The 71,361-nt window shown below is 36.4% G+C and overlaps 1 protein-coding gene across 6 annotated transcripts; it reads right to left on the minus strand.

Annotated features, from left to right (window-relative positions):
* Positions 1-9,431: 9,431 nt before the first annotated feature.
* On the minus strand, positions 9,432-40,330 carry ppfibp2a (PPFIA binding protein 2a). Of its 6 annotated transcripts, XM_048168766.1 has the most exons (24): positions 40,090-40,330; positions 33,940-34,026; positions 32,714-32,827; positions 30,975-31,106; positions 27,775-27,930; positions 25,729-25,821; positions 24,480-24,591; positions 23,319-23,351; positions 22,834-22,895; positions 21,448-21,523; positions 21,089-21,186; positions 20,918-20,985; positions 20,764-20,806; positions 20,510-20,551; positions 20,210-20,339; positions 18,187-18,319; positions 16,181-16,300; positions 15,908-16,055; positions 15,426-15,537; positions 14,713-14,801; positions 14,488-14,610; positions 14,239-14,364; positions 10,277-10,465; positions 9,432-10,150 (listed from the first exon to the last, which is right to left on the minus strand). In XM_048168766.1, the coding sequence occupies exons 1-24, from the start codon at positions 40,135-40,137 to the stop codon at positions 9,947-9,949; spliced, it is 2,538 nt and encodes an 845-aa protein (XP_048024723.1). In that variant the 5' UTR covers positions 40,138-40,330; the 3' UTR covers positions 9,432-9,946. The 6 variants fall into 6 exon arrangements, with proteins under 6 accessions (XP_048024723.1, XP_048024722.1, XP_048024725.1 ...); XM_048168765.1 differs by lacking the exon at positions 40,090-40,330 and having other exon boundaries at positions 33,940-34,134; XM_048168768.1 differs by lacking the exons at positions 27,775-27,930; positions 40,090-40,330 and having other exon boundaries at positions 33,940-34,138.
* Between the last annotated feature and the right edge of the window lie 31,031 nt (positions 40,331-71,361).

Here is a 71,361-nt window from a genome sequence, read left to right on the forward strand (position 1 = left end):
GCAGACCCAGCCCTAGCTTTGCTAGTGGCCTCTTCCTGGGCGCTGGCTCAGGGCGCCTCGCTGACAGATATCTGTAGAGCTGCGGGCTGGGCGACACCTAACACGTTCGCTAGGTTTTATAGCCTACGTGTAGAGCCGGTATCTTCCCGTGTACTCGCTTCCACTAGCCGGTAGACGCGTTGAACCCGCTCTAAGTGTCGGCTTGCAATGCCATTCCCGCCCCCTGGGCCGGATATGTGCATATTTTTTACTTCAGTCGTGTTCCCCGCTTGGCGAACCCTGTCGAGTTCCTCTGCCTCCCCCTTCGGCTCGGACATTGCGGAGTGTCTGATGCCAGGCCTACATCCGTCACCGACGTTGTCTGTTGGCTGGGTTCCATATGTCGTGACTCCTCTACGTGAGCGGTCTCATATGTGTAATTGTCCACGGTTTAAAACTCCCTACGGCGAGTCCGTGTCTTTCCCTTAGCAGAGCCAGCTCTGCTGTCACCTGTCAGATGAGTCTCCCCCTACCCAGGTGGAGCCATCCCAGGGACTCCATATGCGTACTGCCACCCAGGCCAGTCCATATGTGTATTCTCCACGTAAACTCCTCCCCCATTGGGTAGGTAGTGGCCTCCGCAGCGTCCCCTACGGGTTCGCTTCCCCAGTGTAGTCTAGTTTACTTAGTGGGTATGTCGGAACAGCAGTAGACTCTCTCGGCGTAAGCTCGCCCCCTTCACCGTCCCAATTGGTGCGACGGGTGGCTAGAGCTTGCACTGGGCACTGGAAGGGGTTTCGTAACTGTGGCGCTTTATTTGGGATCCCAATTCGTCGGTCACTACTGACGTACGTCGAACGTGACCGACTGAAAGGGAACGTCTCGGTTACGTATGTAACCCTCGTTCCCTGAAGGAGGGAACGGAGACGTACGTCCCGTCGCCACAGTTTCTGTACCCTCGCTGTTGTGCGGACACCAGTTGTCTCCTCAGCGAAAAACAGAGTGCGATTGCATCTGCTTCCTATTTATATACAATTGTCGGAGGCGGTGCGCATTATGCAAATATCGCACGCCAATTCCATTGGCTTGTTTTAGTTCACTCGAAGCTGATAGGGCTCTCTAGCGATTATCCCAATTCGTCGGTCACTACTGACGTACGTCTCCGTTCCCTCCTTCAGGGAACGAGGGTTACATACGTAACCGAGACGTTTTCCAAAAAGATTTTTAATTATAGTAATACAATGTAGGCTATATGTTACAGGTGTATGCTGAAGTGATGAGGTGAGTAAGGATATCCACAAGCAAACGGGGTTTATTTACAATAATCGAGCACATGAACAACATACATGTTTAGATAAACAATAGAACAGACAAAGAGTGCAGGGAAAGTGTCCAACATAAAGGGAGTGCTGACGAGGACCAACAGGTGCAGGGAATCCGGGGAGATGGCAGGAAGACTGATGAGGGAAGTGAAGACAGGTGTGGAGAACAGGAGGATTCTGGGAATTGGAGTCCAGGAAGGCGTGAATGTAACAGTCTGATCATGATCAGAGGGATGTGGGTGGGCAAGCCATGTAATGCCAGAGTAAAATAATGCCACAACGTACATAATGCCACAACTTAAACAACAGTGTTCAGATCATTTTAAGATTTTAACATATCTTACACCAGGAGAACCAGCTGACAATGCCCATTGTCCTCCATTTGTTTTTCTTCTCAGGTCACGTTTGATCTTGCGAGTCTCCATGAGATCACGTCTCACTATGGAAATGTTACTATAATGGACGCACTCCCGATCAATCTTCTATTGTGTGTATTAGGAGAATTATAATGCTAAAAATTGGTTGAAACTGCACTTATGTCTGTGGTCTCCCATAGTTTTAAAATTGGTTAAGATTTGAAAATCATCTACTGTATCCCAGCCCTTACTCTCAGCCGAATTCTGATTACCTGCACCTCTCCCTCATTATCAGGACCTGTATAAGCGTACGTACCTCACAGTCACTCTTTTTCTGGTCTCCAATGTGGATATTAGATTCCTTACCTGCTCTACTCACCTGTGATATCTCCTGTGATCTCTTTGTGATACTCAGAGATCCCCTTGTTAATTTTCAGTCTTCTTCCTGTGATATTCCAGTGATCTCCTGTTATCCAGTTACTTACCATAGTCCATGAAGAGATGTGTGTTCTCCCTATTATCAAGCTCATATCACCAACAATACTCTATCACCCTGGTAAAGAGAAAGAGAAACTTAAGCCCTATTCGGACGGGATTAGTTTTACGTGGGGAGGTAGAGTAAAGTAATTTTACCTCAGGATGTCTGTAATATTAATTGGCCAATTTGCACGGGACAAGACATCTCAGTAAAACTAGCAGAAGTGGGAGGGGTAACTCGATTTACGCACCGTCGTCACCTCCCTGTCGTCATGTGGGTATACGTTGCTTCCTGATACAATGTGCGAAAACACATATAATCTAAATATATAAACTATAAATAACAGTTAGGTCCGATTTATTCATTAAATTCTGATTGGATTTTGATGGTAATAGGCACTTAGCTAAAGATAAAATTAGTTTGTGCCTCTGACAATTGCTTCTTTTTGCTCTGAATGGTATGCAGAAAATATTTGAGGTTTGCCACAGACTTGTCCCACCACCTACAACACAAATGAATGTTTCTTCAAGTGCTTCCATGCTTGAAAAATGCGCAGAAAACTACTTTTAAACAGGAAATGACGGAATTTTACGTACATATTTACAGTGGGTCTGTTCGAACTGGATTAGTATTACCTGAGGTAATGCTTCCGGACCTTTTTACAGAAGGTAAAAGTCGCCGTAATCTTTACTGACATTGTCCGTAATGATTACCGAGATGGCACATTCGGACGGGACTAAAATCACTGAGAAGCTCTGGTAATAATTACTTTACCCCCACCTCCCCATGTAAAACTAATCCTGTCCAAATAGGGCTTTATTTAATATACGCTACCAGTCAAAAGTTTTTAATGTTTTTGAACAAAGTCTCTTATGCTCATTAAGGCTGCATTTATTTCATAATAAATACAGAAAAAAACAATAATATTGTGAAATACTATTACAATTTAAAATTATGGTTTTCTATTTTAATATACTTTAAAATATAATTTATTTCTGTGATGCAAAGCTGAATTTTCAGCATCATTAGTGCAGTCTTCAGTATCACATGATCCTTCAGAAATCATTCTAATCCTGTCCAAATAGGGCTTTATTTAATATACGCTACCAGTCAAAAGTTTTTAATGTTTTTGAACAAAGTCTCTTATGCTCATTAAGGCTGCATTTATTTCATAATAAATACAGAAAAAAACAATAATATTGTGAAATAATATTACAATTTAAAATTATGGTTTTCTATTTTAATATACTTTAAAATATAATTTATTTCTGTGATGCAAAGCTGAATTTTCAGCATCATTAGTGCAGTCTTCAGTATCACATGATCCTTCAGAAATCATTCTATTATGCTGATTTATTATCAATGTTGGAAACAGTTGTGCTGCTTAATATTATTTTATAACCTGTGATGCTTTTTCAGGATTCATTGATGAATAAAAAGTAAAAAAAAAAAAAAAAAAAAAAAAATTTTTAAAATTAGCATTTATTTAAAATAGAAATCTTTTGTAACAGTATACACTACCGTTCAAAAGTTTGGGGTCAGTATTTTTTTTTTCTTTCTTCTTTTTTTTTGAAAGAAATTAATACTTTTATTCAGCACGGATGTGTTAAATTGATAAAAAGTGATAGTAAATATTTATATGGTTAGAAAAGATTTATATTTTGAATAAATGCTGTTCTTTTTAACCTTTTATTCATCAATGAATCCTGAAAAAAGTATCACAGGTTCCAGAAAAATATTAAGCAACACAAATGTTTTCAACATTAATAATAATTGAGTATCAAATCATCATATTAGAATAATTGCTGAGGGATCATGTGACACTGAAGACTGGAGTAATGATGTTGAAAATTCAGCTTTGCATCACAGAAATAAATTATATTTTAAAGTATATTAAAATAGAAAACCATAATTTTAAATTGTAATAATATTTCACAATATTCTTGTTTTTTTTCTGTATTTATTATGAAATAAATACAGCCTTAATGAGCATAAGAGACTTCATTCAAAAACATTAAAAGTAGTAATGTTTCCAAACTTTTGACTGGTAATGTATATCTGCTTAATATTACTCTGACTACTCTGTTACTCACCTGCATAACTGCTCTGCTTTGCTGTTAATAAATATACCAGTTTGGGTTGAACTTTATGTGTTTTAATTCACATCCATATGTGTATACACAAAACTGAGAGGGGGAAATCTAACTAATAAATATAGCTGTGAGCAGCGATGATGGCCCCAAGCCCCGGCATCATCGCCACCCTGGTGGCTTTAGGGCAACTGTGCATGATGGGCAATATGCATTTTAACTGGGTGAATGTAAATGGAATATGTCAAAGTCATTTGAATACGCCACATTTACTGCAGTCAGCTGGTGCCCCTATGTCTGTGAAGCACAACAGCCACATCCATGAGATCGTTTAAATTTAGGTGTAGAATATCATGTCATAGGATGTCATAGGTCACTTTCAAATGAGTGCAAATTATATTTTGAAGCTCAAAATTTTGTATTTCCAGTATTCATCTCAAGGTCTCTTTATATTTTTATTAACTTAATTATTAACCTACCCACTTAACCTAAATATAAAACTATATTGTCAAATAAACTGGTTATATGCCTTTGATCTAAAAAAAAAATAGTACATTCATTTTAAATTCATTCAGGTTCAATTACCAAACATACAATCTTAATTTAATTTAAATCAAATAATGATATTACAAGACCCTATTATTATTTGAGACCCTCCCTGTTTCCATTTTTTGTACTTACTTTAATCCCAAGCCCTGGCAACACCGTTTGAGATATCCTATAAACGTTCACAATCTAGCAAGTTTGATGAATTGCCATGGCAACAGTGCTTAAGATATCAATAATCTTTCCACAAGTTTACATTCGCCATGTCTTGACATTGTTCTGACAAAGTTTGAAGCAAATCAGGTAAAAATAAGAGGGTGATCTCAAAGCATTTTGAAAAGTGACACTTCCTGCTACTTCTGTTCGAGATATCAAAAATCCACTTGCAATTTAGCATCATCAAAGTCTTGGCTTCAGGTTGATCAAGTTTAGTGGTGATTGGATGAATTCCCTAGGAGGAGTATATCAAATCCAGAGCATGCGTTTTTCAAACAACCCAGAAAGTTGTCCTGAAGGACCCTTGAGGATTAATTTGCTGTCAATACACGAACTCCCTTATACCCGTATGTCAGGGGAAGTGGCATGCAAATTCCACTCATCAATTCTCATTGGCCTTTTCCGAGTTATCAGAGGTGTTTAGGGCTCCCAAGTGTGACCCATAGTGTCACTACATCGACACAATGTAAAAGTGAGTGACAGATAAGGAACACATGTTATAAATGATTTATCTGTGCACATAACTCCATAATAGGTATTTACCATGGTGATGATCACTAGCAAAATCATTTCACCTTCTTGAGAATTCAAGCAGAGTTTAGAACTTTCTTTGACTCAGTCCACACATTAATGATGCTGTACCTTCATTTTTCTTATTGCTGTACTATTTATTTATTTATTTATTTATTTATTTATTTATTTTATTGTTTTGGGATTCACATTTTCTACTGCCTGAATATGACAGACTTCAGCATTTTTTTTTTTAAGAAATGTTCATTTTCCCTCCAGATGGAGGCAGCATTTCATTGCAGATGCAGACATGAATGAAATATTGTCCTCTTTTCTATGAGGTCCTGCTGGATGTAACCCAGAATTGTTTCTCTGCACTACATGTAAGAATGGCACAAATGAAAGAATGGCACAAATTTGTATCTACACTAGCAGTCAAAAGATTTTTTTTAATGTTTTTAAAAGAAGTCTCTTCTGCTCACCAAGGCTTCATTTATTTGATACAAAATACAGCAAAAACAGTAATATTGTGAAATAGTTTTACAATTTAAAATAACTGTTTTCTATTTGAATTTCTGTTTTGGCAAAGCTGAATTTTCAGCATCATTACTCCAGTGTCACATGATCCTTTAGAAAACATTCCAATATATCGATTTGCTGCTCAAAAAACCATTTATTATTATTATCAATGTTGAAAACAGTTGTGTAAACAGTGTTGAAAACTGTTATTTTCTTTATATATATATATATATATATATATATATATATATATATATGAAGAGTTTCGTTGCAAAACGAGATAAATCCGTTTTTTTAATTTTTCAAAAATCTTGTTTTTTGGTTGTGCATTCCAATTAATATCAATTCAACTGCAGTTGGTTTGTTTTGATTTAAACCTTCATAACTTAAAAAATACAGCTAAGTAGCACCATAAAACAAAATAATAACATGATAACATAATAATAAACATGTTTTGACAAAAATTTTAAAAACGGATTTATCTCGTTTTGCAACGAAACTCTTCATATATATATATATTTTTTTTTTTTTTTTTTTTTTTTTTTTTTTTACTAGTGGGTGCAGGACACTATAGTTCATTTATGTAAGTGAGGATAGCAAAATAAAGTAAACTGTGACATATTACACCCAACAATTCTTCATACAGTGGACTACCAGTAAAACTGATACAAATTTGGGGGCAAAAATTATTCAGACACTTTGACCTGACCGTGTTTTGCTTAAGTGTTATCTGACAAAATTAAGATTAATGCAAGTACTTACAAGTGCCAAATATGGTGTAAAACATACATAAACATGAACATACTTGTGTAACTTTATGTACAATGTAACAATTCACAAATGAAACCTGCATGGAATCAGCTAAGGACAGGGCTGATCTCCTTTGATTCTTCTTATTACAACAGCAAAATTCATGATGTTATTTTAAAAGTATTTTAGAGAAACTGAAAAATGCTATGAGATACTACAATATGTATTCATATTCCTCCATTATTTCAACAATCTCTGAGTTATTAGCTCTTTACGCCTTCACTGAACAATAGTTCACAAAATATCTTGACAAGCAACTGGATGGGTGAATCTCATGAACGTATTACTAGGTAAATTTTTACCCTAAAATCAAATAAAAAAAAAAAAAAAAAAAAAAATATATATATATATATATATATATATATATATATATATATTCTGACTTTAATGAATAACTACACAGGACCAAATGAGCCACACAATATTAATAATCTAGTAATTACTATTAACTAACAAGAGACTTTGATTAACAAGTTAGTATGTAACAGCAATGCAGTTTTTCACTATTAGCTCGTCCGTAACTACTATTTTTGCATGGCTGCCAGTCAATTAAAAATCTATGAACAGTTTTCTAATTAATGTGAATAATGCATTGTGCTTAATTCTAAAGTTAAAATCATAGTAGTCCACTAGAAAGTGCTCAAGTATTCCCAAATCCTCGAGAATAAATTAACAATTATTAGGAATAAAATTACAAACCCAATTCCAAAAAAGTTGGGACACTGAACAAATTGTGAATAAAAACAGAATGCAATGATGTGGAAGTTTCAAATTTCAATATTTTATTCAGAATACAATAGATGACATATCAAATGTTTAAACTGAGAAAATGTATCATTTTAAGGGAAAAATAAGTTGATTTTAAATTTCATGGCATCAACACATCTCAAAAAAGTTGGGACAAGGCCATGTTTACCACTGTGTGGCATCCCCTCTTCTTTTTATAACAGTCTGCAAACATCTGGGGACTGAGGAGACAAGTTGCTCAAGTTCAGGAATAGGAATGTTGTCCCATTCTTGTTGCTCAACTGTCTTAGGTCTTTTTTGTCGCATCTTCCTCTTTATGATGCGCCAAATGTTTTCTATGGGTGAAAGATCTGGACTGCAGGCTGGCCATTTCAGTACCCGGATCCTTCTTCTACGCAGCCATGATGTTGTAATTGATGCAGTATGTGGTCTGGCATTGTCATGTTGGAAAATGCAAGGTCTTCCCTGAAAGAGACGACAACTGAATGGGAGCATATGTTGTTCTAGAACTTGGATATACCTTTCAGCATTGATGGTGTCTTTCCAGATGTGTAAGCTGCCCATGCCACACGCACTCATGTAACCCCATACCATCAGAGATGCAGGCTTCTGAACTGAGCGCTGATAACAACTTGGGTTGTCCTTGTCCTCTTTAGTCCGGATGACATGGCGTCCCAATTTTCCAAAAAGGACTTCAAATTTTGATTCGTCTGACCACAGAGCAGTTTTCGACTTTGCCACAGTCCATTTTAAATGAGCCTTGCCCCAGAGATTGTTCCAGATTCTCTGCATCTTTGGACGATATTATGCATTGTAGATGATGATAACTTCAAACTCTTTGCAATTTTTCTCTGAGAAACTCCTTTCTGATATTCCTTATTGATATTTTTCGCCGCAGCATTGGGGGAATTGGTGATCCTCTGCCCATCTTGACTTCTGAGAGACACTGCCACTCTGATTCATTAATGAAGGATCAGTATTCTAAAGTGTTACCCTCCTAATTTACTGCTTATTACCGCTGGCAGGGAAAAAGTTAAGCATTGGTGACGCAATGCCTTAAGGGGTTGTGCAAGCACAATCAACCAATAAATTGACATATTTCTATTGGTGATGTGCTGATCCGATATGACTTTTTGTATTGGAATCGGGTATTGGTAAGACAGGAACAATCCAAATATTATACTGTCTGTTACCCATGGTTGTTACAAACATTATAAAAGCACAGAAGGTATAGTGTATTATATTCTGTCTTCTGTATTTCTCTTATGAAGTAGGGTATAATTAGTGAGGTATAGATTTTCTAAACTGATCAAGAGAAAACAGAACTGGTTGGCATCTGTATCGGGCATGAAAAAGTGGTATAGAGCTATTCCTGGTTTATATACATGCTTCAGACAATTGTCACACCTGGAGAGTGTTCCTATAGCATCAGCCACTGACACAGCATCTTGTTTCCTTTTTAAGGTTCCAGGGTTAAATATGTAACCAAGGTGTTTCTTGTTAACTAATGGTAGTTACTACAATAGTGTTACTGGTCTATTTTATAATATGTTTTCTTAGAAATCACACCTGTCTTTATGACAGAACTTTTGAAAACATCAAAAAGTAGTCAGAGGAGCAGCCTTTAAAAAATTAGCCAATCAGAAATTATCTCTTGCTATGAGTCATTAGGGAGTGTTAAGAAAGAAAACAGTACATAATTCTAATATTGCATTACTCATTAGTTAATGTTAAGTTACTAAATAAAGATGGAACAGTATTTGAGAGTGTTAATGGTTTATCTTATAATGCATATTTTCAATGAAGCATAAGTGTTTAACTACAGTGTTTTCAGGAGTCAGTTCATATCATGACAGAGAAAGAGAAAGAAACAGTTTATTGGACATAAAATATTTTTTTTGTAAACAAATCAGCAGAAGTTTTCCACACACTAAAAAAAAAAAAATATATATATACAGATCAAAAACTCATTTTTGTGCCAGGGATAGGTATACATTATTTGTTAAGTAATAAAATCAAGAAACTCAAATTAAGCCTTCAAGAGGATATTTCATTCATGCATTGGAACTACCTAAAGACTAATAATAATAATAATAATAATAATAATAATAATAATAATAATAATAACAATAATAATAACAATAATTTCCTATATATAATTTATATTAATTTTCTTTTTTATTGGAGCTCATGCTGAGTCTATTCCAGTATATCCAGATTCCAGATGATACACTGAAGAATCTATTCTTGTCTTGTTATTGATGAGGTTCAAGCATCAAGGTGGTATTACTGCAGTGATGGCACTTGATGTTGTTACTGGCAGTAAGCGTGGCATTGTTTAGCTAAGATTAGTTGAACTGAAGAAGCAGTAAATCAGCTCTTAGTCCCAACCTGCTCAAGTCTTTCTGAGTCTCTGGTCAGGATAGGGCTGATGCCCCTGAAGCTTGCGTAAGGCCGCTTTGGTGTCCCACTAAGGACTGGTGAGGTTCTTGTATCCATGGGGCAGATATAATCTGCCGATTCATCCATCCTGAGCTTTCTCAGTTGTCTGAAGTGAGTAAAGCCAAGCTTCTTTGGCTAAGACAGAGAAATTAATATAAATACATGACAAAAAACAAACAAAAACATGAACATGATTAACTTGCAACTGCATATGCGTTGCATGAAATGGATGACTTAAATTATTTTTTTGTAATATCTTACCCTAACTTTGGCAGTAGTGGTAAGGGGTGTATGCCCACTGGCGTTGGCAAACTCTTGTTTCTCCTGTTGGGCCTGGAGCCCCACCAACATGCTGAAGTTGGTGGCGAGGTGGCGTCTGAGGAGGGTCTTCTGAGGAGGGATGTTGAGCAGCATGGCCAAGGTCTCAGAGTGAAAGCGAGGCTCTAGGATCTGATAAGCAAAAACACACAATTTAAAGACATATTTTACCCAAAAATATACATTCCATGAACATAATTTACTCACCCTCATACAATTCCAAACCTGTAAAACTTTTTCTTCTGTGGAATACAAAGGAATATATTTTGAAATAATGGTCAATAGGGTCCAATATTGTTTAAAATGTTTTTCTTTGTGTTCCACAGAAGAAAAATATAGTAAATATATAGTATAGTAAATATAGAAATATAAATCAAATCAGTTTAACATTATCAAAACTGCAAGTAAAAATATACTGAATACCATCAATATTGGTTACACTTTATTTTAATGTCAAGGAAGGGATAAAAGAAGATTGTAACTGTTGCTCTGGTCTCTTTTTTCTTGGGCTCTTCTTTGCTCAGGCTCTTCTCTTCCTCTGGGTCCCTTTCTTAGGGCACTCTTTCATTGCCTCCTCTTTTCTTTGTCTACTTCTCCACACTTCCTCTCTCTCTCTTACTTACTTTCTCTCTCTCTCTCTCGCTCTCTCTCTCTCTCTTCCTATCTCTCAGGTAACATTCTACATATATGCTGGGTATGATTATGTTTTTATCATCTCATACATCTATTTTACAACTTTTCTAAGTGTAACCATTATCAGATATTGTCATTAAACCCTTTGAATTACAAATGATGTGCTAACTAGTTTTGATTTGGTATTAACTTTGAAGTGCTACCTATTGCAATACAATATCGTCACACTATAGCAACGCATATTTTGCTATTATAACTAAGCTTATTTCCGTCATTGGTACAAGCAGCAGTGGGTGGTAATAGACAGGGAATGTAGAGTTTTACACCATCATGCTGATAATGTTTCTTCAGATATTCAGCAACCCTGCAGCTTGAACCACAGTGGGCAAATGACCCTTACACTGTAAAATAAAGTGTTACCAATATTCTTAAGTTAGGATCAACGTGATTGGTCTTGTTCTTGGTTTGGTGACAGGATTTTGACGTGTTTGTGTGAGCGTACGACTTAGAGATTGTTCTCTGGGCCGTGCGCTCTTATATCTGTGTCTTGAGTGTTCGGGGCATGATGTCTTGATCCTGACACTTTGGTCTAGTCTTGGTTCAGTTTTGGTGTTGGGGTCCTGACATCCATGCTCCGTGCACTTCTGTCTGTCTTGTTTCTTATTTTCTGTTTGGGCACATGGCAGATGAGGGTGTTTGTCTGCCAGGTGCTTCTGTCATGTTTGTTTGTTGTTGTAACGCAGTTTGTTTATACGGGAAAAGGAGGCGGGAACCGGTGAATGTTTAACAGACTTTAAAGGGGTGGTTCAATGTGATTTCACTTTTTTAACTTTAGTTAGTGTATAATGTTGCTGCTTGAGCATAAACAGTATCTGAAAAGTTACAGCGCTGAAAGTTCAATACAAATGGAGATATTGTCTTGTAAAGTTAAGGCATTTTAATGCCTACACAAACGACCGGTTTGGACTACAATGAGCTTCTTCCTGGGTTGGTGACATCATAAACCCTGCAAAACACGCCCCCGGGAACACGCAACAAAGTGGGCGAGGCCATGTCGTGCAGCATGTTGAAGCGGAAGAGTTGTGTACACCGGACGCGAGCGGCGCGTCAAAAGATAATAGAACCCATTATAATCTGTGACATTTTCTACACTGGATGTGGCGCTGAAGACAGCTTCCAGAATCTACATGAGTTCAATTCTGGATGGCTATTACTGAATGCACAAAGGCTATTACTGAAAGAAGCAGATCTCACTTTAAAAGCCGAAGCTGCTGTTTATTGCCCCCAAACTGTAAGTACGTTTTATTGTTTGTACATGTCTTTTAAATGTATAGTTCTGTTTCTATTTTTTGGTTGCATCAAGGACGTAAACAAAGACCAATGCGTTTTTGCTTCACTAGCCAGTTAGCTAAATTCTAGTGCATACTTCTCCAACAAACGCCAACAAACTTCGATGTTCATAGACAAACAGTTGTTCATGCTATAAATTAAACGCTACCTTTACAAAAATGCTACTACTCAGTCATGTATTCGGCTACAGTAAAGCATTAATCAGGATAAAACTGTATATTGAAAGCTAACAAACAGGAGTGACAGCATATCTAAACACTTTGACACAAATACAAAATGAAATACCATTCATAAACGTCCTTTAAAAGCCACAATTGCAGAGGTTCTGCTTGACCCTCTTCATCTGGGTCAGATTCAGGCTCAATTTGATACAGCAATATAGACCCCATTATTTACATTTCCACTGAAGCACATGTAACAGCTCTGGTAACAACTAATGGTAAGGAGCATGGCTTTTCCGGACACTTCAGCGAATCACGTTGGCTCTGGATACACTGGGCCAGCTAACCAATCTGAGCACATTGCATATTTCGGAGGAAGTGGCTTCATAGAAGCAGGAAGTCAAACGAGCCGTTCGAATGACAATGGAAACAGAGGTGTAGAATAAAGATAAAATATATGAAAAATACGGCTTTTTTAAAAAACGAAGAATTAAGACATGTTAAACTGCGCCCCAAAAACACAATCAAGCCAAGGGGTACCCACGAGACTGCTCTCTAATCCCCCCGGGGGCCAGTCTCGGCGGCCGCAGCACCTGGGTGTAAGGACAAACGAGATGAGAGAAAAGGAGACGGAAGCACAAGGAGCAACAGAGACGAGAGAAGGAAGAGAGGAAGAAAAAAAAAAAAGAAAAAAAAAACTTGGTCCAGTTCCCAGACACACTACCGCCTGCTGTATGCTTGCTCCAGCACCACCACCTCGGGCAGCCACCCGCGGTCTTCATTCTTCTGCTCTGCCCGACCTCCTCAGCACCACGATCCCCCTCAGCAGCCAGGGCTCTCTGACAGCATGTCCCTCCTTCCTCCTGGCTTTCGGCACCAATGTAACGCAGTTCGTTTATACGGGAAGAAGGAGGCGGGAACCGGCGAACACTTACCAACTTTAATAATATAAAATAAACAACAACAAAACAAATGTAAAATGCTGGCAGTCCCTCACGGCCGACTGTCGGCCACACAAACATAATAAAACATAACATAAAATCCAGGCCTGTTTCTCTCTCGTCCTTCACTGTCGTCGTTCCTCCTTTTATGCTTCCGGAGCTCCTCCGTGAGAGATATGAGACTGGTGCCAAGCACAGGTGCCGCTCTTTAGCAATCACGCCACCGGCCTCGCACCGTTCCCTCACGGCTCTCGCCCCGCCCTGCTTGTCACAGTTGTGTACTCCTCTGTCAGTCTTATCTTCTGTTTGTGAAAGCACATGGCTTCTTTCTTGTTTGTTTTATCATGTGCATTATTGTGCATGGCTTTTTGTTTGTTTCTGTGTGCTATGTGCTCTTCTGTCAGTCTTTAGTCGTGGACCTGCACCCCTTGTTACCTGCATGGTCATTGGTTCATTTGCCTCACCTGCTCCCCCTCGTTACCCTTGTAAGGGTGGTTTCTCTACAGTGGTTCAGGCTGCAGGATTGTTGAATGGCTAAAGAAACTTTATCAGCATGATGGTATAAAACTAAAACCTATAAACCTAAGAAAAATGATTCTGAGATTAAAATGTATGTCTTTGAAGGAAAACCATTTTCTGTCCAGATGGAAACTGTACCCTCAACGTACAGATTGCAGCATTTTAAAGCAGATTTTGAGCAGACAATTCTGCTATCCATATGATACATATGGCCTACTTAATGTACTGAAATATTTAAGCATCATTAACAGTAGTGTTTTAGCGAAGTAGTGTTTAGTGTTTTTAGTGAACGTAAACTCACAATTAGGCCTCCATGAACGCCACTGCCTCTCAGGTTTGGAGCATATTCAGCCAAATCCACTGACCTCAACCACTCCATCACTCGATGGTTGGACCATTGCACCACCTCAGAGGGCGATGTCTTATTCTGGAGAAAAATAATCATCAAAAAAACAACATAAATACAGTTTTTCAGTGTTAGAGCACAAAGAGTTAACCGAAGCTTTTACTGTATCCATGCTTGCATTTTTAATCTTTGATTTGTCTTTACCTCATCCCCTGGCCTGCGCCTCAAGCAGTTTGGGTTAAACTTGTTGACGTGGAGGACATGGATGGCACATTTAATGCTCAGATGATGGAGCTGACTGGTGACTTTCAGGAACAAGAGATCGTTCTGAGAGAAAAGAACATCACTTTCAGTTAAAATATGTGCATCTGGAAAAGAACTGTTCCATGGCATTTTACTTGGAGGGATAGAAGGAAAGTTTGGTCTTACCACTGTTAAATACTGTAGCATGCGGCCATCAACCTTGCTTTCGTAGAATTGATCTTTGTACTGTGGTAAACCAATGTCATCAAGCCAACCTATAGAAAATTTGGAAGTGGAAGATCATATGCACTTATTTGAACTGCCAAACAGAAAACACATGAAATCGCATATATGAATATTTATCTATGGGAAAAATGTAATTATCAGCAATGGGTTAAGCTAAAAAAAAAAAAAACCTGGATCTAATCATAAGCAGTTTTGTTGATGAAAACAAACACATATATACACAAAGGCAGACTAATGAGCATAAATGAGGAAACAGGTGCATGTTGTAACAATGAGTAAGCAAGGAAACAAATGCCAACAAAGGAAACAGATCAGGAAACACTGAAAAACCCACTCAAAGTCCAAATAAAACATAGACCAAATGTCACAGTAATGCATTCAAAATGTAATTATAAATAAATCATTTTAAATGCAGCTTTTAAATTGCATTATAAAAAGGATAGTCCAGTTACTTGATTATGATTTGCTGAGCAACGTTCGAAGCTTTGTATTGTATCATGCCTAACAACGCCCCTTAGCTGTTCTAAAATCACTGTAAACCACAATGCCTTATTGCTTTATTTTAAAATGAAGTTTACAATTTCTTAATAATTTTAATCATGTTCTTAAACTATTTACACAAATCTAGCTAATTTATTAATATTAGTACATACGTGTAACCCAGATGTGATCCAGTTCTGATGGTTTCTCCATTGTCTTGTTACTAAAAGCTCTTAGAGCGAGTTGCAGCTTCTTTCTGTGCAGAGGATGTTTAATACAAATCTCCTGTTTAAAACAGAGCATAAAAGTCATCATAACTGTTGTACTGTTTCAATGAGACTTGTACACCAGTCTATCTTTGTGTTTGATAATAGAATTTATTGGGATGTAAGAAACAAACTGTGGTTGGTAATTTTACATCATGTTGCATCAAGTTGTTAGCATTTTTGTTATGACAGCTTTGCTGATATTATTATGGGAGCATTTAAGATTTGTTTTTGTCACTTGCTTGCAAACATTTTTCAAACAAAATCATCTGCATTTTACTCAGGTACTAATATAATCCATAGTGACAGGCCTACATAGATCTCAACAGCTGAATAACTACAATATTAAAAAAAAATGATACATAATAATATTAATAATAATAATAAACCTTCTCAAGCTCCTGTGGGGTGGCAGATAGCAGGGTTTGTCCACTATCCACCCACTGCCGGGCCAAACTGACATACTGACCCAAACCACAGTCTTCGAGCCAACCACACACCTGCTCTGTCGTCCACTTAGAGAAGGGTGTGTGGGAACTGATGAAGACAAGATGATAACATGATTAGAGCAATAACAGTTCTTTATCTGTTATATAAAGGAGATCATGTACCTCCAATGTCTACTGTAGCTCTAGAGTGGCTATTCATTATGGGAACTTTACCGGGATGAGTGTCCAGAATCAGGGGTTCGTGTTAGCCGTGGCCCAGCTGTAGCCCTGAACCCTCCTCTCCTGAACTGAGTGGGCTCCAAGTCATCTGCCAGAACACCTGTCCTCTTCATCCTCAATACAAACACACATTATCATATGCATGGATGATCTCAGAATTAATTAATTAATTAATTAATTTATTTATTTTGCTACACACAAATACACAGGGACGATGGGGGTAATTGTAGGTGCTTCATTATGATGATGATGATTATTATTATTATTATTATTATTATTATTATGTGTGTTACAATTGTATGGAATTAGATTTGTGCCAAACTATATTGAATGTAAGGTTTTAAGAAACTTATGAAAATATAAAGTGAAACTGAAAAAAAATAAATAAATAAATAAATACATTGCAGGCAAAATGTTCTACTTTGTTTTTAATACACTGCATGTTTTGCTAACTGTTTTCACCTCTTTTTTCACTGATCTGTACTTACAAATGCGCTTCCAGAGTTTCATTTAAAATATTTATGAATTTTACAAATATTTTGTATTTTATGTACTTTTGCATTTTGTTTAGTAATATATGTATATTATGAGAATACTGTGCAGTACATGTATGCTATGCAGTTAGTGTTTTGTGGATTCTGGTCTTAACTGTCACCACATAATTGCATCCAAGACTTTCATTTTTATACTGGATATGCTGTATTGACAATAAAGAATCTTAAAAAAGTGACAAATAAAGTTATTTGCATTCATTTTTTCATTTACAGTATAAACATTCAACTAGTTTTGTAAAAGTCACAGTTGAAACTGATGATTATTTCTTTTCATTGTTAGATGATAATGTTCAAATAAATAAAATTACAGCATGATAAAAACAATTGGCAATAAGAACATACTTTGTGCAGAATATGTAATACCCTTGAAGGTCTGTACCATCTGACAGCAAGTCACATGATTGCAATTTTCATATTGTTTGAATTCTTAAGAATTGAGTGACCATTAATTGTAACGATGATAGTGCAACAACCGGTAACAACAGATAGTATGCTGGCCAGGGTTGTTAATTTTGATTACAACATTGGAACGAGACTCTCTTGGCTGAATATTTTTCAGTATTATATACAGTACTTTAATGTACTACAATTAAACCTCTACAGACATTTATTTTCTCTCACACAGACAAATACTGAAAGCTCTTGAAAAGCTTATGTTAAAAAAAGTAGTAGTAATCCGTATTGGAATCCGTTTACAGACGCTCTCATCCACACATGTAAACACGACAGACTGACGTCTTCACATCCAGGCAGCGTTGCCAACTGCTTTCAGCTGAAAGTAGCTAAAACTGGTCGCTAAGTGTCGCTAGATGACGTCATACTGGCGATTCCACTGATCTGTATTAATAATATAAAATAGAGCACTGCTTCCAGGTCAAGAAGCTGTCAATCAAAAACTCAGTAGCTAATGAGAATGCACTGCTGTTAGCCCCGCCCCCACAAGAGAAATGTGCCAGAATGGCGAAAGTAAACTCAGGGAGCGCAAACAAATATTTCAGAATCGTAAATGAAAACTCTGGAAGTGTCACATCCACACACCACATGAACTTTCAGTTTGTTTGTTTTCATCTGTCACGTGTTCCTTTGTCCTAGTTTCCCGCCACAATCAGTCACCATGGACACTAATCACATTCATCACAGCTGTTTGTCATTTGAGTTAATTCTTCAGTGTATATAAGTTCCTGTTTATGTTCAGTTCATTGTTGGTATCATTCGTTTGTTCTAAGTTGGTGTATGTTCCTGTCTGGATTCTGTATTCTCCTGTTGGATTATCAAGTAAAGACTTGTTTAACTATTATCTTCCTCGTCGTGTGTTTGATACACCAGCAGTACCGTAACAGGAAGCTTTTAACTTTATATTTTCATTAGTTTCTTGAAAAGTTCTGTTCAATATATTTTGGCACAAATCTAATTCGATACAATTGCCCCTGGTCATAATCTACTTACTTTCCCCAAAGTTTGCGTATGCTGGTATTTTTGATGTTTTCCTGTAACACAGGAGACTGCTGGCCAGAGTCGGCTCCAGAACACACTGAAGAAAGATCAGAAGTGGTTGTGTCCTTCATTTTCTCTGTAATGCCTGTGGATGGATAAATACATAAATTTTATAGCTGAGTGGCAATTATCCTAAAGCAGCAACAGAATGCTATTTTGGTATTAAGGAATTATCAAGAGGAAGTCAACATATCAGATAAACACAGCCCTATAAGATCGACTAGGAATGTACATTATACAATCTTATTCTGCGAAATCTTATTCTTATTCTGATTTCTTTTGTATTAGGTTCTTGGTTTCTGAGTTTTTGAGTTGTTTTGTATGTTCTTATAAATCATCAGCACTTGGATCCAGCTCTCCCTCATCTCTAAATTTTCCATTGTTACACATGGCATGTTGTTGTTTACCACATATTATTTTGACTTGTCCTTCAGTTTGAAAAAAAAAAAAAAAAGTTCACAAAAATAGACTTACAATGGAAGTACAATGTTCAAAATATTCAGGGGGAAGAGCAGAAATGTGAAGCCTTTGTTTTTGTTAAAGCATTTTGTTAAATCATTTAATTTAAGTTATTAAAGCTGTAAAGGTATTTTGAGGTAGGGCTACTTTTCTAGAGGAATGAGCTTAGTTATTCATAACTGACACAATCTATGTTGGATTTTTCCTTCATATCAGTTATTTATGAATATTTACATCACATACCTTGTTATCTTCGTGCATATCTTGCACAAGTGATGATAATGGCATGTGCTGAAAGACTGGAAATATTTTTGCAAATAAAAGGTAGAGTAATTCTAATCTCATGTTAGCATATGCACTGTTTTAATGTTATGTTTGTACTTTTAGAACAGTGTAATTATGGAATATTTTAAATGTTTAATTGAAGTTCTGCATGCCTGCCTGCTAGGCTTCCATCGAAAGAACATTATTGTCAACATTTTTACCACTTGTGTGGTCCATAGCTAGACAGGAATATACCTGTAAATACATTCAAAGTGTGCTTTTAAAATTTCAAAACAGAGCGAAAGGGAGAAACAGTGTAAGATGAGATGGAGCTCTCTTGATTGTGGAATTGGCTTTATTAGAGTGTTTTAGTAGCTATGATTTTGTGTAAATTTACATGCAATTGCACTAACAACAAAGAACTCTCTGTCTGCATTTTTTTTTTTTTTTTCCTCAGTCTTCAGTACTATTAGCTCATTGTTAGAGATTTGTAAATGAAATGAAAGCAGCTGTGCTAATGGAGCAGGAGAGACTAACAGCACAGGTTTGCATAGGCCAGTTTCCACTCTCCCTGCCTGTCAAAGCATGTTTGGGCATCTGGCAGTGATTTGCCTGCCTTCAGTCACAGGGTGGGTCCTGAACAGGTGGGGCCCATATGATAGTTGCTCTGGCCTCTGGTAGAGACCCTTTTATTACAGCCCATCAAAGGCACAGGGTTTTAGTTATGGTAGAAGTGGTTTTGCTCCAGAATAGGGGTGGAGGAGCAGCTAGAAATATACAGTCACAGAAAAAAATACTTTACCAGAAACGAGAGGGTAGCTATACCTAAAATGGGTGCCAAGACATGATCAAACACACACATACGCAAAGAAGCAGGGCTGGGAATTGAGAACTTGGTTCCAATTAAATATAGAAACATGCCACTGGAAATAACAACAGGGTCATGATTTCAGATGTAAATATTAAGGTGTGTATATGTATATAAATATCTGCTCTGATATGTTGCGTAAAAAGTTAATAAACTGGTTGGTCACTTTGCATGCCAGTTAGATAGACTGTTATAAGTAAATTCTTGGCCAGAACAAGCTCCAATATGGACCAGATTTTATGCTGATAATCAATATGCAAGCTTAATTGTTCTCTTTCATCTTCAACAGGAAAGTACAAAGTTATTACATGATAAATCCCCCCAGGCATAAAAGCATTAGCAGCTACTGAAACCCTGACAAGGCATATTGAAAGGGTCTCATACTAAGTTTGATGTCTTCATTTTTGTTCTCTGTAGTCCTCTGGTCTGATGTGTCACTCGTCTTACTGTCTCTATTCTCTGGGTGACTCAACACTGCTGGGAGTGTCTGATGTCTGTTATCAGCTGGTTGAATCTATAAAAATGGGTAAGAAGTGAAGTGAAGGTTAATACTGGCTGCTGCAGATGTGTTTAATACATCCCAAGAAGTCACCTATCATGAAATCAGCATTATACTTCAATTAGTTTATATTATGATAACTATAATTCAGTAAATATAATGATGACAGATTGATAACTCTGTACCTCCTCTGATAGAACAGGCTCTACCAGTTTCCCATCCACAACCTAAATAAAATAGAGTGAATCATTGGAAAGAACCTTGGCATGTCAACATCATTTTAGGATGTGTATAAGCTCTGTGTAAACACACACACACACACACACACACACACACACACACACACACACACACACACACACACACACACTAAATATAAATAATTATGTGCCAACAGCTAAACAACTGTAAATAATTTAAATTGATTCTTTGGTCAAACCTTTTGTGCTGAGTTGCTTTTAAAGTCCTCCATACTGATGGACCTGTGTGAAAGCAACATTATTTATATTTGACAAGAAAAGCAACATTATTTATATGTAACATGTCATTTTCCTGTTTGAAATTAGGATATTTGAGTGCACAGATTATTTTACCTGGAGTTTGCATCTTTCTGAGAAGAAACTGAAGACAGCAATAGAGGAGATGAGCTACTGAAGGACAACTTTACCAGAGGCAAAGAAAAAAAAAAAAATCAAAAACTGTTCAGGAAGTGGTGTATCACAGAGTCAGCAGCTACCTGTATTCATGAACCTACAGTTACACACCTCAGTGTGAGCTTTATGTGTTAAAGTCTTCATATTTACGGTCCCGTTCTGCTTTCCATCAACGCTGCTGTTCTTCACTGCTGATTTATCTCCGGTGCCTTTAGAAGATATCAGTTATATAATAATTTTTTTTAAACTCCTGTGTATTGTACATTTTTAATCTCATAGGCATGTCCAACTTACAAACAAATCATACTTCATTTAATGATTTCGTCAAGCCTGAAACTCTGTTATGCAGATTTTCTATCACTTTAGTGATGTAATGCCCTTATAAATATTTTCTGCCAAATCTATCTCAAAATGGTTTTGGTTGGACCTCAAACTGATAAAACAAGACAAAACGTGTTTGAAGAATTTACCTTGAACTAAAATCATGACGTCATTCATCTCTTTAAACTGGCTGAGGAGGAGAGTGAGCTCATCTATTCGACGATCCTGAAACAAATTTGAATAACATATTAATAACAAACATAACATATTTAGTGAATAATTTAAAAATAAATTACATTACTTCTAAGCATCATATTATTAAGGGTATAAAGCCTGTGGCATGAGCAGAAACTTATAAATTTTGAGTTCAAATGGCACACAAGGCAGTTTCTGCCACAGGTATCCTGTAGGTTCAAGTATTTGGCACGTCTGGGGAAACTTGTTCTGGCTTCAGTTCCACAGACATTCTACACACTTCAGTCCATAAACACAGGGCAGTGTGAGGAACAAAGGACCCAGTGTGCTCAAAATGACTCTTGCTCACCCTGTGAAAATGGTGAGATGGTGAGGAAAGCGTATTAAAGGGTTAGTTCACCCAAAAATGAAAACTCACCCTCATGCCATTCAACACCGTTAAGACCTTCATTCATCTTCAGAACACAAATTAAGATATTTTTGCTAAAATCTGATGGCTCGTGAGGTCTGCATTGAGAGCAAGTTAACTTAGACTTTCAAATGCCCTGAAAGGTACTAAAAACATATTTAAGTTTGAGATCATTTGATACACGCTCCGAACCACTGATTCGAAACAAATTTCGAAACACTGCTTCCTGAAGCTTCGGAGCTTTATGAATCTTTTGTTTCAAATCAGAGGTTCGGAGCATGTATCAAACGATCTCAAACTGCCAAAGTCACGTGATTTCAGTAAATGAGGCTTCGTTACATCATAAGTGTTTCGAAATTTCAATGGTTCACATGACCTTGGCAGTGCTCCGAATCACTGCTTCGAAGCTTCATGAAGCAATGTTTTGAAATCGCCCTTCCCTAGATATTGCTGAATAAAGTCGTTATTTTGTTGTTGTTTTTTGGCGAACAAAAAGTATTCTCGTCACTTCATAACATTAAGGTTGAACCACTGTAGTCACATGAACTGTTTTAAATACATCTTTAGTACCTTTCTGGGCATTTTAACTTGCTCTCAATGCAAGCCTCACTGAGCCATCGGATTATATCAAAAATATCTTAATTTGTGTTCTGAAGATGAACGAAGGTCTTATGGGTGTGGAACAACATGAGGGTGAGTAATTAATGACAGAATTTTAATTTTTGGGTGAACTAACCCTTTAATACAGTGAGCTATATTTTGGAATTTCTGTTAGTGGCCATAACAATTATGAACTTTAGTGTTTAAATATTTAATATTTAAAATAGTGTTTAATTAAAGAAATAGTTTTAAAAATTATTTGTGATTTTTTTTTTTTCTTTGAACATTCAAAATTTAAAAATAAAAAAAATGAAAAAAGAACTCTATAAACCTTTTCATTATTGGCAGCAATAAGTGATTCCATTCCTGTCTTTAACCTTTGTAGCTCTTGATCTGTTGACAGAGACCAAAAAATGAAAGAGACAAACATTAAAACAATACCATGACAGTGAAATATGGTGCAGCCCTGTATAATACTAAATGTGCAAGACAAGCAAGTCGATCTGAAATATTGACGATCTACTACCCTAAAAATAATTAAAGTTTACAGTCATGGAAAATGGGAATTACACTGGTCTTAAACTTTTCCAGGGAAAACTGTAAAAAAAGTGGAGCAAATAAATGGTTATAGCTTCATTTTAGAGTCACCAGCTTACAAGACACTCACACAGCCATGAGTTTATAGGGTCACATAAAACAGTAAGACAAGTGAGAACTCACACAATCAAATGCAGGAATTAGTTGTATGTGCACAGATGAATTCTGCATTACCTTTCTAGCACTTTGTGTGAGGTTGTGTAATATAAACAAGCTTACGTTTGGTATTGAGTCTCCTTCTGTATATCTCCTCTAATGGTGAGCGAATGATAGTAAGAGAAAAAAAAACAAACATTATTAGCTACCACAACACACAGCAAACACAAACAGCAATTATTAACAATTGCTGTTAATATTAGTGATTGACTGATAGGTATTTTTAAAAGACAAAATCTATAGAGCAGGGCAGCCAATGGCCAGTGTAATTCAGATCAGATTTAAAGGTTAAGGGCATAATTTCTGTGCCACTATAACAGCACCAATGGGAATTGAAAGAATAATGACTAGCTGTGCCCATAATCGTGTCCTGTCAGGGAATGTACTGCATTTGATAAAGAACTTACCTCTCTGCCATAAATAAGTTTGGGTCCCACTTTAAATTAGGTGTCTTGAACTACTATGTACTAACATTTAAATACATTTTTTGATACAATGCACTTATTGTGTGCATACATGTTTTTACATTGTACTTATATTTAAGAAATACCTGAAAGTAATTACAGATGTAATTAATTTCTTTAATTAAATCTGTAATTGCACTGTTGACTATACGCTTACCTCTTAATCCACCCTTAATCCTACCGCTAAACCTGCCCCTAACCTTACCCATATCCCACCTCAATAGCAGCAAAAGTGTTTTACAATACAATATGAACACAATTTGATGCAAGAACGTAGTAGGAAAAGAGACACCAAATATAAAGTGTGACAAAAGTTTGTTCTATAAAGTATGAATTTGCACATACTACTTTTGTCATACGTTGTCATGTGACCTATAACATCAGCCTCACACTCGGCAGAAGCAGTAGTTCATCTGGGTTATTTGCTTCCTCAATGAATATTGTTTTTGGCATACCTCTTACACTACTATTCAAACATAGTACTGTATCTAACTACATTTGGATGCTGAGACTGCATGAAAAACTGGTTTCCCTGAACACTCTTACTGCCTGCCATTGGTCAGACAACATCTTTTTTTAAAACATTAGCCAACACAAATATCTCAATTGGCCAAGTATTGGCTAATCTATCGGTCTATCGCTAATTAACATGCACAGATGTTTTGGACATCTGTGAAAAATGCAAACAGCTAAATTGCCCTGAACATTAGTTTTGACTGCACCAGGACAGGCATTTGAGATCAGGGTGAGAAAGAAATACCTTTTTCTGCACTGTCCACAGACACTGGAGCACTGGAGAGCAGCTGAGCCTGTAGATTCTCTATTTCAGAGTTCTTACAGCTTAACAGATGCTGTAAACTTATGATCTCTGCCTGAGAGAGAAGAATGATTTCTATCATTATATTACCAAAATGTACAATTAAATTAATTAAAGGTGCTCTAAGTGATCCTGGGTGGATGTAACTTCCTGTTGACGTTCGAAGTGTTGTCAAACAAAACAGAGGCTAGCTAGACCCTCCCTCCTCCTCCTCCTCCTCCCCCTCCCCTCCATGCTTCCTGAAACAGTCATGAACGCGCATTTAAAATCATTCTTGTCGGTTATTGGCTGGAGCATGTTTATTATGATTCATGGTTCATTTATTGCAATTTTCGGAGCTTGTGGCGACTACAGAGACCGCATTTTTTTACAGTGTGTTCAGGGGACAGGCAGCTAGCGGATAGTGAGGAGATGTTTGCTGTATGTGACAAAAAATGTTTTGGCCTAAAAACGTGTGACATCACTTAGAGCACCTTTAAAACTGCAATGTTGCTTGTGTCATTTACAACTATCAGCACATTACCATAATGAGTGCCCACATTTATGGTTACACTGTATTTTAAGGTAATGCTGTTTCAATGTAATTACACAATTACTGAGTAATATTAATTAAATACACATACTTACTATATTAAAGTTAGGGTTTGGTTTAGGGATAGTTACTGGAAATTATGTATAATGTACTGTTATTACTTTAGTAAGTAGGTCTACGTGTAATGTGTACCTACCACATTAAAATAAAGTGTTACCATATTTATATATCTGTTACATTGGGGTGGATGTAGAAATCGCACAGTGATGAGGGGGATTAACAAGAACAGAATGAAAACGAAACCAAAACAGAAAAAGACCGTTACAATATCAACATCCATTCAGTACTTAGCAACCATCAATATGTGATAAAATTAAGTCATTATTAATTGATAATTTGCTGCAACTCTTTTGTCTCATTCTGTGGCAGATCTGATTTGCATATACAGATACATGAAGACATGCCACACAACATTTGATGTCAACGATGCTGGATGTTATTGGTTCTTTGAACATAAGTTTAAATATATGGAAGTACTGTACAAATTACTGTACAAAGAGCTACACTGGAAAATTGTCAGTGAACAACTTAACAACTCAAATTTGAGCCTGTTCCTCAAACAGGACACACAACTTATCAGTCATATTTGTGTGGCAGTACCTGTGTCACCTTAAGCTTCTGCTCATACTGCATCTTCTCTTGTTCCAGCTCGTCAACTCGATGCTTGAGCGTCTTGAGCTCCTGGAGCAGGTTCTTTATTATATTGCACAAAATAATTTAAAAAAAACAATAACAAACAAACATATTTTAGCAAACATTATAATGTATATATTTTTCAATTTCCCCTACTGAGTGGTCTAATTATTTTGACAAAAATCTAGCATAGTAAAAATACTTTCGGCATAAATACCATTGACACTAGAGTTACTGTTGTACACATTATTGTAATACATTGTGGTTAACATGTTAAATTTAGGCAGGACTGCCCAATCCTGTTCTTGGAGAGTTACCTTCCTGCCAAGTTGAGATCCAACCCTGCTCTAATTCATCTGTCTTTATTAGCTGGTTCAGGTGTTTACAGGAGGGTTGGCGCTGAACCTTTCGGGCAGGAACATCTCCAGGAACAGGACTGGGCACTCTTCTTCAAGCGTTAAACAATAGAAAATATTTTTATAGCAATTTAAACATAACCACAGCCCCAAAACTACAACTGAAAGGTATCAGTGGGGCTCCGGAAGTAAAAGGTCACATTCTAACAATCATCCCAGTCCTGCCTGAACTTCTTGAGCAATGATATATGCTGCTGTAGAAGCCATGAAACATTTTGATTTAAATGCAGTTTATAATAATAATGGTTATAATAAATGTTTAATAGCAAATTCAAACTTACATTACCCAAAGTTTTGAAAAGAGCTTGCTCAATTAGATAAGTCACTGTTACCATGACAATGGTAACTGCAGCCAGCAGGATATTTTTTTTTTTCAGACTAGCAAGATAATATTAGCTAACTAATTAACGTTATAGGTGGCATCAGGTTTTTTTTTTTTTTTTTAGGGTTAGAACATGAAACACAGAGAAGTGGAGTTTCCTGAAAAGAAAATGCATTAAAAAAAAAAAAAAAAAAAAAAAAAACATCACCACCACCATTTAAAAAAAAAAAAAAAAAAAGCATTTTAATAGGCAAATACTTAATCTATGAATGGATCATTATTAGAGTGATTATGTTTCTAGCATGTTTTATATTTGGCAACAGTTCTTTTAACTCTAACAGATTGGAATGTGTAGCTTTTCATTTCTTAAACAACCATGTCGGAAGATGTATCATGACCATATTCCAGGATGACAATGCCAGTATTCATCAGGGTTAAAATTATGACAGAACGGTTCAGAGAGCATGAAGAATCATTTTCACACATGAATTGGCTCCTCTGAGTCCTGACCTTAACCTCAGTGTAAGTCTTTGGGATGTGCTGGAGGAGACTTTACAGAGAGCTCACCTCTTGCGTTGTCAATACAAGATCTTGGCCAAAAACTGATGCACCTCTTGATAGAAATAAGTTCAGAACATTTATTTCCATCAAGAGGTGCATATATTTTTGGTCAAGATCTTGTATTGACAATGCAAGAGGTGAGCACTCTGTAAAGTCTACTCCAGCACATCCCAAAGACTTTAAATGAAATTAAAGTCAGGACTCAAAGATGCAAATTCATGTGTGAAAATGATTCTTCACGCTCCCTCCCAACCATTCTGTCAAAATTTGAGCCTGATGAATCTTGACATTGTCATCCTGGAATATGACTATGATACGTCTTCCTACATGGTTGTTTAAGAAATGAAAGCTACACAATCTATGTTTTAGGATTAAAATCTGGGCAGTGTATTTTGCAATTCTTTATATGATCCAATAAGATAAAAAATGCAGCATTTGAAAAACATTGCATTCTAAATATTACAGTATGTATAGTAAAAGTGGGTGGTCACTGAAGAGCTCATACTAAAACAAACACTGTTAATCAAAAATAATACATAATTATAAAAAGATGTCATCCCTTTAAAACACGTCTAACACTAATTCATAAGCACAGACAACATATTGGCATCGATCACAATTTGTGAGATCCAAGGGGTGCCTACACTTTCCATAGTCTGTGACCACAGTTCCACAGTGTTTGAGTTTTTTTAAATGTCTAGATCTCAGACCTACCACTGGCTTTGGCTCAATCAGAAAGGCTTGCACTGGCTCACTGCCACAACCTTCCTCTGGGACCATCTCCACTGGCTTCTCTGGGATCTTAATAGAGATCTCCTGCCGAATCCTACACATCTGCTCCTGAAGCTCACTAATCAGATTCACTACGCTCTGTCAGAGAGGAATTGGGATAGTAAAGAGAGGAAGAAGAAATAAAAGAAGGTAAGAGTGAGTAGGAAGAATGGATTATGGGAAGCAGACATTCAGTGGTTTCTTTCCTATCTGTGTTCTTCAGGTTACTTATATAACTAGATTACAAAATCTATTGTCATTTTTGCAAAACGTAAGTCCCAATATATCCTTTTCTGGAGTTATTGTCTTAACCCTGCCATTAGCAATCATGCATAGCAACATGAGATTATATGATTATCTATCATTCACTGTTATTTCACATAGACACTGTTAAGTAGCATTACAAACATTAGGTCTATAGTTTAAATGAAGGTGTGTGTTATATATAGAACTTTCACATACAGATGCTAGAAGTTGGTTTTCTAGACAGATGTCTGCAAGGCAAGAAGTGTCAATACAAGATTTATTACAACATCTAATTCTAGATGTGTCTATGTGTACCATGTAATTCTATGGCATCTAATTCTAGTGTGTGTGTGTGTGTGTGTGTGTGTGTGTGTGTGTGTGTGTGTGTGTGTGTGTGTGTGTGTGTGTGTGTGTGTTAGATTAACTCCTCAAACAAACTATTGAAAGGGAAATCTGACAGAAGTAACATTCTAGTTTAAAAATATAATAAAATGTTACATAAATGTCCCTTAATGTTCCATAAAAACAAAAACTGTGGTTAGTAATTTTACATACACAAAACCCTAACTAAAACTATTTTCATAGTATTTCATTTTCTCCATAGAGATTTTTTTATGAAAACTTGTCAAAACTTGTTTAAGACACTCCTACTGTAACTAGGCCTATCAGAGGATGTTAATCGATAGTCTTTGCATTAGTTTCAAATTTCAACTTATTTTTTAAAGAATACTGATATTTTTATTTAATATAGTCTACTTATATTTCTTATAATTAAATTTTATTTTTTATTTATAATAGGCTGCTAATACTTATTATGTTATACTTATTTTTAATTATTAGTTTAAATAAAAAATACTTCTGGCATACATTTAAATTGACGCAAATGTGTTTTTTATTTGTCGTGTCCTAAACTATCTGTGTCCTAAACTGATCCATTTAAAGGTGAAGTATGTTGTTTGTGTGACACTAGTGGCAACTAGCGGATTACAAAAATACAGTATATTTTGCAAACGCACCTTGACGCACCACCCAGCATACCCGTTTAAAAAAGTCACCGCTCGCCACTGATTATTATGTTTTTATTTTAGTAAGGTGAGTACTCAACCAAAACTACCAAAAAGTTAAGCATAATCACAAGATCATGCTAGTTTCTTACAAAATGGTGTTTCTTTCATTTTGCTTTTCCAGGTCACTTGTGTGGTTAGGGTGGAACATTTTAAGACATTCAAGAACATCATTCAACAGCACATCTACTAGTCAAACAAACCGCAATGAGAAAACATGCTGTCTGCTCCCATCAGCCTGGGCTTTCTGAAATCAACTTCTTTAGACACGTAAATATCTCACTGACCCATTTCACACAAGCCAAGGTCCCAAATACAAGAGCCTTTGTTAAAGAGCCAAGTCACTAAATGTCTTTTCCAGGATATACTGTGTGGGTAATTATGATCTGAACACAAACCAGCTTCCAATGTAGCGTTTGAAATAACTTCATCGTCTGGGTACTAATCTTTAAAAACATATCAAGTTAACTCATAATTGAATGCATAAAGCTGTCATTAGTTGAGGAACTTGGCTTTCCTGTGTGAACCATAATAGCTTAATAACCTAAGGAGAGCATTATGTTTAGTATGTCAGGCACCAAAGGCAGTGACAAAAATAACTATAAATTTATAAAGCAAAGACAGCAATAAACTTTATTAAATTCAAGAATTTCAACTGTCAAACATAGTTTCCTGTAGTATTTTTCACACCAAAGGAAGCTGTGTTCTAATAAAAGTTAACAGTCGTCTACTGTGTCCAGCACGTGGATAAAAGAACTTTCATGTGAGACACCATGTGACACCAACAGCGTGGTAAACTAGATGGTAAACTGACCTATCTATAGCAGGTAGAAGACCAAGACCTCAGAGAGAGAGAGAGAGAGAGAGAGAGAATGGCATGCTGCTGGAATGCTCATAGGCAGATTGGTGCCATTCCTTCTCTGTATGAAGCCAAGCAGTTGTCAGACATCACACTGAGGTCATGCTTAACACTCTTTCCATGCTAAAAACACTCTGGCTATTTGTCAGTTAGACTCAGCTTCTCTGGATCATTACACAGAAATTTGCTCTGCTTGTGTTGAATGAAACCCATTATGTTTAAATGAAAGGTATAACCGCACAAACACATACAGCTCATGCCAGCACATCGTTATGCCAGAGGAAAGGTATATTTTAGATCAACCAGTTCTATACCACAGCAGTCACTATGAACATAGTAATTACATGAAAATAGCACACAGTAAATTAAAAGACACAAATTTGTTGACATAAGCCCAGACACAAGCTTACAAGCACTCTGTTGACCACTTTTGTGCCAGCAGCTTTTTGTTTAACACTTTTCATTGTTCCTTGAACAATACAGTTTATAAGACTTTAAACACTTCAGTGTTGTTTACTTTGTTTTTTTCACATATTTTTCACACCTACTTACAGTATATGTATTGATAGACAGATACGTTTATTAATAATTGGCCCTTTTGAGATTATTGATCAAAAACTAAGTCCACCTTATTTCATTATAGCATTTGTGAGTAAATATCATCATTACCCCTCATTACCCTCTTGCACTGTAGATTAGTATCAGCACTGAGCATTGAAATACCCATTTTGGTGGCAAAAGCAGAATTTGAGTTCTATATAGCACACATGCATGGTTTTTAGCATGAATAAGTAGGCTTCAGGGAGATAAGATCCCTGGTCTTATTTTAGTGACTGAAAATTGCTATGAGATGGCAATGATAATTTCCACATTGTAACGAGGCTATGCTCAGTCTTCAAGCTACATTTTTCTAATCTACTTTGTGTGCAGTCTGAATCTTTTAAGGTTCATCTTAAATTTTATCAGGGTTGTACCTCAGCTTTATGTTGTCTCTCAGCACTGTTGATGTGTTTGTCCTCCATGTTCCCCAGCTTCAGTTTTAGATAGGACACTTTCTCCATCAACCCCAGCTTCTGTGACTCTAGAGAACTCCTGCTCAGAAGCTCCTATGAGAGTCCACACACAAACATACTTGTAAACACACACATTTTGCTTACACACAAATAAGTGAAACCGTGCACTGAAGGAGGCACAAAGTCCGTTCAAAATCTCTGTACTTTGCTGTTCCACAATGGCTAAATATACACAGGTTATGAGGGCTAAATTTATCCACTTCTCTTGCAGGGACTGACACATGAGAGAGTAAGAGGGAGAGCTTGAGTGCTCTGACCGTGGTGGGAAAAGTACATTACATTTGAGCATAGTAAACAGAAAAGGTGTTAAAATTAAGTGATTGAACAGATTATGTTGTCAAACACTGAATTATAGACAAATTGAAAAAAACAAAAACAAAAAACAAAACAAAAATTTGATAGGACATCTTTCAATATCAGAAAGTGTGCAATTAATATGAAAGGCTGAACATGTGAAATTGTGTAAATGAAAAGTATTTTCCCTTATGAAGGTACTCAAATACAAATACAGATCAATCTTAACTGATGATCACCTGAATGCATGCATTACCACCAGCAGCTACAGCCATGATTTCAATCAATTGGCTGATTTGTTTTAATCCAAGTCATCTGAATAAGTGGTTGATCTCTTGAAACAAAAGTGTGAGCACCCATGGTGTAAAACATAAAAAGTAGTATTCTGCCTTCTTTGATATTGATGGTTAAACTCAGACACTGAACAGGAATCTATTTCAAAATACAGAAGCCCACAAAAACTTTCAAAATGTCAGTAGCTTGTGCTGAGGGGTTTTAAGTGAGCTTCTGAGACTTTCAAAGACAGCATATGGAAAATATTAGACTCATGTCACTGGAATTGGATTTGCCTTTGAAGGCCAAAACCTCAATGACCACAGGCACATGCCCTAAAAGGCTTCCAATCTGAACGCTGGAGATTTAATCAGCTTTAGAGCATTCAAAGCAAAGGCGAGTAGATATGCAGAAATATGCAATTAGCTTACAAGATGAGATTTACAAGCAGAGGAATGTGAATTTAGTCCTTGAAAATGGTATGGATAAGTACAGGAGTCTCACCATGCCTTGAAATAGTTTATCTTTATAAATGGCCCTAATGGATCTAGCAGGTCTACTAAAATGTCAAAGCTTCAAGACCACTCTTTGCTTTTCTCACTTCTCACTTACTTTCACACTACACTAATATTACACTACACATTAATATTTATTTTCACTTCCCTGTCTGGCTGATTACAGAAAAAAAGCAGGTTACCTACTGTCAACTTATTCCCAAGATAATTCCAATGCCCAAATCAACCCAGGCCTTTAGAATACTGCCGAAACTTAAATATTTGGGTTGCCAAGGTGATGTGATGACTAGACCAAAGAATCCCACCAAAGAATTTCCTCACAGGTGCCTCGCTGTTCCTTCTTGGGCACATCAGGTGCAGATTATTCTATTAATGTTAGCCTGTGCTTTAGGAAATCTAATAAAACTGCTTTGTAATCCAACAATGTCAAAGACTATTTTCATGTGGACAAAGATTGTGATGGAGTCACAACAATTCCTCAGTGTTTAAAATAACTCCTAATAAAAATACACAAATGAAAATAATCTTAGTCTTTTTTTAAATAAATATTACCAATACCTGTTGAAGCATCACCTCAGTGGAGTGGAGTTTGTGCTGATATTCCCCAAGAGAATTCTCCAGGTCTCTGATTTTTTCTCCCTGAACCTCCACCTGATCCGTCAACACACTCACCTGAGAAACAGGTTTAAATCAAGTTTTTTTTCATTTGAGGTACATCATCTTTGTCTATTGTCCTTCTAAATTTGTTTTCAGGTCTATGAGAAAAACATTTTTTTGAGTCTAAACACACTCATTATTGTACTCAGAGTCAGACTAAATTCATATATGAAAATATTATATTATACAGATTTCCAAACAAATTGAAGCAATCTAGCATATTCTTGTCAACCCAGTTGATCAGGAATACACAGTCAAAGCACCTACTCTGCACATGTACTTCCTATCAAAACCCAACAAGCCAGAACAGGACTAATCCGTAAAGCTCTGTCTGTTCCCATGACACACAATGATTGTACTGGCTTTTTTTTTTTTTTTTTTTTTTTTTTTTGTACACTTGTATAATGGCTTCAATTATTTTATATAACATCTTAAAATGTTTTTCAGAAAGCCTTCATAAAACTGACATCTATTAATGTTTAATTTGAACAGATAGGCAGTTCACAGCTAATATAGCTCGATTTTGTAATCTACTTACATTGCCTGCAACATTCATCTGATCCCATATGTTTCAAATATTTTCCATAGTTTTCCATTTTCCAGTGCTTTTAAGGAACAACTGGTCATTGGATGTGTTAAAGATTGACAAGTTAGTAGTATTAAATCGTTTTGGTTTAAGGCACGCAGTTAGTAACATGTGAATTAGATATTCATAAGCAGAACTGTATATTTTGCTGTATCTGGTTATATCTGTTATATTTGTATAACCTTTTGGACATAAATTCTGATAGCAAAGTTGACATGCAAAACACTTTTTTTTTTTTGTTTTTTTTCCTCTCTCTTTTTTTCTGTTGGTATTTTTGCTATTTAATGAATATAATCAACCTAAATCCTTAAATTCAATGTTATATGATCAAATGATTCATAGTATGTCTAAAAGATTTACCTTTTTATGTCAATATTGATTATGTACAGTATTTTTATCCAAACGTATAAAAATGTTCTAGGAATAAGATCACATTGAATTCATATAATGATATAAACTTATATAATATAAATTTATTGCAATGTCATACTGTCTAGATGGACTTTAGGAAATTATTTGTAACAGACGGCCCCAAGTTTACCTGTAATACAAGAGATTCTTTATCCCCTTCTAGACGAGACAGTCGCTCCTGGTAGCTCTCACCATTGCCTGGGCCTTGCACATTGACCTGCGGTTCACAGGTGGTTAGAGTTATGTTTACAATCAGCAGAGAAGAAAGCGAAACACTATAAACCATGCAGCGTGAGGCCCACAGCTACCTTTACAGATGCGAACAGTAAATGGCTATTTGTAGTTTTTTTTTTTTTTTTTTTTTTTTTTTTAATCTTGATTCATCTACTGAATATGTCACAGCAAGTTTGCAAAACTTCACTTTACCCAACCCACCTAAGATTTTAAAAAGGAATTTCTTAAGAGGTTTATTTTTCTGATTAGATTTTTGTGCACAAGCTCCATGCAGTAATGCTGAGGGACTTGGAATAAGTCAATGGTGTGTGAAACACTGTGAATATACTAAAAAGATTTGAGTCTGAAATTCTGCTCTATGCCACATAATGTGAAGCACAGTGAATGAGAGCATTATCCCCTGCATTATGCCAGAGAAAACTTCAAAGAACATAAATGGTTGTTCTGATGTTTTATTAAATGTGTGCTGTATGCATGTGCGCAGGCATATAAAAAGGCATGTTTGCAATTTAGGGGTATAAAGGCATAATATATATATATATATTATGCAATATACAGGGCAGAAAAGTGACTTCAGTTAATGCATTTACACTGCTGCCTTCTAATCTATTCTGTTCCAAGATTCCTGATATTTAACAACACTGGTAAAATTCATTGTTTATGTCACTCCACTTGTCATTCTGTATTTGTAATGTTCCAAATAATGTTCCAAAAAGCAGTGCTGAGTTTTACCTGAAGTTTTTTTAAAAGTCTGAGCAACTGGATTCCCTTACGAAGTGGATCTCAACACTGCATCTTGGATTGACGCTATGGGGCGCACCATTAGCGTGACCAGTTTCTGAAGCATGTGTGCAAAAATGACAATTTCATTGGCCAACATCAGTCTAATGAAAATCTGATGTCATTACCGGAGCGTCCGTGAGCATAAGAGGGTGCCTGCAATGTACGTTATCAGTTTTTTGTCTTCAGGGGCCATTTATTTGTAGTAGCGTGTGGTGAAATTATTTACTATAGCCTCGTTACCATCAAAATTACCCGGAACAATTTGTCCCAGGAACTTTTTTCCCCCAGACCTGTTGCTGTCTGCGTTTTCATCGCGGTCTAAAGTTCCATGAAGAGGAGTCTGGTGACATAGGTAATCTGCGTGACTTTCCAGTTCCCTCTGGATTTCGTCCTCCACATATAAGCTTAATAAAGCCTATTTAAACTCCATTATTGATTCGAATAGCAAACAACTCTTACTGTATGCACTGAAACAGACATTTAAAAATGGTGGTTGAAGTAAAATGCTCAGCGCCCAAGTCACACCCCCGAAAGTTCCTGAAAAAGTACTACCTCGTGAGCAGGGACTTTTTGATGAGGGAATTTTTGCCCGGAACTTTATTTAGACCCTGGTTCCTGCAGTCGAAACACACCGAGTACCACCCCAAAGTCCCTAGTTCCTGGGGAAAGTTCCTGTGGTGGAAACAGGGCTTATGGAAAACTCAGACAAGCATTTCAGGAAGTGTGTGTCTCTATGTCCCAGTTTTTTTATGCTTGAGGACACACACGATCTGTATGTTTGGTGTTTGGGTGAGGAGCATGTGCGTTCAGTTCTTGAGGGTTCTGAATGCACCTATTGTGAAAAATCCTTAATTTTCGAGAGATGAGAGACAAGTGTCTGCACATCGCAGCTCGGGCCCTGCTGTAGCCAAGGCACAATGGAGGTTGGAGTTGTGAGGATCACAGGTCGAGCTGGCTGTGGAATTCGAAAAAGTTACAGTTCTGTCATGTTCTTCAGTAACCAGTTTGAGCAATCTTAATGTGCCGTCTCTTGATGCGATTGAAGGGGGAGAGTATATCGCTTGTATTGAGCCTGCCAGTCCCACATATGAGGAGTTGTTAGATTTTATGGCCAACGGCACTGACATCATGGGACACGTGACAATGGCAGTATTGCATGACTAGAACATGACACAAACAAGGGAAGCACATGGCAAACAGGAAACATGAAACAAAACAAAAACTAGATGTGACAATAAGGACATCATGATCACAAATCAAATAGCCACGTTTCTGTTATGTGTCTCTCTTATAAACCTTGTACGATATGATCTGTTTCTCTGTCTCACTCTCTTCCAGAGATGGCAAGCATTCATGTATTCTTCATTCTGTATTCTATTCCCAACTTGTTCTGATTTGCATTTTTATACATAGTAAAATTTGTTTTAGCAATTTTCAACCACTGAAAACTTCCATGTGAGGAGGTGAGTCAACAGAGGAGGTGAGATGCTGGAATGAGAAGACAAGATCTAAGGAATGTAATAAAAAGCTGTTTTGTAAAGAAATCAAATCGCTGAGGAGAAGTAGTATTCCTCCTGGCAGACTCCCTTTGGTAGCTGTTCTTTAGGGTTGAATGAAGAATAGAACCCTCCCCAAATGTCTGGGGTTTTAAAGTAGGGTCATCAGCTCCCCACTGGAGCCTTAACCAATCCATGTATAACCTAACAAGTTGAGGTAATTTCCCTTATAACATCCTTTCTTGTTATTGAGCACCTTTTCGAGTGCTGGGATTCTTTGAAATCTGGTCAGGTCAAGGCAGGCTGAGAGCTCTTTTACCCAATTGCTCTGGGGTAGTAGAGCTGAAGCTCCCCTGCAGTTCCCTAGGGTTGAATTTTTAGGTCAAGGATAGTGAGAAACAATTGCTGTTCATGAATATTCTACCCCTACAGGTAGTGGTGGGCCAAGGTCACAGTTTAAAACTTTCTCCCTAAGCAAGTATTCCCTATGGGGCTGTGTCAAACAAAATAATTTGACAGCTAAACCTTAAAGCTCTGCTCTTAGACTCCATGTGGGTAATGCCTGGCCCACAAGGAAGAGAGGAAGGTTGTAAAGGCTGGGACTTTCCTTGTCGCTGAGCATAGAAGCTTGGGTAATGGCAGAGGGAATATTACCACTTGAGAGCCTCTATGAGTCTTAGGACGCACCCTGAAAGATTGATACATCTGATTCTGTAGCGTCAATTTGCTATGCTGATTATGGTTGTGCATAGGCATAGCTAATGAGGTAGGCATTCCCTCAGCATGACGGAGTGTGTATTTGTTCCTCATAGCATCAGTCCAAGACACAGTGTTGAGTTCCACTTTTAAAGGGAACGTCTTATGTTACAATAGTAACCATGGCTCCCTGGGAAGGGGAACAAGACACTGTGTCGCCATAGACCAAGGGTGTCAAATTCTGGAGGGTCACTGACCAGCAGAGTTTAGCTCTAACCAGTGTTGGGCACGTTACTTTAAAAAAGTAATTAGTTATAGTTACTAGTTACTTCTCACAAATAGTAACAGAGTTACAGAGTTAGAGTTACATCATTATAAAAGTAACTAATTACCAGGGAAAGTAACTATTGTGTAACTTTAAAAAAAATAAAAAATTAAAATGTCAAATAACTTGAATGCCCCCAATATTAAATAGAAGTCTAAGAATAAATAATTCTTGATCCGACTCGTGACTCATGATCCGCTCTTGCTTATGAAATTTCTCTGTAATGTCATTAAAGAAAATGTAGTTTCACATATATGTTTAAATAGTCCTTTGTTATGTTTTAAATTCATTTACTTGATTATGAAAAGTGAACAGCATAAGTAAGATGCATCATAAGATGTGCAATATATCAGGAGTCATGGAGTGGGTCAGACGTGATTTTGATCACTTCATTAAGTTTTGTTTTATAGAAAGCCTCTCTTTAAAGTGAATTTCGTTTTGTAAAAATTGTATCTTAATTTGATTCAATGTTTCATCAACCAATTGCCTGGATTTAATAAATAAGAAGCAAATATAGCAGACAATATAATCAAGGATGCGCGGGCACGATCATTGGTACGTGAACTGGAGCGCGACTTATAGGCTAAATGAACCGAAACTCAGCGTATAGGCCGCTTGCCTTGCAGACATGAGAAATATATCTATAGAAAGCTTGAAATATCTAAAAACGAAAATAAATAGGCTACTCTATTATGTAGCCTAATCCGAATGAAATGTATATTCTCTCTCTAGGCGTGTCCAGTATATGCGGAGATGATGAGAGTCAGCAATGTCAATTTCATCTTATCAGCCGACACTGATTCAGAAAACATTACTTTATTAATAAACAATTGTTTCCTTGCTGTTTTTTGTCATATACATAATCATTACTTTTGCCGGTTCTTTATGGCAAGCGTTATGCATGCACTTGAGTGCATAGCCTATATTACATAAACGCTCATTATTAGTTTATTCTCTCCAGTATTTAAGAAATTAAATTAATATAAATGTGATTAGTCAACTAATGGCTTAAATGAACAACTACTAGTTGACTAGAAAAACTTATTTCACATATTTTCGATCCAGCATGTCACAAAGGGTATTCTGGCTTGAGCTTGCGCTCAGCTCGCATGCTCTGACACACACACACACAGAGAGAGAGATACAGAGCATTGTACATTATTATCAGTTTAAAATTATATTTGTATATGACTAACCGCAGCACACACCAGAGAAAAATCTTTGCAGGTCCTATGGCTGAGAGCTTACTTGGATGAAAACCGCTTCAGTGAGCTCAATTATAGTAACGCGGCATTTTTTTTTTTTTTTGTCAGTAACGGCGTTGTAATGGGAGAAAAAGTAATTTGTTTGATTACTCGTTACTGAAAAAAGTAACGGCGTTAGTAACGCCATTTATTTATAAGGCTGTTATTCCAATCACTGGCTCTAACCCTAATTAAACATACCTGAATCAGCCAATCAAGGTCTTCAAGATTACTAGAAACTTCCAGGCAGGTGTTTTGGAGTTGGTTGGAACTGCACTCTGCAGGACAGTGGCCCTCCAGAGTTTGACACATGTGCCATAGACTGTCGACGGACAATGAAATTGTTGCGTTTGCACACGTGCTTTAAACTCCAATCACGCTGATGGCGTTCCCCATAGTGTCAATCCAAGATGCAGTGTCTTGTTCCCCTTCTCCCCTTACATAAAGTATTGCTTGGCCTTTTTTTTTTTCTTTTTTTTTTTTTTTTCAAAAAGTCTAAAGTCTGAAAGATACTTATGTTATTTAAAGGCAGAGGTCTTCAACCTTGCTTCTGGAAACTCACTCTACTGAAAAATTGATTTCCAACCTACTTCAACACATTGAGCTGTGATTTTCAAGTAATCTTGAAGACACTGATTATCTGATTTAGGTGTCTTTGATTGGGGTTGGAGCTAAACTCTGCAGGACAGTGGACCTGCAGGGTCAGATTTGGAGAATTCCTGTCTAAGGAACAACTGTATAAAAACAATATTCAAACTAGATATGGCACTCATAATTCTTCATAATTCTTTAATGCCATGCACACATCAGGCATTATTAAACATTTATAGAGCTTAATCAAAATTCAAAAGAGATTCACTAGGAATTGCACAAATAGATAGTGAGATTTTGATGAGCTGTCTAATAAATTAGATATTAAAATAACCCAGACACAACTCACTCACTCACTCACTCACTAAATAACAAAAAAAAAAAAAAACAAACAAAAAAACAAAAACAAATAAATAAATAAATAAATAAATAAATAAATAAATAAGCCTTAATGCAATTTTCATGCTGAAATTTCTCTATTTTCATGTCAATTATGGATGGTTGTGAGTGATGCTGTAGACTGACACAATCTGATACACTTTACTGGGACTATACAGCATCATTTTACCACTGCAATCTAATATTTTTTTTAGAATGCAAAATGGGCACTTGACCACAACACACATCTGCATATACAGTTATATATTATTATGTGGCCATGAAAACAGTTCAATAGAAAACCATGAAAAGATTGTGCATGGATATGCATCTCACGTGGTTCTTAATGTACCTGTCAATTCTACACAACACCAAGAATGAGATTAACAATTGCATGAGCCCTATCTGACTTCCAAATAAATCCATGAACAAATTAAGTCGTTCTTTACATATTGTATATGCAAGATTAAGCATTTAGATTTATTAGTGACAAAAATGAAAAAGCATCCAAGAACAGAAACAGACACGCTTACCTTTTTCAGCCATGCAAAATGTTTGTAAAAATCAAAGTCCCATTCCATTTTGCAGGGCCATTATAAGATCCTTTAGTTTGATACTATCACAACTATCTCAGACACTTCCGACAGAAATAAAGAGTATTAATATATTTTTTTTTAATTTCTTTTCATCCTTCAAGTACACACCATGCGTCCTTCTCTCTCTCGTCTGAGTTTAGCCTTTGGTTTAGGTTCCTGAGCATCTGGTTTGGAGCAGCGGTCTGTAATATCAGGCTTCACTCTTGCCAGCTGCTCTTTTTTATTTCCCTCCCTTTCCTCCTCCTATACTCTCCTCCTCCACTCTTTTTACTTCTGCCAAACCATTTTTTCCTATTGTTTCTAAACTTATTCTCCCCCTTTCTCTCTTATTAACAAGTGCTGTGTTTAGGGGCTTTCTGTAGGGGAAACACTTTCAAACATGTGAAGAGAGAAAGTGAGTATGCATATATTATTAAAGGGGGGTGCCCCAGAGGAGCAGTGCTCCATTAGAGAGGCCATAGCATCCACTTGAGAACTTATGGAGGTACCAGACAGCCTGCATTTTATTAGATGTGTGGCAGTGTCAAATGAATTTACAAGCAGGATATTCCAAATAGATGCAATATTTGCCATGAGAGTGAAAATAATAGGTGGATTCTTTAACTTATTTATGGACACAAACAACACCTGACATTAAAAGAATAAGGTGAATATCACAAAAAACTTCAACGGAAAAATTATAAAATAAATTTTGCATAAAGAAATGGACCCATTTTTAGGACCCTTTTTTTATTTTATTATTTTATTTTATTGTGACATCAATGTCATGGGATTTGGTGAAAAAGGCAGTGAGATTAGCTGTACAGCTATATGGTCTGTATGGACTTTAGATGGGCTGAGATATTGGTCATATGTTAACTTCTGCTAGAGTTCTACCACTCAATTATACTGCTGTTAACCCAAAATATTAAAATTTACTGACATACAAATTGTTTCTCAAAGTCTGATAGATGGGTTAGACAATATCATAGGGTAGGCTTTTATCAGAGGTGGGATTAAGTCACACATGTGCAAGTCACAAGTAAGTCTCAAGTAGCACGTCAGTTCTGCGCCTGCGTGAGCTGAAATGCCTTTCCGTACCAGCAGGTGGCAGTATCTGAACAGCCAATCAGAATGATCAGATGGCCAGACGGGCCGACGAGCTCCAACGCCGATTCAACATTTCGAATCGGCCGAAAAAAAGGTGACGAGGACCAACTTCCGACGGTGGAGAACACACTAAGAAAACTTAGTCGGTCGATGAACAAAAACTGCCAGACGGCCAACCGTCGACTTGGTGTGTTCCTGCCTTTAGGGTTCAGGTCAGGGGACTGGGATGGCCATGGCAGAAGCTTCATTTTGTGCTCAGTGACACATTTTTGTGTTGGTTTTTATGTTTGTTTTGGATCATTGTCCTGATGGAAGATCCAATCATGGCCCAATATAAGATTTTCTAGCAGAAGCAATCAGGTTTTGAATTTTATCTGTTAGTATTTGATAGAATTCATGATGCCATGTATCTGAACAAGATGTCCAGAACCTCCAGCAGAAAAATAGGCCCACAACATTAAAGATCCAGCAGTATATTTAACCGTGGACATGGGGTACTTTTTATTCATGTGTGCACCAAACCCATCTGGTGGGTTTGCTGCCAAAAAGCTCTTTTTTTTTTTAGTTTCATCTGACCACAGAACCAGGTCGCTTTTGAAGTTCCAATCTTGTCTGACAACTGAATATGCTGGAGATTGTTTCTGGATGAGGGCAGAGGATTTTTCTTGAAATCCTCCCGAACAACTTGTGGGGATGTAGGTGCCATTTGATAATTTTTTTTAGGCTTTCTGAGACTTAAGACTCAACTAATCTCTGCAATTCTACAGCTGTGATGCTTGGAGAGTCGTTGTCCACTCAAACTTTCCTCCTCACCGCGCATTAGGACAATATAGACACACGTCCTCTTCCAGGCAGATTTGTAACATTTTTAGTTGATTGGAACTTCTTAATTATTGCCCTGATGATGGAAATGGGGATTTTCAATGCACTAGCTTTTTTCTTATAGCCATTTTCTACTTTGTGAAGCTCAACAATCTTTTGCTGCAGTCAGAACTATTCTTTGGTTTTTCTCATTGTGGTGAATGATTAAGGGAATTTGGCCTTTGTGTTTACACATATTTGTACTCCTGTAGAACAGGGAGTCATGGCTGGACAATTTCATGCTTCTAGTCACCCTGGTGTGCTAAAAAAATGTAAATATGAATGGGAATATACTTCAGAGATATTTTACTCATAAGAATTTCCAGGGGTGCCAATAATTGTGGCCTATATGTATTGTAGAAAAACTTTTTTTTTTATAATGTGAGTTTCCCCCCACTTTCATTTGTTTTACTTCGATGAAAGGTTAGAATTTTGTAAATGTTTTGAATTAAAGAGCAAAAGGATAAACAACGCAGATTTATTTTCACAGCCGCCTCATATTTACTAAGGGTGCCAATATTTGTGGTGGGCACTGTAAGCACTGTAAGTAGCCATAGCAACTTACTCTCTCAACATAACCTGCTCCGGAGCAGATTACGTTCCAGGGTTAGTTTACTTCAGAGGTATTCAGCAAAGCATGCCCTATTGATAAGACCACAGTGGGCTTGACAGATTTCACAGAGTATTAACTAAGGGTGCCAATATTTGTGGTGCGCACTGTAAGTACTGTAAGTAGCCATAGCAACTTACTCTCTCAACATAACCTGCTTACGTTCCAGGGTTAGTTTACTTCAGAGGTATTCAGCAAAGCATGCCCTATTGATAAGACCACAGTGGGCTTGACAGATTTCACAGAGTATTAATGTATATATATATATATATATATATATATATATATATGATCATGATCAGTCGTAACATTATGACCACCTTCCTAAAATTGTGTTGGTCCCCCTTTTGATGCCCTGACCCATCAAGGCATGGACTTCACTAGACCCCTGAAGGTGAGCAGCAGATCCTTTAATTCCTGTAAGTTGCGAGGTGGGGCCTCCATGGATCGGACTTGATGGATCCTGGTCCCATGTGTAAGTGACGTACACACACCCGGCCATCCATGTGATGTAAAAGAAAACATGATTCATCAGACCAGGCCACCTTCTTCCATTGCTCCGTGGTCCAGTTCTGATGCTCACATGCCCACTGTTGGTGCTTGTGGACAGCATGGGCACCCAGACTGGCCTACCGCTATGCAGCCCCATATGCAATAAACTGCGATGCGATGTGTAATCTGACACCTTTCTATCAGAACCAGCATTAACTTCTTGAGCAATTTGAGGTACAGTAGCTCGTCTGTTTGATCGGACCACACAGGCCAGCCTTCGCTCCTCACGTGTATCAATGAGCCTTAGCCACCATGTCGCCGGTCATATATATATATATAACATAACTGTGTATTCCCTAGTTGCAGAGAACAATGTTCATCGAGAACATTGAGAAAGGAATACTACAGAGACCACATCCACAACCCAAAGGGGAGGTTAGAATGTGGAAGTACATCCTATGGACTCACCTAATGGGAAATAATACATAGGGAAGTGTCCCTGTGGTGGGCTCCTCCTGATAAGGGAGAGGCTACCGGTCACAGCAACTGGCGACGGAGCAGGGGTCTGTCGAGGGGAAGACACAGTGTTCCCAAGCAGAGAAACCTAACAGTGGGAGAATACTTTATCACAATTAGGGAATCACTACATATGAACAACTTAGCCAGATTACAAGGGCTCACCTGAAAGGGGCATACCACAAGTAATAGGCCTAGTAGTGAATTCCTCAGCTGAACTCCCTACCGATGAGTGGCTCGAATTCCAGGCATGATTTACTAACAGAGAAAGCTTGTAGGTCCCCCACCCTCTTGACAGAAGTGAGCGCAAACAGGAGGGCCATCTTCATAGAGAGAGAACTAAGCTAGACTGATTGTAAGGGCTCAAATGGATCGTTCTGTAAGGCCTGTAAGACCAAAGAAAGATCTCAAGAAGGGATGAGACGAGGTCTTGAAGGAGTTAGCCTTCCAACACCTCTCAGGACCAAATTATCAGGTCGTACCTATAAAAAAACCCTGCCACCTACAGTGTTGTGGTTTGCCGTTATCGTAGCTATGTACACTTTTAGGGTGTTGGCGGACAGGTGCCTCTCAAGGTCCTCCTGGAGATAGGAAAGCAAGAACCCAACTTTTTCCATTAGAGCTCCCACCTCTTTTTCCAGTTGACCCAAAGTTCCAGTCAGGCTAGGTGCTCAAGGAACAAGTTCCTGTGCACACATAACTCTCGCAGTTGTCAAGGTAGAGGATGTGAATGCCCACCTCCTTTAATGGGGCATGGACAACCTCTGCAACTTTTGTGAAGATGCAAGGAGACAGGGCAGCCTGGTTTGTTAAGAACCTTTCTTTTTCAGTAACCAGTTTGAGCGATCTAAATGTGCTGTCTCTTGATGCATTTAAATCCACCTGATGAAGTAGTTCACTTACTACAAAAGAAAATACATTTATTTATTTATTTATTTTATTTTTTTGGTCGTGTCTGCACTGGGTAAAATCTGCTATTTTATATTTACCAGTGAAGGTGGACAAGGCTTAATAGATATAAAAAGCAGAATCAAGGCTAATAATTATGCACACCTGAATATAAGGTGTTTTTTTTTTTGTTTTGTTTTTTGTTTTGTTTTTTTCCAGCCTTCATGAACACTTATATATCACTTATAAATGATTAAATACAAAATTAATGGTAGTTATTAAGATTTATGTGGTTTGGAATTAGTAAGATGTGCCTGGAAAAAAAAATGATCAGAAAATCAACGTGCCTAATAATTCTGCACGCACTGTATATATGTACAGAGTTTCATACATTTACATGTTAGGTTGTATCCATGATTTATGATTCCGTTCTAGGGGGTGGCATAGAGCTCCCCTGCCACACCCATGTCCCAGCTTTGGCTCCTGAAAAGAGAACCACTGAGTGATAAAATTAGTATGACCTAGTCCTTTATATAGTTCTGCTTTAACCTAAGGCCATGAGGGGTTATGCGTACCAGTCCAGAGGTTTTGATAAACAGAGCAGTCCTAAATGTAACACCCTGTATGGAAAATACCCTTGCCCAGGGACAGCTGGTGCAAATGGACAAAGTAGACCATACGAAAACAAACTTGTAGGCATTTACTACCGCAGTCAAATTTATCTTTAGAATTATGGAGCTTACCAGCTATGATGTCATCCATCTGCTCTAAGGCGGCCTCCAGCATGACACTCACATCTGATGTAATGCTGAAAAATTATCTGATTCTATACTTTAACCAGCACTGTACACAAATACAGGCATCGGTCATCACAAAAATCCCCTATGTATAGATCCACAAAAAAACAAAAAAAACTGCAGCATTTCATGTGAATGCTCCTCATACTCAATATGGATGTGGCTTATGGCTTTAGAGCTTCCTTTCATTATGTGGTCATCAGTCAGTCTGCTGTGAGTCCTTCTGGCCAATGAAGATGCAGCAGGGGTGTGGAACCTCTGAAGTGTATTTGCATGCGAAATATATTTTGGGTAAATACTTACCCCCCCCCCCCAAAAAAAAAAAAAAAAAAAGTAAAGTGTAAAGAAGATTTAGTTTGTCAAACCTTAAATTAGCACTTTAACTTCTCCTTTTATGATGTTCTGTTCTGTAGACATTTACTTTTACCCTACACAATAATTAGGAATTAGATTAGGAACTTATTTATACATTTTATAAAAAATTTATAAATTTATACATTTTATTAAAAAAAACTTGCTACAGTGTTTTGAGTGAGTTTTAGTATACATTATGTCACTGGTGGTAGCTTACTACAATATTTTGTCACTAGATATGGGTCATATTATTCTTTAATTGCAAGCATACAGGATTTTTTTCAGTAACGAGTAATCAAACAAATTACTTTTCCCCCGTACCAACACTGTTTCCGTTACTGACAATAAAATGCAGTGTTACTATAGGCCTAATTGAGCTCACTGAAGATACGTTTTTATCCAGCTCTCTCTCAGCCATAGGACCTGCAAAGTTTTTTCTCCGGTGTGTGTGTTGGGGTGGGATACTAATGATGCTAACTAATGATGATTGGTGTGTGACTAGAGATGATGGACCTGCAAAGCGTTTTGTTGTATAGTTAGTCATACACAAATATAATTTTGAACTGATTAATGTATGATGCTCTCTCTGTGTGTGTGTGTGTGTGTGTGTGTGTGTGTGTGTGTGTGTGTGTGTGTGTGTGTGTGTGTGTGTGTGTCTGTGTGTCTGTGTCAGAGCATTCGAGTGGAGCGCAAGATCAAACCAGAATACCTTTTGTGACAAGCTGGATCGAAAATATGTGAAATAAGTTTCTAGTCAACTAGTTCATTTAAGCCATTAGTTAACTAATCACAAGGTTACAGGAAAATCAGATTAACTGCATTCAATCTATTAATATTGTTTATCAAATTAATGTGATATATTAATTTATCAAATCAATCACATTTATCTAAATATGAATGGAAACGCATCAAAATTAAACTGTATATTCAATTCCATTAAAATATTGTGACATTTGACTAAACTTGCATAAAGAATAAAAAATATTTAAATATGGCCAATCAAGTGGTTTTATTTCCTAAAAAAATGCTGTTATTGTTGTTGTTTTCAATGAATTATTAATGCAATGTTTCCATAACATTATTTTAATTATACTCGACATTAGGCATTGTAATATATATATATATATATATATATATATATATATATATATATATATATATAAATGAACAAAAAAACATACCTGACAATACGGCTTCTTCAGACCATGGCAAGGAGATAAATGCATAAAGCAAAAACAAAACAAAACCTTTTTGTGAAATTCCTTTGTCTACAAATGCTGCCTCCAAAGTCATTGCCTGATAGGAAAGTGAGGCTGTCCACGATTACAAATGTGAAGTTTATTTTATACAACGTCACTATGAATTTGAAAATTTTATTTTATTTTATTTTATTTTATTTTATTTTATTTTATTTTATTTTATTTTATTTTATTTTATTTTATTTTATTTTATTTTATTTTATTTTATTTTTTTTGTAAATTGATGTTGGCTTGAAGTTGAATTTGTGTTACTTTACCTCATTGTAAAAAAATTGGAGCAGGATTTACTTGAAAAAAGCTTTTCACAATTTTCACTCAGAAAAGGCTAGTATGCCAAGTAAAAGACTAAATATAATTAGTAGTATTGTTAGTAGCTTTAATTAGACAGTTTAAGTTAAGTTTACTTGGGAATTCCCAGTAAATTTTATTGACTCGTTGTTTGTAAATTTTACTTAAATAATGCTTATAAATATAATATTATTTATTGCATTTCTTTTACTTAAGAGTCCTAGTTATCTTTCTTAGTTATCCTGAGTAACCTTTACTTCAAATATTATTTAAACATTAATTAATATAATTTGTGGTGTATTACTACTGATGTTTTCAGTATAAAAACACTGACAGACATTTTCCTTGAGTGATTTTATTTGAATTAAACTCTTGAAAAAACAGATTAAACAAAGGCAATAATAAAACAAATGGACAAAAAATAATGGACACATTCATTAAGGTTAACTGCTGTTTATGGAGGACCAAATTACTCAAAATGAAATAATTAAATAAATAATGAATTCAATAAAACAATAATTTAATGTATCAGTTTATTCTTAAATAATTAAATAATTAATTAATTTAATTATTAGTTCAATTATTAAATAAATCAATAAATAAATGTATCTATTTATTTTGTAAAATTCCATAAAAACACAACATTTATTGTTTAATATATTTCACAATATCCTCTTTCACACACTATTATTGTGTTTGTATTTTTTCATAATTAAATGTGCTTTTCCAAAAAAGCTGTTTTTCATAATAATATGCTGCTTTTTTTTTTTTATGAATGACACATATTTGACGAATCATGCATTTCCAAAGCACAATTTTCCCAAAGATTCTTTTCATAATAATAGAGGACATTTCACAAATGCCAATCAACAAGCAGTGGGCGGTGCTTGGCGCTAATTGGCTAATCCTTTTGGATGAATTACTCAGGTCTGGTGTGGTGAACTGAGCGTTCGATATACATCTTTTTTTACAGTTTATGATCGGCACTGTGCAGGCCGATCGGCGTATGACATCAACGTACCGCAAGAGCGATTCAAACGCATTCTGCGATCGGCCTACACAACTCCGATGCATCTCGAACAAGCCTTGGGAATGAATATGGCTGTAGGACTTGATCTAGTTAAAAACACACTGTTTTCATTTGCAGATGAAGTAGAAGGGAATGTTTTGTGTGGTGCTCTGTTATCTGGATTAGACGACAAAGCCTAAGGGATCTGCAAGTGGCAATGAGTGCATCAGAGGATCTAGAAATTAATGACTAATTACATATGGAACACTTTACCAGCACTGAAGAGTTCTTGTAGATGAGTAGTTGTGTGACAGGCGTAATTTGCAGGTAGCACATGTGATGTCCCCACCACTTTTTACCAGGGTCGATATTGTCCCTACCAACTTTTTTTTTTTTAAATCTCACTGTACATATATATAATTAATGCAAATTAAACCGATCCAGTTGACATTAATTTGTGTTAAAAAGAGGCGATCTGGCGCAGGGATGTGTTGATTTTGATACCATGCTGAGTGTTCGCTGCCGCTGTTATCAGTAACGGAAACGGAACATTCTCTTTCGGCTCGTGCACAGTTTTCACACAGACCAAACACAGACGGTCTATCGCTAATGCCGCTGCGGAGCTATATTCTTTCCGGTTTAATCACAAAACAAAATGCACACAAACTTGTCCCCGCTCTTGATATACAATCATTGCTGATCATTTGATTTTAATGATAAGAAAAAAACTTCATGAGGGTGGAACATGGCATATGTCTAATGTCACCAACCACAAGAAGATTGATTTGTCGTGTCTGTCCGCTCTCCAACTTTAAACCAATTAGCACCAAGCACCACCCACTGCCTGTTGATTGGCATTTGTGAAATGTCCTCTATTATTATGAAAAGAATCTTTGGGAAAATCGTGCTTTGGAAATGCATGATTCGTCAAATAGGTGTCATTCTTAAAAAATGCAGCATATTATTATGAAAAACAACTTTTTGAAAAAGCACATTTAATTATGAAAAAAATTATATTTGAACAAAATGATTGTGTGAAAGAGGATATTGTGAAATATATTAAACAATAAATGTTGTGTTTTCATGGAATTTTACAAAATAAATAGATACATTTATTTATTCATTTATTTAATAATTTAATTAATAATTAATTAATTATTTCAGAATAAAGTTCCATTAAATTGTTATTTTATTGAATTCATTATTTATTTAATTATTTCATTTTGAGTAATTTGGTCCTCCATAGCTGTTGGCCAAAAACATGGCCAAATGGTTCAGCATCTTTATCCTATCCTATCACAGACGTTTCAATGTATTTAACAGAGCACAACAATTTAACGTGAGATGCTATAATCTTACATACAACACTGTGATAAAACAAATAAACCTCTGCTTCTGTTTTCTTTAGCAGCACTGCATTACTTATACATTACACTGCATTACAATGTTTCTGTGAAACAGTACAGTATAGTACAAACTTAATTTACAATAACAAACCTTTTTTAGAACATTCTCAATTGCTGAAAAAAATGAGCAAATACAAAAAGTGTAAGTGTCAAACAAAATGGCCAACTAGCAGACTTATATTAGTAGCTTTCTATGCAAAGAGCTAACTTTTGAAAAAAAAAAAAAAGAAAAAAAAAAACATTTAAAGGGTTAGTTCACCCAAAAATGAATATTCTGTCATTAATTATTCACCCCCATGTCGTTCCCACACCCTTTAAAGCATCCAGCCCAAGAAATATTTTTTGAAAGACTTCAAATGTGTTTCTCAGCTTTGGGGGATAGTTTAAAGGGTTAGTTCACCCAAAACTGAAATTTCTCTCATTAAGTACTCACCCTCATGTCTTTCCACACCCGTAAGACCTTCATTCATCTTCCGAGGGTTTCTGAAGCACACGTAGGCCACTACGTTGTCATACGTAGTAAACTCAGTGCAGGCTTCCATGTTTACGTCCATATGCTGACTCAGTATTGGCCGAAGCTGAACATGTGAGCAGCACGACGCATGGGTGTGATGCTGACACAGGAGGCGGCCAATAAAATGAGCCAGCATTCAGACGTAAACGAAGAGTTCACTACGTATGACTACGGTTCAAATTGTTGAATTTATTTGTTTTGTTTTTGAGCACAAAATGTATACCTGTCGCTTCATAATATTAAGGTTGAACCACTGTAGTCACAATGACTATTTTAACATTACTGTATGATGTTCATCAGTAAAGTTATACTATTTAAACATTGTCTGCACTTTTACAGAAGAAAAGTATATCTGCAACTTTTTCATTTTTTTTTATTTTATAGCACAAGCCAAAAATTTAGGGACACACCTTAAATCAACCTGTAGCACAGTTATTCATCATTACTGACAAATGCCTTGGTAATAAATAGACTTACAGAAATTTCAATGTGCAGTTTTATTTTAAGTTTGCAAGGCTCCAGATTAACTTTTTAAGGGCAACATTATCATTCATAATGTCTAAACAATAATTCAAAAGCAAATCGATTGAAAATATAGGGACTGGAACCTGGGACTGGCAGCCACTTACTGGTTACAATGGTAATTTCATGTCTTTTTTTTTAAATTTTTAAATAAGTGTGAGCTTTCCTACATCTTGAAGCTTTTAGTTTTATAAATGTGGGTAATCTTTGATGGATGAACAAATAATATTTTGGTCATCACATTAAAAATAACATTTAAATATGATAATAGGCCTATTAAATATAATATGATAATAGTTTTGAAGTGCTGGAAAAAGATGTAAGTACTAGAAAGCATTTTACTATTCCTGCCAAAATTCCATGGTTACAGTTAAGGCTACTATATTAAATCCATGGCGAACGTTGTTAATTTGTGGACTGAAAGCCCTCTATAACTTCTTCATTCATGGCACAATGTTTCTCCTGGTTTCCACATCAGCAGTATTTGATCTGATGTCTATAGTTAATAACGAAAAAATCTGCACCGAATTTGAATACTTCTCACTAGATCTCGCAGCGACTTAATTAATTCTATGGCAAATTCAAATGCTTTCTTTACTGGATCCCCCAGCGCTGTGTAATAACAGTACTGCGTGATCAAGATCGGCTCGCGATGCTGCTGCACTGACATTGGTACAAACTGATAAATGGTCTTGTGAAGCACAAATGAGTAGCACAGTTTCGCTCTGCTTTTGTTACTTTCACCATTTCTATGTTGGGCCACGTTGTGGTGGTTGCGCCGGTGCAACCACTATCAAAATTTTGCTTGCACCAGCAGGAAAATTGGTCTCAAAATGCAACCATTTAGTCACAATCTGGAGCCCTGAGGAGCCTATTCGATGATGGGTAAGTTTTACTTTATATTTCTGAGGCTCTCAAGAATGCATACAGCTATCACTTGTAGCCAAAACAGTGGTGAATGGTACTAAGTTTGTGTCGTTGATATTGTTATTGCAATAAATACCAGAAAATATTGTGATAAATTCAGATAAATTCAAAGTCCATATCGCCCATGCCTACAATATAATGACTTTAGCTGCTTTCCCACCATTGGGCCAAATGGTTCTCATTGCGTAACCATGTGTAACCAGCTGCTCTTGAATGAAATACAAAATCGAAAGTCATTGCCTTGGTAAAGCAATGGTTTACTGATGATATGAGATACAAGTAACGACTGAGATATTTCTTTTAATTTTATTATTAATTTGTGTTTTTGTCACTCAAATAGAGTGCTAAGCCAGCTACAGTGAAACTAAAAGCCAGGCAATGGACAAGTGACCAATCCTGAGTGTCGACGTCATTTCACATTTTATACCAGCATGATTCAGCATGGTTAGACAACCGTGCTGAGAATGGTTTGTAATCATGTCGTGCCATACCAGGCTCAATTGGAAACACAACTGGAAACCTGCCTTACCATTCTAAGAACCGTTCAGCCAAATGGAGGAAAAGCAACTTTTGTGTCCATTGATGCACATGGGTTTAGGAGTTGTTGAAGACATTGAGGCTAGGGCTGCAACTAACGATTATTTCAATAATCGATTAATCTGTCGATTATTTTTACGATTAATCAATGAATCGGGAAAAAAAAAAACATTAATTTCCAACCTTTTATTCAAAAACAGAACTGACAGTGCAAATTCACAGTGCAAAAAATCCTCAGAACGCACAAAAACAGGTTGCTCTTTTAACATCCCTGAGCTATTAAAGTAATAAAAAACAAAAAACAAATGGACTAGCATAAAAAAACATACACATGTATGCTTTACATCTGCCAAATATATAGGTTCTTTAAAAATAAAGTGCACAAAAAGATGTATATTTTTGTTTAAAGGGACCTGAGTTGTCAGAACAATACATCATCATTTTTTTTTTTAATAAAGAAAAATACAAATCAGAAAACTTAACAGGATTTGTTTGAACGGTAGAACTTCTTCTCTACACTACACTACACTCACTCACCCACTCACTCACTCACTCACTCACTCACTCACTCACTCACTCCCTTTGTTCAGACACTTTGCATAATTTGAGGCCATGTCAATGGGAGCTACTCTTTGCCCCCAAGTTTAGGAATATGTGTAGGTTATACCTGGGATAAAGGCTGGGATCTGCTCTGTGGCTTAGCACCAAAGGAATGTTTGTTTCCCCCACATGCCACACGCTTCTGCCTCAGTCTCAGCAATTATTTCTTCTCAGAAGCAGAATTCACTAGGCCCTCATTAACTCTAGGAGAACATAGGGATTGTATATATGCGAATTGACAGCATTGACAGTACTACAGTCCTGTTGTCCAGCTGAGCTTCCTGAAGATGTAAAAAACAAAGCACACAACCAGAGAAAACTGTTGATGCTATGGAAAACAATGAAACCAGCACATATATTGTGTAATATATTTGTGTAAATTTAACAACTAAAAATAATTTCAATAATAATGTCATCAAACCTTTGCAGAAACAAGTGAATATAAAAGGGGGAAAATACAGTATTCAGTGATCATAGCTATATAAAAAAATAAACAGTGAAAAGTCTCACTTAAAATGTTGAAAATAAGATTTCACAAAATCTAGCATTTCTATAATATTTTAAAACTTGTCATGTTAGCGATATTGATTTATTGTATATGTATTCAGATTAACATTTATATATTCATGATTTACATATAATTATTTCCTGTTTGGCCCCTCTTTGACCCACATGCTATGGTGATTGCTTGCTGTTCATGATTAGTCTGTCTGTCTGTCTGTCTGTCTATCTATGTATCTATCTATCTGTCTTTTCCCACACACTTTAAAATACATAATTCATTAAAATGTAAAATTACTATATATATATATATATATATATATATATATATATATATATATATATATATATATATATATATATATATATATATATATATATAGGATTTAGGTAGATCATTGAAAGTAATTTGAGCATTTTAAGGCATTATGTGGGAAAATAGTGGGTTTCCTCTAGAGGGAGACAGATGCTGAGCTTTGAGAACATAATGAGAACACATTGGTCTTTAGACCTACCTGGTAAAGAATTTACCTTTTTCGAACCAAAGGTTCCCTCTGGGATTTCTAATAGGTTTTTGCAAACAGTGTTGTTGACTTGGACGTAAAATAAGAAAAGTAACATTCTTTGAGTCTTAAATTTGTATATAAGGACTACATCTACCACAAAGCTGTGATTTTATTGTTTGATGAATCAATCTCTGTTGTCCTCCTTATGTAGTAACATAACATAGCAAATTATGTAGGAGTTCAGAGAATAAGCAATGGCATTTTGTCCTTTGCATCATAGCATCTGAAAACTCACTCCCCAAGTGAAAAAAAGTACACTTCCGTAATGTATTTACAGTTTTTTTCCATTGGTTTGGAACAGAAAACAGAAATTACATTCTCAAAACAACATGGACAAACCTCCAAACCACTTGGCAATTGTTCACAACAGAATTGATTTTCTCATTCATTTCATCAAATTGCAAATGTCTAAGTACATGTCTCAATGTCTTAGTACATCTTATTCAAATGATTAAGTACAGTTAGCCTACATTTAGCACAATTTCCAAGTGAATAGATCTTGTTGATCTAAACTGATTGTTGATTCTCAGTCTAATGGTTGTTCGCTCCAAAACGTGTCAGCGTCATTTCATTGTATAAGTCATCACATGCACAATAGTCTGTTCAATTGTCAAAATTAGTCAAGAACATAATACCATGAATACCATATATGAATCCTTGGAACATTTGAAAAATTTATTACAGCAATTGACAGTCAGGTGAAACTAGAACTAGAAGGAAACGAGACCCCTCACATCTTCGTGTTTGTGGATGAAGCTGGCTTCAACCTGGCCAAGGGCCGAAGATGTGGCTGTAATATTATTGGCCACCGGGCGAGGGGGCAATATAACTATATGTGCTGCCATATCTGAGAATGGTGTGGCCACTCACATCCCCAGTCTTGGCCCATACAATACACAGAAGCTCCTCATCTTCTTGGACCACCTTCATTTTGATTTGATCCCTGAAAATGAGAGAGGTCTCGTAGGGCCTCACCTACCACAATATGTCATTGTATGGGACAATGTGAATTTCCACCGTGGCCCGCTCATCAGGGCCTGGTTCACTACTCATCCAAGGATAATAGTAGTGTTCCTACCACCTTACTATCCTTTCCTCAATCCTATTGAGGAGTTTTTCTCCGCTTGGAGGTGGAGAGTATATGAGCATCGGGCTCAAGATCAGAGGTCCCTGCTCCATGCAATGGACGCTGCGTGTGAGGATATTACAGGAGATCATTGTAGGGGATGGTTGCGACATGCATGCCGTTTCTTCCCTCGTTGCATCCCTAGGGAGAATATACGCTGTGATGTGGACGAGAATCTGTGGCAAGACAGACAGCAGCGTGTGGATGGTCAGGAGGGTGAGGACAGTGGCCAGGAGAGGGAGGGTGAGGACAGCGACCAGTGAAGAACTGTTAGTTGTGAAACTCCAGCTTTATTTACAGCACTGTAGGCTGCATATAATTTTCATTATTTTTTGTTTGTGTGTTTAAATTACAGTATATTATGCTGTATACATTTTCTTTTTACTCTGATGTATGGAAGTTACTTTATGTGTGTGAATGATAGTGGTTACAATTATCCTTGGCAGTATGAGTGCAATGTCTGATGTCAAATCTTGGAGGCTACTCTTACCCTAAAATCCTATTTCTTTTTTTCAGTTTTATACACAATTGTATTATGTTAGCTAGACAAAAAACAGTACAGTAACCATTGTCAATGAAGGACTGGGCTAAGACTGAAAGGTGGACATGAGGGATATGTCAATGGTCCTCTGCCATAATGACATCTAAACATTTTGACTTGCAGTTCTTACACAATGCCAAAGGGACAAAGCATTTTGGGGGCACTGACTGTTTAAATGAGAAGGAAATTTAGTTTTGACAAGAGTGAACTGTTTTGGGAGAGGTATGAGCTTTTGCAGGTGAACCATGGTGTTGTGCCGAACCATCCACTTTATTTTGGCAAAAGCACCAAGAGTGTTGAGAATGTCCGGTCTGTTTCAAGAAATGAGCCAAAGCAATTGAGAAGGATCTTTGCCATTTCTGTGGCACTGACTCTTTATATGGGAAAGGAATTTAGTTTTGAAGCATGAGTGAACAGTTTTGGGAGAGATATGAGCTTTTGTAAGTGAGCTATAGTGTTGTGCTGAGACACGAATGAAATGGACTGAAAGCATGATGACTGCGGGGTTTTTAGTGCAATCAGCTTGGTGAAATTAAAAATACATATTCGTGTCTGTGACAGACGGTGTTTACGGAGCATGACTGATGATCCAAAATAGCCTAAGTTGACTATTAAAAAAAACATCAATACACAAATAAAATATATTGTTTAAATTATTATTGCCTTTAGATAATATTTTGGAATGAATGTAGAAATGCTTAAAACACTAACTTGATGAGATTGACTTGGTTTTGATAAATAGAACATTTATTACAATACATTGTTAATGTAAAATTACAAAATAGAATTGTATTTGGTTTATTTTTTATTTTTTTGATGTAATGTAAAGTAATGTTCATTTAACAAGGAAGATGTGTCAACATTAAGAGTAATGCATGAATTTACATTGATTCATAAATAATTAAAAAACATGTGCCTCCTCATTTCAGAACACCACTGCACACCACTGGTATATATATATATATATATATATATATATATATATATATATATATATATATATATATATATATATATATATATATATATGAAGAGTTTGGTTCCAAAACGCAATAGATCCATTTTGATTAATTTGAGTAAAATTGTGTTTCAAACTTTCACATAGCATCGTTTGGTTATAAAAACATTAAAAATTCTAAAATGCAATTAATCCATCAATATAAAAGTTATGTTTCATATTGAAAATGCACAACAAAGTTGATTTATATGACAGCCTCTGAACTGTGTCAATACTAATCTTATATACAGACATTTGACTAAAAATTCAGTTAGCTAACTTGATGAGATTGACTTGGTTTTGATAAATAGAACATTTATTACAATACATTGTTAATGTAAAATTACAAAATAGAATTGTATTTGGTTTATTTTTTATTTTTTTGATGTAATGTAAAGTAATGTTCATTTAACAAGGAAGATGTGTCAACATTAAGAGTAATGCATGAATTTACATTGATTCATAAATAAATAAAAACATGTGCCTCCTCATTTCAGAACACCACTGCACACCACTGGTATATATATATATATGAAGAGTTTGGTTCCAAAACGCAATAGATCCATTTTGATTAATTTGAGTAAAATTGTGTTTCAAACTTTCACATAGCATCGTTTGGTTATAAAAACATTAAAAATTCTAAAATGCAATTAATCCATCAATATAAAAGTTATGTTTCATATTGAAAATGCACAACAAAGTTGATTTATATGACAGCCTCTGAACTGTGTCAATACTAATCTTATATACAGACATTTGACTAAAAATTCAGTCGTAGCTCCCAAAATGAATTCAACGGGTCATCTTGTTAATGTTAAATTAATTGTTTCGCCAACGCACGGTTAAAACTAAACATATTTGCCTAGTACATTGGTATTAAAAACGGCTTTTAAAAACTGTTCATGATTGGTTATGGGGACCGTGACAGAAGCCGGCATTTTTCCTTCTCCCATTCGAGTGCCTCATCTTCTTAATCCCCCCATCGCGCATATGGCTCAACTAACATGATCGTTATAAAGGTGTTTAAACTGCAAAACACATCCACTTGCACATATTTGTCAATCGGAATATTAGATATGTCATGCTATAGTCAACAAATGTATGAATATTTTGAATAACAAAGGAAAAATTAAATGAAAACAGATTATCATTCATACAGTGCTGCGGTGTGTCACATAAAAAGCAATGACGCGTCACCAAGGGTGTAACTTTGGTTTGAAAAGTGGGGGGGGGACACACACCCTCTAGGGGGGTCCGGGGGTATGCCCCCCTGTAAGAAAATTTTGTACATTTTAAAGACAAATTCATTAATCTGGTGAACTATGAGAGTTCAAAATAAAGAGCTCCAACCCATGTTCAGTGTGCAAATTGAACAAAGAAAAAGTCTGTGCATTGACTTGTACCTGAATCCACTGTTAAAAATAAATCATCCACCCGCCAACAACTCAATGATATTCTTTGATTTAGATATCTGAACCTGATCATCCCATTACAATTATTCACATTCTCAGTGTTAAGCTTGATGATATGGTAACATATTACACTGAAGTAGGTTGCTTATAAATTAACTTTTATTTAAAATGTTCCCTTCAACCTTAAATTGTCACCGATTCATTACATCATTGTAGGAAAACACTCTTATCAGAATGATGGAGGCGGCCGCCTCTTAATTCTCTATGCAGGAAAAACCCTGCTGACAGAAAATGTTGCGTTTTAAAGGTGGCCAGATTTCTGAAAAATGGAAACCGGGGACATTTCCTATTTTAATGGTCAAAATTTCACCGAAATCTCACTGGTTATTATCTATTAATTTAAAAACGGGGACAATACATTTTTGATTTTTAAGTTGTTGTGGGTTCCACATTGATTTTACATTAATTATTATTATGATTTTTTTATTAGGATATTTTTTATAAATTTTATTATTAGGATTTTTGGTCTGGTTTTAATACAATTCTCAAAAAAAAAAAAAAAACTAACCAGTATTCCTAGCTGCAAAAAACTATTAAACTATTTTGAAAAATCACATTACAGAATAAAACAACATAAATATGAGATAAATAAAACAGCAAATATTTTTAACATTTATTATTGAATTTAATATTTTCCATTTTCACAAGCGTTTTTGACTACAGAAATTACAACTTTTTAAAATTGTAACTATTTTTAACCATTATTTTGCATTTTAGACTCATAAAAGCATAGTGAGTTGCAAGAGTAGCCTATTGTTATTATTTTTTTATTTATTCATATTTGAGTGCACCTTCACCACATGATATAGTTAAGATGTGTGTGGAAATCGTTGCGTTGTGACTGGGGACATTTAAAATTGTCCAAAACAATCCCGCACCCTGTTGAGGGCCTGTTATAAAACACGTAACAGTATTACTTTAATTTAACATTATCAGTATGTTACTACCTGAAAGCTGAAAATGATAACGATGTTTGATAACTGAGGATAGTGGCGCCGGGGTTGCCAGGTTTTCACAACAAAACCCACTACTCAAGGCTATGTGGTCCCACGGTAAAAATCGTCTTCATGAAGTAGCGGCGCGCGCGCGACCAGTGTGGCTGCACAGCCCCCTCTGTTGGTGAATATAATCACTACACGATTGCTCTGATAACCAGCAGGCTGCTGTATGCTGTATGACATTTTTGCAATGTATTTGCGGGTTATTTTGAACGAGCTATAAAACGGGGACAGCTCTAGTCGGGGACGAAGCACAAAAAAACGGAAAACGGGGACGTCTGGTCACCCGAAAAGTGGACTTGTTTTTATGCTACACACAATGTTCATACATTAAATATTTAGCTAACAGTCTAAATAAGAAGTTACCTAGCAACAGTGTATGTTAACGTTAGCTCAGTCAAGGCTAACATCAACAGGTGTAGAAAGAAAATATGATTATCCTGACCTGAGCTAATTTACTGAATCAACCAACTTCTTTCATTTCATCCATGACGACATTAAAGTCATCTGTTGCTGTTTCTGGCGTTTCATCGCTGACTGTGCCGCAACCGCGATACCCCCTCATAAGAGTGTGCACGCGACGTTCCTGGACGCGGACGTGCGCATCGACACAGGCAGGCTCTCTGTGTTCTGCTCCTCCGTGGCGATGACGGTGTGCGGTTAAAAAATCATAAACTAGTTTGAAAGTGGGGGGGACACAAACGGGATTTTGAAAAGTGGGGGGGACATGTCCCCCCTGTCCCCAGTGGAAATTACGCCCTTGCGCGTCACCATGGAAACCATAAAGTGATACGTTCTAAATAACGGTCGCTTCAAAAAACTCACGCTGGGGGGTCAGCCAGAATATTTAAAACTTACGTGTGAAAGGGTTAAGATGGCGAAATACCCTGTGAAGTCCACTTCGCAGTCCACTTACGGTCGAATGGAACGCACATTTCGATGACTACGTTTCTTCCCCACCACAGAAACCACCACAGGTTCATCAATGCCGTCAAAATTATTCATTTTTCTGTTTTTGTTGATCACAAAGTACAAAGCAAGGCGTTTATCGCGTTTTGGAACGTGGGCGGAGCCGAAGTTTATAGCTTTGAGGGAAGTCGGCTCGATGAGTTCCCTCTCCTGCTTCCTTTGCGTTGTTGCACGCGTGTGAGCGTGCTTCTAGCAAAGTGCGGGTGAAGTTGCTGGATTAGCCTTTAAAACCTTATTGTGTGGAGTACAAGTTGTTAGCAGTATAGGCCAGTTAAAGTTCAGTTGCCCTTTTCATGCGGACTGTTTGCAGGTGGGAGGCCCTTTTTGTTTAATTACCTTTTTCTCCTGTTTACTGTTAAGAAGGGAGCACTGTAAAAAAAAAAAAAAAAAAAAAAAAAAAAAAAAAAATTAAAATATAAAGCAACTTATCGCAAGCGCTTTTTTGAGTAAACTTAACAAACGGGGACCCAACTTAAAATAATACATTAATATCACAAGTTGTCACAACATAAATAGTCGTATTTACCTAATGAAAAACAGAACAAAATATTTTTTGTTTACTGAACACAAATAGGCCTATTATCTAGGCATACACTAATTTTTATATTATTTAAATAGTCTAAATAAATAAAAGACAGACCATAACACGGGTCAAATAACTTTTTTTTTTTTATAATTGAAAGTTTGTGTCTAAAGCACAAGGACATACAGGTACCAAGTCTTGTATACTTCTTTACTCCATGCATTTTACACTGAACTCAACACATGGTACATGAATAAATCCAGTGTTAATTATACCATAATATGTTAGCAGTCTCGTGGCATGAAGTACCTTTTCACATGTATTTAACATTTTTGTCGATTTTTAAAGGAACTATTATGTGAAAATTACTATATTGCACATTTTAACATCAACCTAAGATTTCCTCAAAACTAAGTTACTATTTTGTCCAAGAACCCAAAACAAGTGCAAGCATCAGAGTAAACCACAAACACTACTCAGTTATTATAAATGCATTGTAGATTTTTGTCAGAACATCAACATTGAAACTACAATTACAATGATATGCCTGTAATTCCCTCTTGGCCTTGGAAGTACTAGTGTCTACATAGAAATCAAATATAATTAGCTCAGCCTGAAAAAAAAATAAAAAAGAAAAGAAAAAAAAATGTAAAATGTAAAAATTAAACTTAAAAAAAAAAAAACACAATGTGTTGATTAATGTTAAGTAGGCTACTCACTTTTTACAACCTTTGCTTGTTCACACAAAAATGAAAGTTCTTTCATCATTTACTCGACCCCAAGTTGTTCTAAACCTGTGAGAACTTGGAGGAACTTGTGTGAGCTATCTCTTTAAGGCAAAGGTTGTAACAAATTAATACTTAAATTAATACATAATGAAATAAACTTAAAACATTTTTGTTTTTCAGTCATTAACTATAAAAGTATAAAATAAACAATGGCCAGTGGAAGAACCTCATTCAGATGCCTTTGTCCATTAAGCAAAGTTTAGACTTCAATGACTGTACTCTTGCAGAGCAGGTACCACCAAGATCCATGAAGATCTTTTGTATTACTTCAAAAGTATACTTGAGTTCTTTTGGATACTCCATATTGAGTGCATATAAGAGACCGAACAAGTATGCAAATGCTGCTGGCAGATCTGTAATGTCCTGAAGCACAATGGCCTCTTCCATGATTATGGCCAGGTTGATTACAGTTGGCAGTGATGTGACAGCGGCAACATCATCTTCGACCACACTAAGGATTCCAATCTTTACACCTTTGGTGCTGTGGCCCTCGGGATCAGCATCCTGAGAGAATAATGGATGGGAGGTATTAATGGAAGTGTAAATTTACATACAGTAATTATCATCATCATCATCATCATCGTTGTTGTGTAAGTAAACTGAATACATGTAAAATATATTTTAAAAAGGATTTAGAAATAGGGTATGAAAATGGTAAGTTACCAGGCACATCTTGAGTAAACATGCTGGCTTCTCACACAGAAAAATACGCAAACCCTTAAGAGCTGTTCTTCTCCGATGTGTGGTAATGTCACTCACCTAGAAATAAAAAATATATTTTGTTTGTAAAATCTGCTTTGGTAGTTAAAGGTACAGTACACACAAAAATGATTCTGTCATCTTTTACTCTCCCCTTATGTCATTTCAAACCCATATGACTTGCTCTCTTTTTTGGAAGAAGGAAGATTTTTTTTTTTTTATGTACAGATTGCTCTTTTCCATACAGAGGCGTCAAAAATGTAAAACCACCATAAAATTGGTCCACAAAACTCATGAACAGTTTCCTAATTGACAAAATTGTTTTGAGTTGAAAAACAGACTTTATTTACTAACATTTTTTCCTATCTGCTTCCACTCTTCCTTAACTTCTCATTACACCCCTTCCTCTACCTACACTACACCACCACCTTTAGACTTACACCTCTTTATTTTCCCCTTCTCTTGCATATTCTTATTCTTTCATTGCTCTATGTATATTCTCACTTTCATACTTTTCCTGTTACATTATGCATTTGTGATAAATGTGTAAACAGATAGGAAAACTGAATTTCCTGTGTTGTGTGTATTATTAACCAAGCAGTTATCATTTGGGGTCCAATTGAAAACATACCAAGTGCATTTGATAATGTGAGTTTTGTTTATTGTGTTATATATGTTTGAACAAATTGATTGTGATTGTGAAATGTGTAAACCAAATAAAAAAAGCTGTGATTGTTTTTTCCCTGCTTTATTAAAGTTTTGGTTGTAAGTATTAACTATTATGAAATCACTTGAGAACTTTGTGCATAGTGTTTTGAGAAAATGATTTGCTTGATTTAATTTGTGTGAAATGAATGAAAACGTAGGACAATTACAAAGTGTTCAGATCACCGTGTTAACTGTTTTGAGAACAATGATCCGGGATTGGAGAAATGTGTCAAATCGATTGAGAAAGACTGCAATCTTTAATGGCAAGCCATTGCACATTCTTGGAGCTGCAACAGCACAGACACCCTTGAACTTCAGATGGGATTGAGGAATAACAAGACGGAGATGGTTTGAACAAAGAGTCTTCAGAGGTTTTAAATTGATTCTAAATTAAACTACATATGTGTCTCACTTATTTGTAGAAAGTGTTTTGTCTTTGTCTGAAAACCGAGCAGAAAACCTACTTAAAGTAATTTTACATGCATTAAAAAATGAAAAAAAAAATCAATAAATCCACCTTCCATACCATTTTTCCTATTTACAATAGGGTCATGGGCGTGCTTGATGATTGTTGATGTACAAAAGACCTACAAATTACTCTCAGTTGCAGATTTAGACAGATTTTCTCATTGTTCTCAATTATATTCATAGTATTCTCATTAATGTTTTATTTTACTTTTTTTTTATATATATATACATAAAATGAGCATAAAGGCAGTGTAACTGATATTACAATGAGGCATAAATATATTAAAATCAATTTTCTAATTTGGGGGAACAGTACAGTTTGACTTGAACATGTTTTTTGACTTTTTCATGAGATACATTTGTACTATCTGCTTCAGTATAGGTACAAAATTCCACCAGTTCCACCAGTGTTCTCTACCCTTCCCCCCTTGTCTTGCAGGCTCAGGCTTCAGTTTCCTGGCAACAGAGAGGCTGAGCGTGCAATACTTCACACACATACGCAGACACACACACACACGCACACACACACACACACACACACACACACACACACACACACACACACACACACACACGCACACACACACAATAAAGATGATAGCTGTGAGTCAAGGCAAGATAATGAATGTACCTCCATCACGACTGTGTCAACAGCGGGGCTCAATAACCAGCAGGTCGATATCATCTAGATGTAAAAGCTCATAAAGTTATGTTTAGAAAATGTATAGATTTTTGGTACAGAATTTAAGCTTCTATATGTCTCTCATAGGTCAACATGCAATCAAAAGAGACCTTCTTTGCTGTCTCTATGTACACTGAGTGCAAATAGCCAACCATATTGGCAAAGGCTATTTTCACAAATACTGCTAACCATTTTCAAGATATTTTACCTTTAGCAGAAATTGCACTTCAGTTCCATCTATCACTTTTTTTAAAAGAGGTTTGTCATTATTACTTTCGATGTAAAATATTACATATACAATACAAATAGTTCAACTTCTGAAACCAATTTTCCCCATTTTTCATTCTATGTTCCAGAAGGGCACATGATTTGAGGGCATTATTTGGAACAGGCACTCTTTTCTTTTATAAAATGCTGCACATGCAATACTAGTTGCCTGGTAATACTTGTTAATTTTAGCATGTTTAGAGAGCAGAGGCGATTCTAGGATTTCAGTCTTACTGTGGCTCTTAACATTGAGTTGCTGTGATTTTCAATGAATGAATTAAAATAGCATTTGTTTGTCACTAGATGTATATCATCAACTGTGCCATATTTAGTTGTATTTTACCTTATATGATTTCACTGGAGTAGAACTTGTTCAGAAAAGAGATGGAGTGAACATTGCTGAAGCCCACCTAAACAGTCTAGGAATGCTTTAAAGAGCCATACTTTATTGGAATCACATCTTGGTTGTCTTGGTGGTGAAATTAATATAATAGTCCAACATCCATTTTAGTTTACTTGAGGAGTGAAATATGCCTTGAATAAATCATTATAGCCTGGGGTTGCTAGGTCATTCCTGGTCCTTGCTACTGTAGATGGTTAATGAATTGGGTGTACTGAATTGGTTGCATTCTGAAAATAGCCAACTTCCAAGTGTTTATAAGGGCTTTCGCATTGGAGGAACCTTTTCATAGTTCCTAGAACTATTGGCTGAAGTATCCGGATTGCCGTGTTCGCATCACAGGAACTAGAACGATTTTAGTTCTAAGAACTCCTTTTGGGAGAACTAAATTAGCTCCTATACTTCAGAGTAGGGTCTAAACCTGCTCTATATGAACTATCAGTGACGCAAGTGTACGTTGATTGGTCAAACGCATGTCAAACACCGGCACCCAGCATTTTAAAAAAGCTGTGTAAACATATTTACTTCATGAACATGGAAAACAGCGATAACAGCATTTACCCGTTTGTCTGCAGGGTTGTGTTCTTTTCTCCGCCCTGATGATATGTAATACTGAAAGTTCTCATAGGAGATTTTGTTTCTTAGCCCTACTTTTTGCTCATGTTAATTATACATTTACATTCCATCTCCATTATCACAAAACCCATGACACGCAACAAACACAGCTCCGATCACGGCGTCTTCCATCCACCGGTTTTTAGCGTTTGTAAATGCCGCACTTAAAAACACTGCTGTCGGCCTCTTCACAGTTCCTATTCCCGGTGCGAATGTGTAGCAAATTAGCTCAAAATAAATATAAATAATAATATAATAACTAGTTATAATTAATTATTAATATTTGGATCAGTTAATAAAATTAAAAAGAACTTAATGTAATAAAATTAATATTACAATCAATTAACCCATTGTCCAATGAACACACAGTGTCAATTGTTTATTAATTCTAAGAAATGTTCATTTCCAGGTTATGGGAAATAACAATCTTATTGTACAGTACTACTAAGAGCCTGTAAGTCAGGATCGACATGAATAGGGACTCCACCATATGAGCGCAAAACACAGAAACTTTACATGTGAAGTGAACGAGACTTTATTAATTAGACTAAACACTTAAACTACTCTAACATTCACACACATACATGCATACAGTTTACCAAGAGAGAGAGAGATAAAGCAGAGTGCAGGAAGCAAGAAGTTACAGCATTGTTTGACATTCAGCAGATCAACAGCCTTGACCAAACCATCAGTTTAGTTTTAACAAGTCCTTCTTTAAAAGGGGTAAGGATACTCAATGTATCCGATAATGAGACTAAGTTTGATACTTGCATGTCTCTCCAAGTTGAATTAAAACTGTCCTGATGCAGTTTGCGGAGGCTTCCGTTGAATCTTTGCTGATATTGTCTTGACGAAAGAGAACCAGTTGGATTCAGAGGATCTTTGGTGAATGGAAGATCTAGGCTGAGGCCTGGCACAAACTTGGGGTTCCTTAGAAGCTTCTAGCTTCTTACAGTGTCATCTTGACATCAGCAATAGTCAGTAAAAGAGAAGAAGAGAGGGTTTGATCTTGTGATCAGTGAATATAAGGGGTGAAGATGTCACACCCTCTTAAGGTGTCTGAGCCAATAAGGAGTTGCTCCCTCGGAGAGAAGTTTTACGAGTCTTCTGTAGCAAGATATTAGCATAAGACACTGGATTGGATGAATGAGAAAAGAACCTTCTAGATTCTTATAATAGTAATGTGTCACAGAGTTAGTAACATGTAACATAAATTGCCAAATAGGAAACAAAAGTTGGAGTCGGTAGATACCAAACATACTACCAGTATGATTTCAGTTAACTATACATTTGCAGCTATGGAACATCAATACCAAAATAGTTCAAAAGAGAGAATTAATACATAGAATAAAGCCTATAAAAGGAAAGTCATGAGATGGGAAAATTGGATACATGTTTATACATTTCCCAAGTGGTTATATAGAGAATACCTAGGATAAGAGAGTTTATTTGTCCTTCTCAGAAAGAATGAAGTCAGAGTCACTAGTCTCTGCAAAATTCTTCCTGAATGTAAAAGGTCCAAGTATATGTAACAGGACACCTAGTTCTGCCTGTGGTTTAGCTACGTTTGGGATGCTAGTTGCAGTTTTAGGGGGATGGGTTCACAGAACTTTGATAGTGAGAGTGAGTTTATGGGTAATTCATTAAATACAATGAATAATTGTATGGCTTATTGATCCAGACGCTACAAATGCAACCAGGAACAAGGCCAGGGGAAGAAATTAGTTCTCGGGCAACTAACCTAGTGGCTAGTTCCTAGAACTAAGTTCCTAGAACTATTCGGTGCGAAACCCCCTTATGATATTTTAGTCCCTAGATATCTCTAGTACATCCCTCCTCCCCATTTTATTGTCCACCAGACAAAAGTATGAGCAATAGTAACAGTGATGTTTGCCTTAAAAAGCTCAGCTAATGAAATATACACTGATGTCTATTGAAGCAGCAATAACAATCCATTCAAATAGCCAGTAATTTGCCAACGTTTATTCATATCAGATACACATTGTGTAAGTAACTATAAAGCTCACTCTATTCTTCTCCCAGTTCATCGGCCACATGTATTTCGGAACAAATGGATGAATTCACGTGCTGTAGCCTATAAATCCGACTGAGAGGACTCCCTAAAGCACAACTAAATGCAAACAAATGCAAACTAAACTAAAGCACAAACAAATGACAAAACACTCACTTGCAAATATATGAGAATTGGAATATCAGATAGTTGATGACATGGTGAGAAAGCGACACATCTGTTATACAGTGTGGCCGGGTGTGTCACATGACAATCATGATGTGTCGTCATGGAAACAATAAAGGAAACATTCTAATGGTGGCCTTAACTATGGGAGGTTAGCCAGAATATTTTAAACTTATGTATGAAAGGGTTCATTTAATTTTAATTAAATTTAATTCAAAATTTAATCTAATTTCTTTCCAATGCCCATTTTCAAATAAAGTCATTGGGTGACAGAGTTGTTGTCAGCTCATGTAGTGTGTAACCCTACGTGACACCACAACGACTTAAAGACTCCACAGCAAGTCACGTAGTCTGAACAGCACAGCAATCTGCCGACTGTCAGAGATCGGCAAGGCTCCATCAACACCCAATCACAGAGGTCACAATCACCAGAATACTAATCACCTGCACCTGAACGTCATCACCTCATCATCACAAGCAGTATATAAGCACACACTTCACCACAGCACTTTGTCTGGTCTCAACTTCGAGAAGGACTCACTTACCCGATCCACTTACCTCCATGTTCCAGCGTTCCTACGTCTCTCTCGATCCTCTGTGTCTCCAGCGTCTTCCTGTGTGTCTGTGTCTCCAGCGTCTTATCATCCTGGACTCCATCCCACTCCAAGATACTCACCGAAGTGTGTGCTCGACTGCTCAGCTCCACGATCTCCTCCAACCATCTACAAAACAAAGAACTGTCCGTATACCCATTCAATATTACCATCCTGCTCATTCAATATTACTCACCTGCTTGTTTACTATCCCTGCTATGATCAATAAAGCCTCATATTCACTTTTAAGTTGTTGTGAGTCTGTGTTCCGTAACACAGATGTTTAAACTCCTGTAGGTAAACTTGGCATAATGTGAAGTGACTTTAAATCAGTTTTATTGTAAGTCATTTTAGAACATAATTTCACATTCGATAGTTTATAAATCCATGGCACATGAAACCATTAATGCATCATAGTATGAGTGTGTTTGCTAGAATTCGAGTGTTGCTCAACAGTAAATTAATTAATTTTTTAACCTCTTTCATTTTACCCTCTTAATCATGTGGAGACATACATACGCACACACACAGGTGTGAAGAAAAGGAGCTCTTACTACACTTCTACAGCACATTAATGACTCTGTCTACCTTTAACAAGAATGTAATGATGTTTTAATGAGTCTTCAGCACTTACATCTCTAAGCCATGACCATTTTATGTCACAGACATGATCAGAGAGCTGGAATGGGAATGACACTAGTTGCAGGTTGTGGTGCATGAGTACTAAGCAACCTGTTAATCCCATGACAAGCCTTGACTAATTGCCAAATGCTTTACAAAACAGAAAGCTTTCAAAGCACATAACAAACAATCTGACATTTAAGCTGAGTTCCACTGGTGACTCCACAGGTGTAGCTCCATTTAATTTGAGGGCAGATTGCATTACTTTTTATACTGGTGGCTATATTGGTAAAACTGGGCTGCTACAGGTGTTTAGAAGTGTTTTCTTGTAATGTTATTCACTTTAAATGTTGACTAGTTAAGTATAAACATATACATATTGTCATTACCATTACACATCTGTGAATGCACTACATCTATATTGGTTAGCAATATAGATGCAGATTTTTTTGGACATTCATACCATGGGAATCTGAATAATAATAAAAGTACAGAAATTAAGTGTAAACAATATCCTTCGAAATGCATTTGACATTTGTCTTTCTGTGCATAAATGCCTTAAAGTGTAAATGCATTTAGTCATGAAGTACTTAATGACATGTGATCTATTCATGTATAGGAAGCAGTGTAGAGTAGCTATCTGATTAAACGCCACTCAAATCACTACATGCAAGTGATCAGTATAATCGAAGATGAGAGAACTCCATTGATTGTGGCCATAGATTGAGTTACTTTTCACAGTGGATGAGTTCATGTTATGGTGGAAATATAAAGATGAGTCATGCCTTTTGAAGAAAATAATCTAAATGTATATTTATACATTTTCTCATATTTACTGGCCACAAGGTTAATTCAGATATGTCAAAAAGTTGGTAAATACAACAAAATTCTCAATATCAGATGGCCGACATTACAGAATTAGGAAGATTAAGCATCATTGAACTCTGTGTGGCTCAAGGAATCTAAAAGGTTCAAGCTCAAATATAGGCAAAAGTACTCAAAAATGATCTTTTTGCCTTCATAGTATGCTTTTGTGTCCAAACTTCTTAGGTGATGACATATCAAGATTTGTTAAAATAGCTTTTGTTGAGATAGCAAGTGTTGAGAAGATACAGCATTACTTGCTGTTTGGCATCCATCTGAATGTTGATAAAGGGTTTAGTATAGCAAAAAGCTTATTTTGTATCTTTAGATCACAGTTTGAAGATTTTTTTTTTTTTTTTTAATTAGGGCAGATCTGAGGAAAATATTGAAAAAGTAGGTATTTCATAAAAGTCATAATAGTGGTTAGAGTTAAACTAAAATCAAGGAATGAATTTTCTCGGCACAGGCCAGGGGATCAAAACTCTAGAATTTCAAGACCACATGCTTCAAAGGAAATGTCAGTGCATCTTTAAAAGGGTACTTCACTACTGGCAAAAGGGCTTTCAATAAAACTTGGCTCAAGCTGGCTGCCTATACAGTAGAAAGGTGAATTATTATTATTATTATTATTATTATTATTATTATTATTATTATTTTAATCATTGCTACCTGACCAGAGAAAACAAAAAAAAAAAGGCTGTTGTCTTCCCTTTGGCCAAATAGAAAAACTTCAACACCCATAATGGACTAGGCATGTTGCTGTCCAAGGTCACTCCCACCAGTCTGCTATAGATACACTTACCAGAGTCAAATATTGCCTTGCTTTAGCAGGAAATACTTCTTAGCAAACTTTTAGTGATAAGGGTGGCAACTTGTACTGTTCCGGGGTGCAAGAATTCAAAGATAATACAATAATGACACAAATACAATACAATACAATATATATATATATATATATATATATATATATATATATATATATATATATATATATATACACACATACAGGTGCTGGTCATATAATTAGAATATCATCAAAAAGTTGATTTATTTCACCAATTCCATTCAAAAAGTGAAACTTGTATATTATATTCATGCAATACACACAGACTGATATATTTCAAATGTTCATTTCTTTTAATTTTGATGATTATAACTGACAACTAAGGAAAATCCCAAATTCAGAATCTCAGAAAATTAGAATATTACTTAAGACCAATACAAAGAAAGGATTTTTAGAAATCTTGGCCAACTGAAAAGTATGAACATGAAAAGTATGAGCATGTACAGCACTCAATACTTAGTTGGGGCTCCTTTTGCCTGAATTACTGCAGCAATGTGGCACTGCTCAGGTGTTATGAGAGCCCAGGTTGCTCTGATAGTGGCCTTCAGCTCTTCTGCATTGTTGGGTCTGGCATATCGCATCTTCCTCTTCACAATACCCCATAAATTTTCTATGGGGTTAAGGTCAGGTGAGTTTGCTGGCCAATTAAGAACAGGGATACCATGGTCCTTAAACCAGGTACTGGTAGCTTTGGCACTGTGTGCAGATGCCAAGTCCTGTTGGAAAATGAAATCTGCATCTCCATAAAGTTGGTCAGCAGCAGGAAGCATTAAGTGCTCAAAACTTCCTGCTATATGGCTGCGTTGACCTTGGACCTCAGAAAACACAGTGGACAAACACCAGCAGATGACATGGCACTCCAAACCATCACTGACTGTGGAAACTTTACACTGGACCTCAAGCAACGTGGATTGTGTGCCTCTCCTCTCTTCTTCCAGACTCTGGGACCCTGATTTCCAAAGGAAATGCAAAATTTACTTATATCAGAGAATATAACTTTGGACCACTCAGCAGCAGTCCAGTCCTTTTTGTCTTTAGCCCAGGCAAAACGCTTCTGACGCTGTCTGTTGTTCAAGAGTGGCTTGACACAAGGAATGCGAC

Source organism: Megalobrama amblycephala, linkage group LG19 (genome assembly GCF_018812025.1).
Source record: "Megalobrama amblycephala isolate DHTTF-2021 linkage group LG19, ASM1881202v1, whole genome shotgun sequence".
Taxonomy (NCBI): domain Eukaryota; kingdom Metazoa; phylum Chordata; class Actinopteri; order Cypriniformes; family Xenocyprididae; genus Megalobrama; species Megalobrama amblycephala.

What these genes read in the sequence shown, in the direction of transcription:
- ppfibp2a (XM_048168765.1), bottom strand. Translation starts at nt 34,095, where the DNA reads ATGGTTTATAGTGTTTCGCTTTCTTCTCTGCTGATTGTAAACATAACT. An exon ending in TGATTGAGCCAAAGCCAGTG is followed by an intron (nt 25,822 to 27,774) that starts GTAGGTCTGAGA and finishes AATATAATAAAG; the next exon opens with AACCTGCTCCAGGAGCTCAA. An exon ending in TGCTACAGTATTTAACAGTG is followed by an intron (nt 14,611 to 14,712) that starts GTAAGACCAAAC and finishes CTTTTCTCTCAG; the next exon opens with AACGATCTCTTGTTCCTGAA.